Below are 70,922 nucleotides of genomic sequence, written 5' to 3' on the forward strand. Positions count from 1 at the left end.
GAGCAACTTTGGCAGGCGATGGTAGAGGCTGACAAAGATGCACTCAAGCGTCGAAAAGCAAAAAGAGACATGATTGAGGCTATACGTTGGGTAATGCTTTTAGCAATCTACAAACTTCTTTAATGTTATTATTGTTATTTTTTTCATTGATAAAGATGTGAGCTTGATTTGGTAAAGTTTTCAAAAACAACACCCTCACACGTACAAATGTTATCAAACAGATTTTCAAAACAAATACCAAAATATTTCTCAGAACTAACGGTAGCCACAACGGGGTTGTCATGTAGATCTTGTTGCTGCCACCACCTGTGTAGTGGCTTTGCAGTGGTGATCCATTTGGTAGCCCCATTATAGTTGCAAGATCTGCATATTAGCCAAAGTAAGGCCACCAAATCTCTTTGACAGCCACCGTACCATAGTAGTTGCAAACAAATCTTCTTGGCGATCATTGTGGTGTTAGCCATCGCATGATTGCCAGTTATGTTTGGCAGTCACTATGGTAGTGATCAGAGCTGCATGGGGCCCACCAAATATGTTTGGCAGCAACCACATTAATTTTTGATCAATTTGTCGGCCCTTAGAGTGGCCACTAGAGATGCATGATGGCGGTCGAGAGGCCAACAAATCTTTTGACAGTCACCACGGGGTGGTAGCCGCTATCAGTGGAGGCTAACCTCCTCCATAGAGTAAAAAAAAAAATTCCATTTTTTGTTTTGTTTGGTTTATTTTACTTTTTGTAAACTATTCTCGATTTTTTGCTTTTCAAAAACACTTATTAACTCACCCAATAAATTTTGTTTTGTGGATTCCACGTGTTGAGACAGATTCCGGTAGGTGACGTGTCGATCAGTGATTTGACCGTATGCTCCTTATTCAAGTACCTGCAAGGGAAAGCTGTGTTGGGAGGGTGCCGACAATCCCGCTCTGATGCTTAAGTAAGTGTATTGTTTTGAGGATAAATGCACAGAGTAATGTCAAGGAGATAATCAGTGTACCTTAATATTTGAAGGGTCTCTGGTATTTATAGAGTTTGAGGAACAGTTAATCGATTCCCTGTATATACGGGAATCGGTAGTTGAGGAAGACGTGGCTTCGGGCACACGGGTATTTCGGGTCCACGATCCTTTATGGGTGATGTCACTGGCGAAGCTCCGGGCACACGATCTAGTTTTGCTTCGCTCCCAACGTCCCCTAGATCCCGGGTAATCCCGAGATCTACGCGGGCGTAGGTGTCAATTGGTACACGGGTCGGGTGAATAGGTTGGGTCCAGATGATCTCGGCAGGCTTGGATAGATTAATTTCTCTTGAACTGCTTTGGCCCGGTCGGGTGGACCCAATGGGCCTTGTGCTCGGGCTGGGCCTGGCTACCGAGGAGGCCAATATTTTCCCTAACACCATGTAAAACACTTTTTTCTTTTCAAATTTGGCCTCACCAAAAGAATTATCAAGTTCCACTCTTTCACAATTTTTTTGTAAATGTTTAATACCTAACCTAAATGATGTAAATAAATATCAACTCGTGAAAGAAAGATTTCTACTTGACTACCATTGACACTAAGCTTGAAAAAAAAAATACCAATATGAACTTTTTAAAGGTCCAAAATCTTATGCAAATTGCAAATAATCCAATCAACGTACAGGCAGAGTTGAAACAAAGATTAGAAATTGAGGAAGCACTAGTGAAGGTGACCTAGCGGAAGTGGTAGAACGTGAAATAGAAACTGTGTTCTTAATAAACAAACATCAACACACACGTTGATAGAGAAAACTTAGATATTGTTGATAATACACTTGAATGAATTTTCAATACAACTGTCCTCTATTTATAATGAAACTATAAAGCTACTAAAAGGAAATAAATCTCCTGCAAACGGAAATAAAACAAAAGAAGGAAAAATAAACTAGTTATGGCAAAACTTGGTGCCAAAAAAAAAAAAAAAAACTAATTATGGTAAAACTTGGTGTCAAAGAAAATCTAAATATGAGAATTATTATATGCATTATTCTTCGATTGTCACCTCACTCGGCTCTTTCCTTTCTTGATTAATATTCTGACTCAATCGGCTCTTTCCTTTCTTGTTTAATATTCTGCAATAATCTGTCCTACATTAGAAGGAGAAAGAAAAACTTGAAAAGGTGAAGAATCAGAGAGATCAACTCATGGAAGAACTCCAAATTTCTCAAGAACGGGAAACATCACTAAAATGCCAAATTGCAGTGTTACATATGGAGCATGATGATGCGCTGAAAGAAGCTCAAGGGCTAAGAAGAAAACAAGGTGAGGCCTCAAGTAGACACAGATTGCCTGATGATCAGTTCTCTGAGTTCTCGTTCACTGAGATTGAAGAAGCTACTCTATGGTTTGATGAATCCCTTAAAATTGGAGAAGGAGGATATGAGAACATTTATAAAGGCCTCCTTCGTCAAACTAAGGTTGCTATAATTAAAGATGCTAAATCTCATGACTCACAAGGCACCTCACAATTCCAAATGGAGGTTTGTGTATTTATTTCTTCTTGTTGGGCTTATGGCTTTGACGTCAATACTTGGACTAGATTTGTTGGTTTCTTGTTTGGTGCAATATTTCATAGAAAATGTAGATCGATCTTATTGAAACACTTCAAAAGAAAAAAAAAATGCAAAAACAAAGAATCAAAAGCATGGCATTCTATGTCACTAGTTGGTTGTATATCAGGTTGATGTATTGAGTCAGCTAAGGCATCCTAATCTTGTGAAACTCATAGGATCTTGCCCCGAAGTTTTCGCGCTCATCTACGAGTATCTTCCCAACGGAAGCCCTGAATATAGACTGAGCATGAGGGACAACACTCCTCCATTATCATGGCAAACTCGAATACTCATCACCATAGAGTTGTGCTTTGTTCTTGTGTATCTTCACTCCATTAAACCTCACAGTATAGTGCATGGTGATTTGAAACCCTCAAACATCCTCCTTGATGCCAACTTTGTTTGTAAACTAAGTGACTTTGGAATCTGTCGTATGTTATTGCCTGATGCAAGTTCAAGCAAAAACACAACGACGACACTGTCTCATAGAACTGTCCTGAAGGGTAATTTCGCTTTCATAGATCCTGAGTTCCTTGAAACAAGAGTGATTACTTTGAAGTCTGACGTTTACTCGTTTGGAATCATATTACTACAATTGTTGACTGGGAGACCACCTTTCCAGATATCAAATGAAGTGAAAAATGCCCTGGATGCTGGAAATTTGAAAACTCTCTTGGATCCTTTGGCTGGAGACTGGCCGATTGTGGTTAATTACTCAAAACTTGGCTCATTTGGGATTGAGATGTTGTGATTGGAACCGAAGAAGCCAGCCAGACCTCAGGTCAGAAGTCTGGAAGGTACTTGAACCAATGAGGGCCGCTTCATGTGGAGCCTCATTTTCATCCCAGCTGGGATCTTGAAGACCATTAATATTGCCAACCACCTTTCATTTTTTATTTTTTTTTTAAATGAGAAATGCTATTTAATATTATTATGACTTACATAACCATTAATATTGCCAACCACCTTTCTTTTTTTTTTTTTCTTTTTTTTTAAATGAGAAATACTATTTAATATTCTTATGACCTACATAAGTGAAGGTATGGGTCTTATAGATCTAATGGTTAATTTTAAAAAAGATGAGGATATGAGAAGGATTAGAAAATATTAAATAGCATATTTATTATTATTATTATTATTCATGTGGAGTAATTGATCATTAATATATACAGATTGGTTTACGATTTCAAAAAGTAATAATTTTAAAACATGTTATTCAAAAATATAGTTTTTAAAAACACAATTAATCGTTTGATAAAATTATAATTTAAATTTTAAAATCGTACATTTTTAAAAATGCGCTCCCTTATTTATTATTTGAAACACAATTTTTTACTTTTTTTAAATCTCAATTTTTTAAAAACAAATAGCCATATGAAATTTGTGGGCTGTCATATAAAATTATGGGAAATGATCCCTACACTCATTTCTCACAACAGCCCCACAACAAGCTGATGTGGCTGGTAATATTTTATTATTTTTTTACAAAAAAAAAAATAACAAAAAACAAAAAAATAATAAAATATTACCAGTCATATCAGCTTGTTGTGGGGTTGTTGTTAGAAATGAGTGTAGGGATTATTTCTCTAAAATTATTAAGAGAAGTGATTGTTACACTCACACTCCACAACTCCAGCACTCACACCAGACACAAGGAAGTGGGACTCAGTATGTGGGTCTTACTTCCTTGTTTTTAGTGTGAGTATATGTTAGAGTTGTACAATGTGAATGTAATAATCATTTTTTAATTATTAATAGATTATTCCTCTGCATAAGACAGAAAATGGTCTGTGATCAGTTTCTTTTTCTTACGTTGTTGTTTGCGAAATGACAATTATTAGGCCGACAGAACATAAAGTGAGATATAGATTTAAGATTTGGACATTATTAGGCCGACAGAACATAAATGAGGCGAAGCATCGAGATGTAGATTTAAGATTTGCATCCTCGACTCAACGGAGATATGATTGTCATTGAAAAAAAAAAGAAAAAAAAAAGGAGATATGATTGGACATTATTAGGCCGACAGAACATAAAGTGATAAGATTTTCAGGCCATTGTTAAAGGATTAACCCGTGTTATCCAGTGAGGTCGATCTACGGTCCATTTCGGCGGCTGAACTAATGTAGCTGGATTGATTGATTTAAATTTTGCAATCCGTCCAATATTTTCTAGGGCTGAAATTTCTTTTATGTGATCCAGCAAACTGGACACATGCACGAATTTAACAATATATTAATAGGTTGGAATTGAGAATTTTTATCCGTTTGATAATAAGGATCGAATTAGGATTAAAATATATAATAATGCTTCATTATCTGAATTTGGTACGTAAAAATGAATTACCACCTCCAATATTTTTTTATTGAACGAGTGTCGATCAATATGAGCTATTAATATGAGTATGATGTACTTGTTAATGTGTCAATATGAGCTACTAATATTTTTATTTATCCCTAATGATTTTTCTCTTAATTATCAACAAAATGGTGGGTATAACCTTTTAGCATAAAAGAAAAGTCGCATCATTATTATTTTGATTTCAAATTTCAAGTTTTCTCAATTCCGGTAGGATGTAAATTTCTTTTAAACTGATTTGTAATTAGCCTTTTAAAGCAACATGTGTCACATACAAACTAATTTGTAAAAAATTTCTATCAATTTGGATAACAATTTATTTTAATAAATAAAAATTGACATGTATTTAAAATACAAGTGAGAATCACATACTCTATTAAAAATGAATATGAAAGATTAAAAATTTGGACACATCAATTTAATACAGTGGATTGGAGAAATTTTTTTCCCAAATTCAGTTTAGAGGAAAACTTTGTTCAGTCACAAAATTTGGTCCAAAAGCCTACACTTATTTGAAATTTTTGGGTAAAATTTTTAAATGCTCTGTTTGTTTCGGCGTAAAAAGGTTTTTGAAAAATTATTTTGGTATTTTTCAGTGTTTGGTGGGGGCGAAAATAATAGTCAACCGTAAAATGATTTTCATTTGACAAAAAATGCTTAGTAAATTTCTGTCGGAATCCGGCGACGTCCAACCACCGTCACTGAATTCCAGCGATACTATGCCAGATTCCGGCCAAATTGGTCGGAATCTGGCCAGAACGGCCGTGATCCTGGCCATCTGCTCGGGATCCAACCATTTCGGCCAGATCCCTGCCAATTTTGGCTTGAATCAGGCACAAATGGCCGGATTCCAACAAGCACAAATGATCGACCACTTTAAAAATAATTTTTTAAACTAATCCTAATTTTAAAAAATATGATTATTGCTAGTCAGTGTATATATTTTAATTAAACATAATATTTTAGTTGCTTTTTTATATTATTTTACATTAATATTTTTATGTTGTGAATAAAAATTGATTTTTATAATTTAATATGATTGAATGAAAATAAAAAAAAAATATTTGTAATTTTCTGTATGCGTCAAACATCGAAAAATGTTTTCAACGGAAAATATTTTCCTGAAAAAATGACTTCCAAAAAAATATTTTACGATGAAAATTATTTTACGTCGAAGCAAATGGAGTATAAGGGACAAAACAAATGCAGACAAACAGTTCTTTTACTCAGAAAACGTACAATCCAGAGAAGCTACAGCTAGACCTCAGAAACTTTACAGAACCAACAATACCCTTTACCTCAAGTCTTCGCTTTTATTAGAATATTTTTTATTTGATATTTTTGAAAGAAATGAAAAAAAAATAGGGAAAGAATGAAAATAGTTTGCTAAACTAGGCCTATGCTTTCAATTTGTCATTTATTTTGTGCTGAAGAATATAATATTTGATTCTTATAAATATTCTCTTCAAAAAGTGAAGGGTAGCCAAAACTTTCCGGCCAGTACTTGTTGCAATATTGCTGTGGGGTGACTTGTGAATCCCTGGTGTCTGCAGCGTTAACTTCATTAGCTTTTCAAAAGAAACATTTGGGACATGGGAAGCAGGCATGAGAATTTAGAGGATCCGATGGCAATCGGGATTGAGGATATGATATACGTTGCTGTGGGAAAAGAAGTGAAAGAGTTCAAATCAATCCTGTTGTGGGCTTTACAGAACTCTGGAGGAAAGCCAATTTGCATCCTTCACGTTCATCAACCGGCACAGCTCATCCCCTTTAGTAAGTCCCAAATCCATGCAAATCCATGTATTATTTTCGGCTGGGGTTCTATATCTGATGAAAATGCACTTTTTTTCCTCTGAAGAATTTGGCTTTTCTTGCCTAATTTCCAGTATTTTCAAGTGGGATTTATTTGAGTTTTTTCCATCTTGATTTGCATTTGCAGTGGGTACAAGAGCTCCAGCAAACTCACTGAAGGAAAAGATAGTGAGGGAGCACCGGGAAACTGAAAGGCAAAAAATGCATGAGATCCTGGATGAATACCTTCGTTTCTGTCGCCAAACGGGGGTATAGATTCTTCTGCCGTCTCTTTAATTTACCACATTTTTTTTGTTCGTTTTATTCACTTTTCTTTTTTCCTTCGCCGTTAAATTTAGATTAGGAAAAAATTCACTTATAATTCATGATCCTTCATCATTTTTGTTTGAAAAAATGTACACAAACTTTAAATAGTGTCAATTTAGGATATTCATCTTTTAATTTTTTTTTTCAATTTCAACTCTCCATTAGAATTTTTCGTTAGATCATGTCAAAATTCTTAAAATACCCATTTACTTTTTAGGAAAAAGAAAATAATGATTTAGGTATTGGTCAGAATTGAACGGAATCTAAAAACATACCTATGCCTGAATTTTTGAAAAAAATTTATAATTTTTTTTTTTAAAAAAAATAAACACATGAATATTTCAGGAATTTTGATATATATGATTTAACAAAAAATTCTAACATAGAGTTGAAATTGAAAAGAAAAAAAAAAATTGAAAGATTGATATTCTAAATTGACACTTTTAAAAATTTGATATTTTTTTTCGAAAGTGATGAAAAATCAAAAGTTATAAGTAAAGTTTTCCCTTTAGATTATCTCATTATTGGCTAGAAATAATTTTTTTTTCCATTAAATTGGGTTGGAAATTTTTTTGTTTTTTATTAAACTTAATTACATGCATGTATCCAAAATAAACATGAACCGATCTCAAATGCACGTAAGAATCTAGAGATCGAGTGGCTTTTGGGATGCTGCATGGATTGGTACATTAATTAATATATAAGTGCCGACTAGTTTTCTCATTTATTTTAAAATCTAAGGTACGGGCACAGAAACTGGAAATTGAAATGGACCGTATCGAGAAGGGAATTTTAGAACTGATCTCTAAGCACCAGATCAAGAGGCGTGTTATGGGAGCAGCAGCAGAGAAGCACCAGATCAAGAGGCTTGTTATGGGAGCAGCGGCAGAGAAGCACTATAAACGGTACGTACAAACAACATGATCGAAAACTTTTTCCACACCATCATGCATGTCCATTAATGATCATCATATCTAATGGATTGAATTGCTCTACTACTGCTCTTGACATTGCAGAAAAATGACAGAACTCAAGTCTAATAAAGCTAAATATGTGTGCGAACAAGCACCTATTTCCTGTCATATACAATTTATCTGCAAAGGCCACCTCATCTTCACCAGGTTTGGCACACGTACAGTTTCTGTTCATTACTCTTTTTCATGCAACCGTGACATTATATTACTAATGCAAAGTAGCATATGGAATATAGGGAAGCAAGCACAGAGATGAGTGGAAGGGGAGAATCAAACCTCATGAAATCACGGTCTGTTACTTTGGGGTACGAAAGGAACAGCATGAGTGAAATCCGAGAATCAGACTATTTGAGATCACAATCATCTGTTGCAGCGGGGCACAATAGGGATAGCAGTGGAAGGAGGATGAGCATCTTAGATATGATCTCTTTACCGGCAGGCAGCGCTAACGAAGAGGCTTCATCTCCAAAGACTAGTCCTTCGGCTTCTGATCATGAATGGGATGGCTTAAGAAGGAGTCCCTCCGGTTCGGTTTGCTCAACAAGCTCTCCCAGAAGAGTGGTTGATGTAACTCTGACTGCATGGAATGAGGCGAATGAGAATGGGCTACCGCCGTTTAGCGTACCCTCTCCGGCGTCGGCTTATTCAAGAAGCTCTTATGTGGAAGTCGGATCTCCATTGCCGCTGCCACAGAGTCCAAGATTGGTTTCTAGTGCAAGTACCATCTCAACAAGCTCTTCTAATGGAGCTCTAAGTGTTTTGGTATGTGCAAATTAAAAATTTTCATTTTTGCCTTTCTTCCCTTTTTTCTTTTATATATATATAATTTTTCTGAAGCTCAGCCTTTTTGTAATCGTAATCTCAAATTTTTAATTTTTGCAATGTCGGTGTTTTAAGAATTTTTCTCTCCCACATTGTGGCCGTGGGTTAGTACAAATCCATGACTTGCCGTGAGTCTAGAGAATTTTCAATTTTTTTTTGAAAGGGTCATTTTGAGCATTTTAATAATAAAAAAATTGATGAAATTAAAAGGAAAAAATTATTGGAATACCGACACTGCAAAAATTAAAAAATTTGATTTTATAATTGCAAAATGCATAAACTTTGGGGCTAATCGGCTAAGTGAAGTTTTTCTTGTATTTTTATGAAGCATGTGGACGCTTTGAGTTATGGTTTAAATTTTTGATTAGGATCCTCTTTAATTATTTGTCTGAATTTGAGAGAATTCGGACGGGTGATTGTGAGAGATCACTTATGGGACTCACCTGATCAAATAAAAATTGGGCTGCCCAACCACTTATCCGATCAAGTGGGTCTCATAAGTTGTCTCTCACAATCACCTGCCCGAATTCTCTCAAATTCGGACAAATAATTATAGAGGATCATTATCCTTAAATTTTGGGGTTTCTATAATTAAGAAGCATTTTAGCTTTCTCTTTAGCATTTATTCATTGAAGTTGATCAAATATTAAGCAATTAAGGGTGATCCATTTGGGTTTTATATTTCAAATATATAATGAGATTTTAAAATGTGTTTTTAAATTTTAAAAACGCACTAAAGAGTTTGACAAAATTGCAGTTTGACCTTTAAAATTACAGTTTTAGCCTTTAAAATTATGTGTTTTTCAAACAAGCATCAAATTGTCTGCGATTTGAAATCGCAATTTTTTTAAAAAGCAATTCCAAATATTCGTTTTCTATGGTTTAGTTTAAGATTAACTTTTTGTCTACGAAATCATGATACTAAACGCATACTAAACAATATGAAAAGGCTTTAAATTTAATCGTTTAACGGATCCTAGCAGGACGGAAGTTTAGATAATACTCTTTATGAGCAACTTCAACAAGTGATGGCAGAGAGCGAAAAAGAGACACTCAGGCGTCAGAGAGCAGAAAGAGATATGATTGATGCTAAACGACGGGTAATTAGGATTTTAGTTATTTTGAACTTCTTCGCCATTTTTTGAAAGATAATATGATGTAAATTGCCAATCGATAATCCAATGAACAGAGCCAAAAAGAGTCGAGGCAAAGAAAAGAAGTGGAGGAAGCGCTGGTGAAGGTGAAAGAAGAGGTTGAAAAAGTGAAGAGCCAGAAAGACCAAGTAATGGAAGAACTCAGGATTTCTCAACAAAAGGAAATATCATTAAAGAATCAAATTGCAGAGTTACACAAAACGATGAACGAGTTGCTGATGGAGCGTGATAATGCACTGAAAGAAGCTGAAGGACTAAGAAGGATGACTGATCATGATCAGTGCTCTGAGTTCTCGCTCTCTGAGCTCGAAGAAGCGACTCAGAAGTTTGATGAATCCAGGAAAATTGGACAAGGAGGATATGGAAACATTTACAAAGCTCTCTTGCGTCAAAAAGAGGTTGCAATCAAGATGCTACAATCTCCTGGCGCCCATGGCACCTCACAATTCCAAATGGAGGTTTGTCTATTCATTCCAAAATCACTACAAATTCTACAATGATTTATTTTTAGTTATATATTTATGAGTAATATTAAATAATATACTGTTATTTTATCCCGAATATCTCATTGGACTGATGTGCTAGTAGATGTTAAAAAAAGAAGAAGATAACATTACATACAAATTAAACTCTATCCTACTAGGTTGATGTGGTTGTGCCTGTCAGCATATGATTTTGTTTTTTTAACAAGAGTTGATCAAAGGGCTGATGGGTACGTAGCCCATCAGCCTAGTAGGATCGATGAAAGTAAGATGAGGATATAGTATTTTGCATTACTCAAAAAAAATCTAAGAATTGATTGGTATATATAGTAAAATATGAGTAATTCTAAATACTCAACAATCATACTATTGGACTAATCCATGTGACAATGTCCATCAGACTTTAATTTAATTTTTATTTTTAATGCAACTTGATTCAAGGACTTATGGATATTGCCACATGAAATGAGAATTGAGAATGTGATATTAGTCGTATGATGTTAGCACCTGGACCAGGTTGCTTTGGTTTTCTAGGTTATTGAATTTATTGATAGGTTACATACGCTTCCATGAGCGGTTCACAAATTATTTACTTTTTAAATTGTTAAAGTATATTATATATATATATATATATATGCAACAAGAGCAATTTGCTTTTAAAGAATATATATATATATATATATATATATATATATATATATATATATATATATATATATATATATATATATATATGTATATATATGCAACAACAGCAATTTGCTTTTAAAGAATGGAATGAAGTTAGACCAAAAGTTTGGCATTTCATGATCTCATTTGTTGGTTGTATTATTTGTATATATATGATCTGCAGGTTAGTGTATTGAGTCAGCTGAGGCATCCCAATCTTGTGAAACTCATTGGATCCTGCCCGGAGGTTTTTGCACTCATCTACAAGTATCTTCCCAACGGAAGCCTTGAAGATAGACTAAGCATGAGGGACAACACTCCTCCATTATCATGGCAAACTCGAATACGCATCGCCACAGAATTGTGCACTGTCCTTGTGTATCTCCACTCCGCTAAACCTCACAGCATAGTGCATGGTGATTTGAAACCCTCCAACATCCTCCTCGATGCCAACTTTGTTAGTAAACTAAGTGACTTTGGAATCTGCCGTATGTTATTGCCAGATGCCAGTTTTGCTTTCATAGATCCCGAGTTCCTTGAAACAGGAGTGCTTACTTTGAAGTCTGACGTTTACTCGTTTGGAATCATATTACTACAATTGTTGACTGGGAGACAACATTTCTTGATATCAAATGAAGTGAAAAATGCCCTGGATGCCGGAAATTTGAAAACTCTCTTGGATCCTTCGGCTGGAGATTGGCCGATTGCGCTTGCTCAAAACTTGGCTAAGTTGGCATTAAGGTGTTGTGACAGGAATAGAGAGAATCGGCCAGACCTTGGGTCAGATGTATGGAAAGTACTTGAACCAATGAGGGCCGCTTCATGTGGAGCCTCATTTTCATCCGAGCTGGGATCCTGAAGATCATTAATATTGCCAATTAATTAACCACATTTTTTTGTGTTTTTTTTTTTTTTTTTTTTAATATTCTTATCCTTTCCCGTCCTTTTTATCATCATCTTTTAAAAATCAACCATTAAAATTGTAAGATCTAGATAAGTGAAGGTATGAGCCATATTCAATGGTTAATTTTAAAAAATAAAGGATAAGAGAAGGATGAAAAAATATTAAACAGTATTTTTTTTATTATTCATATGGAGTCATTGATCATTAATATATACAGTTTAGTTTACGATTTCAAAAAGTGTAATTTTAAAACAAGTTATTTGAAAATGTAATTTTTAAAAATAAAATTAATCGTTTGATAAAATCACAATTTAACTTTTAAAATCGTACGTTTTAAAAAACGCACTCCTTATCTATGATTTGAAACACTATTTTTTTTTACATTTTTAAATCACAATTTTTTTAAAAAATAAATAGCCATTTATATGAAATGTGTGGGCTGTCATATAAAATTATTAATAGATTAAAATTTAAGAAATATATATATATTCTTCTGTATAAAATGACAGAAAATCGTATGTGATATGATCACTGTCTTTTTCTTACGTTGTTCTTTGCGAAATGACAATATCAAGTATGAAAGGGCGATATGCTAGGCCATTATTCGGCCAACAGAACATAAAAGTGATAAGACTTCCATGCCATTGTTAAAGGATTAACCCGTGGTATCCAACGAGGTCCATGGTCCATTTCGGCGGCTGAATTAATGTAGCTGGATTGATTGATTTAGATTTGGCAATTCGTCCAATAGTTTATAGGGCTGAAATTTCTTTTGGCCCGTTTAATAACTCCTCCCTTCTCCCTTCTCGTTATTTTCACATTTTCCAAAAAACATCAACTCAAAACATTTTTAATCTTTTTTACTTTTTATATCACATCAACAATTTTTTATTATTATTTAAATAAAAAAACTCACTACAATACAAAATTTTTCTACTTTTCTATATAAATTATTTATACTTTAAATCACATCAATCACTTTTAACTTTTACTCAACAAAAAAAATTATCCATAAAGGAAAAAGAGAGGAGGAGAAGGGGATTACTAAACGGGGCCCATGCAAATTAACCGGACACATGCACAAATTTAACAATATATTAGGATCGATGTTAGAATTGAGAATTTTTATCCGTTTGATTATATAAATTGGATTAAGATTAACATATATAATAATATTCTATTATTTGAATTCAATACATAAAAATGAATTATCCCTCCTAGTATTTTTTTACTTAACGAGTGTCGATCAATATGAATTACTGATATGTGTAAGGTGTACTTGTTAATGCATGCATGTGTCAATACGAGCTACTAATATTTTTAATTATCTCTAATGATTTTTCTTTTAATTATCAACAAAATGGTGGGTACAACCTTTTAGTATGAAAGAAAGTCGAATCATTATTATTTTGATTTCAAATTTCAAGTTTTCTCAATTTTAGCAAGATGTAAATTAATTTCTTTCAAACTGGTTTGTAATTAGCCTCTTAAAGCGACAGGTGTTCTTTAACCAAACATGTCATTAAAAAAAACAAAAACATATACTTTTCATATACAAAAAACTCATGTCAATATTAGAGTTGGTTTGTAGAAATTTCTACAAACTAATTTATAAAAAATTTATATCCATTCTTGCACACCTATGTTAGTCAGTTAGTGCATCCTTATCAATTTGGATAACAATTTATTCTAGTAAATAAAAATCTGATTGAGAAATAAAAAATAAATAAAGGATTTTTTTTTTTCTAAATTAGATTGATTTTTTGTTTATTCAGTTTGTTAAATTATCATTATCTTTAAAATATATAGTATTTGTATATAAAATTTTAATAAAATTAACAGTAACTTGTCTTAAAAGAAATCAATTAATCATAATAAAGACACAATAGAGCATTTACATGGAGCGAGCCAAAATAGCTATAAGGGTGTTTTGGTTAGTCTTGTAGCAAAAAATTCTCAAAATAGCTAACGATTTGTTGAGCACTCATTCTTAATAATGTATAATTTATATTAATAAAAAATAAATCAATTTGATCTTTTTTTTAAAAAAAAAAAAAAGAAAAGAAAAAGAACAGTGAAAATAGATAATTCTCTTCTTTTTTTTTCTTTTTCCTTTTTTTAGAATAGTGCAAGTAGATAAAGAAAGAAATTTTTTAAAATAAAGAAGTAAAAGTAGGTATCTAATTAAAATAAAAATAAATGTGTTCTTTAGCTAGATTTTAACTAAATATTTACTAAGCCAATATGAATGCTCTATATGCAAGCCGTTGAATCACGCGGGTCAATGCTATTAATACACTGACAATTGATAGTCTATGACGAGACAAATAATGCTATACACTTTCATTCTCATATTTATTTATCTGATTTTTAAAATTATCATTAAATTTAAAATGAAGTGTTATTAAATTTTGATCTAATAACAATTTTAAAAGTCATATAAGAAATTATGAGAGTTAAAGTAAAGTCTATAGCATTTCTCCCTTTGCACCGATCTCGGAAGCTTCCGAGAATCAACATATCAATTAAAGAATTTATCTTAAATTTACCCAAAGTTTTGTCAAATCAAAACACCTATTTTTCAATGAAAAAATAAAAAGCGACATCTAGCTAAAAGACTATTTAACAGTTGTTTAAACGACCCAGTACAATATTGCTCTTTGTACATATGCAATCCGCCGGACCCCGTGGGGTCGATGCCATTAATGTATCCACAGACCCTGACGAGACCGGTCTTTTGTGCTGATCTCAACCAACAAAGGTTTTTACCACTTCTTTAAATTCCTTCCTCTTTTTGTTTTTTCTTTTCTGGACAAGCATTTGAGTCTCGTTTTCTCTTCAGAAAGTGGAAAATGGTGTTAGTTATTAGCGTAAAATGGACAAAGGAGAATGCGTTTTTCAATAAGTTCCAAAAGGGAAGGGAAGATCGATGAAGAGTAGTGTTTCCGAATGATCGAGGCCGGTTTTGATATATGGCTGAGTTTTCCAGTACGTCTTGTCATGAGTCATGATTCATGGCTAGCTAGCTGTGGTGACTTTGTGAGTCCCGGCCGCAATTTACGCAGCCAGCTTTCTGAAGTATTGGAGTTGCAGGAAGTATGGCAAACAGGCATGAGAGTTCAGAGGAGACGATATACGTTGCCGTTGGAAAAGACGCGAAAGAGTGCAAATCAATCCTGTTATGGGCGTTGGAGAACTCCGGAGGAAAGAGGATTTGCATACTTCACGTTCATCAGCCGGCGCAGTACATTCCATTTAGTAAGTCCCAAATACTGAAATACATGTCATGATGAACACCTACACACAAACACCCAATTAAGCAAACAGTGTCTGAATGTATTCTTGAAAGTTGGGGATTGTTAGAATTATACTTTGGTTGACCTTATTTGTCGAAATTGACAAATTGTTTGCCATCCACTGTAAAAGGAAATTTGGGAGGACAAAAATGGCTGCAGCTAGCAGTTCAGGATAATTTTGTAATGTAGGAAAAAATTGGTGAATCTAACTTATTTATAGAGCTTATAATATATATGATGAAATATAGATGGGCCGGTAACAATCAATTACATTTTGGCTGGGCTTTTCTCGCTTAGATATTAATTAGGAATTTATTTGATTTTTTTTTTTAATTGGTTTGCAGTGGGTGGAAAAGCTCCAGCTAGCTCACTGAAGGAAAGTATTGTAAGGGAATACCATGAAACTGAGAGGCAAAAAATGCATGAGATCATGGATGAATATCTTCTCATCTGTCGCCAAAAGGGGGTATAAATCCTTCTTAATTTATTTTTGTAGAGCATTTTTCTTGTTATTAGTTTTTTTTTTTGGTGGTAAATATAAACAGAAAAATTTAAAGATGTAGACTGCATGCATGTCCAATAAAGTTGACATAAGAGTTGGCCGGTGATGAGGGGGGAACCAATGATGTCACTAATGATCTCTCTCTTCTAGAGAGAGAAGGTCTCGTTTCTTTTCTAGAGAGAGAAAGTTAGGGTTTGAGGTCGTTGTGCCGGGGGAGGGAGGCTTCACGTCTCCCTCCTCCCGGATCTCTTACCCCTAGCCTTTGGCTACGGTGGTTTTTGTTCCCTCTGGCTTTGGCCGGTGGTGGTTTTGTTCTCCTAGCTTTGAGCTATGGAGTCGTTTCTTGTTTCTTTCTGTTTGTTTTTCTTTTTTGCTTTTTCTGGCAGAAACTTCATCAACTGTTGGTAGAAGAAAGTGGGCGTATGGTGAGCTTTTACCAAAAGTCTGGTCTGGCGGTGTAGTTTTTGCGATTTTCTTTAGAGCTAGATCTGAGGCTTTCGGTTTGTGTTCTCTCTTCAAGCGCTGTTCCGCGGAGGTTGTCGGTTTCTTCCGGTCAGATTGTGTTAAGCCACGGCTGTGATGGTGCCTCCTGTTCGGCGCGTGGCCTGCACGCGCCGGCGAGTTTATTTCTCTGTTTCTTGCGCGTGAGGGTCACGGCCTGTCGTACGCGGTGGTGGCTGGTGTATATCGGTGATCCGGATGTTGGCCGCTGCTGGTTGGCCTCTGATGTAGGCGCGTGCATCGTACGTTCCGGATCCAGTGACGGCGCGTGTCTTGCACGCGCCGTCTCCGGCGAGGACATTTTCTGATGCTGCTGTTGTTGTGGTTTTTGGCAGTTTTTTTTCTTGTTTTTTATGTACATTCTTTATCTTTTCACAGTCTACCTTTGTAATAAACTATAAGTTACTTGGACATTTTAGGTGGCGTGTAAGCTAGACCAGGTTCTCTTATTGTAGTTGTGTTGTGCTTGAGTGTTAAAGAGAGAACTCAATTATATGATCATGTAATTTTAGTCTTGTTGCTTAGGTAGCTGCTTTAAGCTAGGCTGTTTCCTAGCTTAGTGGTTAGAGATTCTGTACCTCTAGTCACTACCTTGGGCCTACGGGCATGGGTTGTAGCTTTCGGGATGGTGGTTTGCCTTCGGGCTGTTGTAATTGCCTTCGGGCTCTTATTTATGAAGTTCATGTTCCCGTTCAAAAAAAAAGAGTTGGCCGGTGATAAGTTCAAAACTTGACAAAAATAATTAGCACGTACGTACCAATTCACATGTTAGACCCAATGAAATAATAGGTGGTTTTTTACTTAAGCTCTAGATAATATTATACGTAATAGGGTTTAAGGCTTTACGCGTTCAATTAATTAGGTTAATTATCTAATAGTTTGGAACTTCCAAGGTTCGTAATATTTGATAGCTAGTTTTAGTCGTTCCAGTGAGTCCTTTTGAACAATTGCTGATCAATTTCTGATATATTATTATATTAATATGGTTTTTCAAAATCTAGGCACCGGCTCATAAGCTGATAGCAGAAACGGGCTGTGTTGAGAAGGAAATTGTACAACTCGTCTCTCGGAATGGGATCAGGAAGCTTGTCATGGGAGCAGCAGCAGAGAAGCACTATGGAAGGTATCCAAAAATATACCTTTATATCCCACTTTTAACCTAGTTATTATGCTGGCGTGGCAGGATCTAAAAATATTATTGATGTCAAAAATGGTGCTTTAATTTTCAGTCTGTTTTCTTGTTAATTTGTTGAAATTTCTTATGTTGGTGATCATGATTAAATACCTTATGGTTAATTTTCGGGAACTTGGTGCTTGGACACTCACCTTTGGATCGATATTTGCTTCACTACTGGTTGACATTGCAGAAAAATGATGGATCTCAAGTCTAATAAAGCTAAATATGTGCGCCAACATGCACCAGTCTCCTGTCACATACAATTTATCTGCAAGGGCCACCTCATCTTCACCAGGTTTGTTTGACAGTTTTGTTAATTAATTACACTTTAATGATGGTATGCATAAAACTATTGGAAAAATATAAGCTAAGGCAGAAAGCATATCAGATTATTTGTATTTTATCACAGAGATCAACATCTGTTACTTTGTTATTCAAAAAAAAAAAAATCACCATCTGTTACTTTGTTGCGCAATAGGGAAATCACTGAAACTGGACAATCGAACTACTTGAGATCATCACGATCCGTTGCACAACTGGGGTTCAATAGGGACACAGATATTCCAATACCAGAAGTCACTGAAGAGCTTTCATCTCCAAAGAGCTCCTTCTTTACTCCAGAAGAGAGTTTTGATCAATGGGATTTACCGAGGAGTTTCAAGCTGAGAGTGGTTGATGAAACTCTGACTCCATGGAATGAGGGAAATGAGAATGGGTTAGAGTTTAGCACACTCTCTTCCGCTTCGGCTTCGGCTTCTGGTTATTCAAGAAGCTCTTCCAGCATGGACGTCGCATCTTCTTTGCTGCCACCAATTATTCCGTCTTTGATTTCTAGTCCAACTCTCATGTCAACATGCTCTTCTTCTTCTTCTAGTGGAGCTCACAGTGTTGTTGTGGTAAGTGCAAAAATTCGTCTGTGCATATAAATAAGTCACGTTTGAAATTATATTTTTAATTCATAATGTTGAAATCATAGAAAAATTTGTATTTTCAAATTACAAGTATGAATGTATTTTTTAAAATGCATAATTTTAATGACTAAATTAAGATTTTACCATCAGGGTAACTGAGTTTTTAAAAATTATATATTTTGAAATTATTATTTGTAAATCCCACTTTTCAAATCACAGAAATAAAAAACGAACCTTAGTCTCAATTGATCAACAATTAATGATACATCCTAACAGGAAGAAGTCAGTCTAGATAATACTCTGTACGAGCAACTTAGACAAGCGATGGCAGAGGCTGACAAAGAGGCACTCAAGCGTCGAAAAGCAGAAAGAGACATGATTGCGGCTATACGTTGGGTAATGCTTTTAGCAATCTACAAACTTCTTTAATGTTATTATTGTTATTTTTTTCATTGATAAAGATGTGGGCTTGATTTGGTAAAGTTTTCAAAAACAACACTCTCACACGTACAAATGTTATCAAACAGATTTTCAAAACAAATACCAAAATATTTCTCAAAACTAGCAGTAGCCACCACGGGGTTGTCATGCAGATCTTGCTGCTGCCACCACCTGTGTAGTGGCCTTGCAGTGGTGTTCCATTTGGTAGCGCCATTATAGTTGCAAGATCTGCATATATAGTAGCCACCGTAAGGCCACCAAATCTCTTTGAAAGCCATTGTACCATAGTAGTTGCAAACAGATCTTCTTGGTGATCATTGCGGTGGTAGCCACCGCATGATTGCCAGTAATGTTTGGCAGTCACTATGGTAGTATGGTGGCGACCAGAGCTGCATGGGGCCCATCAAATCTGTTTGGCAGCAACCACATTAATTTTTGATCAATTTGTCAACCCTTAGAATGGCCACTAGAGATGCATGATGGTCGTCGAGAGGCTGTCAAATCTTCTGACAGTCACCACGGGGCAATTGAATTTGTCTGGCAGCCTTCATATATAGGGGTGGTAGCCGCTATTAGTGGAGGCTAACCTCCTCCCTAGAGTTAAAAAAAAAATAAAAAAAAATCCCTTTTTTATTTTGTTTGGTTTATTTTACTTTTTGTAAACTATTCTCGGTTTTTTGCTTTTCAAAAACACTTATTAACTCACCAAATAAATTCTATTTTGTGGATTTCATGTAAAACACTTTCTCTTTTCAAATTTGGCCTCACCAAAAGAATTATCAAGTTCCACTTTTTCACAAAACAGTTCTCTAATTTTTTAAATGTTTAATACCTAACCCAAATGATGTAAATAAATATCAACTCATGAAAGAAAAATACCAATATGAACTTTTTAAAGGTCCAAAATCTTATGCAAATTGCAAATAATCCAATCAACGTACAGGCAGAGTTGAAACAAAGATTAGAAATTGAGGAAGCACTAGTGAAGGTGACCTAGCGGACGCGATAGAACGTAAAAGAGAAACTGTGTTCTTAATACACAAACACCAACACACACGTTGATAGAGAAAACTAAGATATTATTAATAATAAACTTGAATGAATTTTCAATACAACTGTCATCTATTTATAATGAAACTATAAAGCTATTAAAAGGAAATAAATCTCCTGCAAATGGAAATAAAACAAAAGAAAGAAAAATAAACTAGTTATGGCAAAACTTGGTGCCAAAAAAAAAAAAACTAATTATGGTAAAACTTGGTGTCAAAGAAAATCTAAATATGAGAATTACTATATGGATTATTCTTCGATTGTCACCTCACTCGGCTCTTTCCTTTCTTTGATTATTATTCTGACTCGATCGGCTCTTTCTTTTCTTGTTTAATATTCTGCAATAATCTGTCCTACATTAGAAGGAGAAAGAAGAATTTGAAAAGGTGAAGAATCAGAGAGATCAACTCATGGAAGAACTCCGAATTTCTCAAGAACGAGAAACATCACTAAAATGCCGAATTGCAGAGTTACATATAGAGCGTGATGATGCGCTGAAAGAAGCTCAATGGCTAAGAAGAAAACAAGGTGAGGCCTCAGGTAGACACAGATTGTCTGATGATCAGTTCTTTGAGTTCTCGCTCATTGAGATTGAAGAAGCTACTCTATGGTTTGATGAATCCCTTAAAATTGGAGAAGGAGGATATGGGAACATTTATAAAGGCCTCCTTCGTCAAACTAAGGTTGCTATAAAGATGCTAAAATCTCATGACTCACAAGGCACCTCACAATTCCAAATGGAGGTTTGTGTATTTATTTCTTCTTGTTGGGCTTATGGCTTTGACGTCAATACTTGGACTAGATTTGTTGGTTTCTTGTTTGGTGCAATATTTCATAGAAAATGTAGATTGATCTTATTGAAACACTTCAAAAGAAAAAAAAAATGCAAAAACAGAGAATCAAAAGCATTGCATTCTATCTCACTAGTTGGTTGTATATCAGGTTGATGTATTGAGTCAGCTAAGGCATCCCAATCTTGTGAAACTCATAGGATCTTGCCCTGAAGTTTTCGCGCTCATCTACGAGTATCTTCCCAATGGAAGCCTTGAAGATAGACTGAGCATGAGGGACAACACTCCTCCATTATCATGGCAAACTCGAATAGGCATCGCCATAGAGTTGTGCTCTGTTCTTGTGTATCTTCACTCCATTAAACCTCACAGTATAGTGCATGGTGATTTGAAACCCTCAAACATCCTCCTTGATGCCAACTTTGTTTGTAAACTAAGTGACTTTGGAATCTGTCGTATGTTATTGCCTGATGCAAGTTCAAGCAACAACACAACGACGACACTGTTTCATATAACTGTCCCGAAGGGCAGTTTCGCTTTCATAGATCCTGAGTTTCTTGAAACAGGAGTGCTTACTTTGAAGTCTGACGTTTACTCGTTTGGAATCATATTACTACAATTGTTGACTGGGAGACAACCTTTCTGGATATCAAATGAAGTGAAAAATGCCCTGGATGCTAGAAATTTGAAAACTCTCTTGGATCCTTCGGCTGGAGATTGGCCGATTGCGCTTGCTCAAAACTTGGCTAAGTTGGCATTAAGGTGTTGTGACAGGAACCGAGAGAATCGGCCAGACCTTGGGTCAGATGTATGGAAGGTACTTGAACCAATGAGGGCTTCGCGTGGATCCCCCATCTTCATCCCAGCTGGGTCCTGAACATCTATGTTGCCTGAAAGCTTAGAAATGTCTGTGATATTAATATTTGGATTCATCCTTGCTGATCTTCAGGAGATCGATGTTTATTGTATTTATAAAAAGAATCAAATGTTAGACAAACATGTACGCTGATAACTATAAACAAGCGTCACAATGGACATAATTAAAATTGTTCTGACAACATATGATAGTAATATAAATTAAGAATTAAAAATTAAAAATGAAAATCGGAATTAAGGAAAGGATCTTTCTCAAAAAAAAAAAAAAAAAGAATTAAGGAAATTGAGGAGAAAATAATGATTAGGGAAGAGAAATACACTAATTGCTCGAAAGAAAAATAGAGAATAACTATTGAATTAAACATATATAACACAGACTATATGTGTTTATATAGGCTAAGTTTTAAGTGTTATCTAAGCGAAATACTTAAAAGAAAAAGATTAAGATAAAAATACAAAAATAACTCTAAACTTTAAGACAAAGCAAAACAATATTATTCTAAAAATAATCATAAAATATTATGTTAATTTCTTACAATTCTTATGCAAATCTTCTCTGTTAAGATATATTCATTTAGTGCTAATAATTTGGTATTTAATAGGGTTGTAAATGAACAAAGCTACTCGAGAACACACGCGAGCTATTTTCGATTAAGCATGACTCAATTATTAAATGGGTTGTTTGTGAACATGAAATTAAGCTTAGTTATTAAATGATACATGCTCGTATAAAATTCGGCTCGGTTAACATTAGGGGTGAGCAAATACCCGAAAACCCGCCCCGCCCCGCATGCCCCGCCCCGCCCCGCCCCTAAAATCGCGGGTTTTAGGGGTTTTTTTGCGGGTACGGGTCCAAAAACAAGATACCCGTGCGGGGCGGGGCGGGTTGGGTTGCGGGTTTGAGTTTCTAAAAACCCTGGGGACCCGCCCCGCCCCGTGTCGCCCCGCCCCGCATCAAAAAACCTAACATTATTAAAACCCTACCCAGTTCTTCATCTATTCTATTTTCTTCTTCTTCTTCTTGCGCCGCCACCTACCCTTCTTCTTCTTCTTCCTTTTCTCCTTCACGCCTTCACCCCCTTCCGCCCTTCGTCTTCTTCCTTCCATTTCTAATGAAGACTTGAAGATGCCTTTTCTTCATCTTCCCCAAAAAAACCCTATGTTTTTCATCTTCCATTTTCTTCCCCTACGCCGCACAGCGCCACGGCCTGAATCGATCGTTCCCATCTTTGATTCAAGTCCTGTGGCCTATGGGGATGTCATGAACATGCGGTTTTAAGAACAAGAAGATTGGCTTCAAGACCTTCGGTTGTGGTTCCGCGATTGCATCCTTGTCCATAGGTTGGTGTTTCTCTAATTTTATGGCCTCTGTTGCTATAATTTCTTTATGAATATGGCTTGAATCCTTGCTAGCATGAAATTATTGAATATGGGTATTGAATCTTTGCTAGCATTCTAGAATTTCTAGGTATTGAATCTGGCTTTGTTTGATTTTTTTTCATGTTTTGGCCTGCCCCGGGGATACCCGCACAACCCGCAAACCCCGCATCCCCCGCCCCGTGTCACCCACCCCCGCACCACCCCCGCCCCGCACGGATGTCACTGATTTTATGCGGTTTGCGGGGGTGAATTTGTGAACCCGCATGTGTGCGGGGCGGGGCCAAAAAAGGGGGAAACCCGCCCCCCCCCCCCCCCCCCCCCCGCCCCATGCTCACCCCTAGTTAACATTGGTGAACAAGTTTGCATAGGGTTTGACTCGCTTGTTCGCCCAATTTATCTATCATTGAATATATATTTTTCATTTTTTCATTTGCTCATAAAAAAATAAAATAAAATAAATAATAGAATATATATTTTTCATTTAAGCTTAATGAAATAGTGGTATAATTCATGTCACAAAAAAAAAGAAAAAAAAAAGAAAAAAAAAGAAAAAAGTGATATAGTTACGTATACAGCACTCCTCAACAAATTTTGGTGTCCGAAAGGCTTTCACAATTTTTCCCGCCGTTTCTCACGAGGACAACGCAATCAGATACCAAAATCCCGTGCCCACCAAGTACCAGTCTACCACCCTCCTCTAAATCCCAGCCGTACGTTTGATGGTATCGCTCAGTCTGAAGGTTCATCGCACTTGGATTTCCCAAACGGCTGTAGCCACCACACCGGCGATAGCTAGGGTATTCAGACGGCCTTCTTCGAGCTCCATCAGAACAGATAAGGTATCAGTAATCTTCACTCTCAGAGTCCTCGTTTATTTACCTCCGCGCTTTCACCGTCGTCACAGTCTTCTTCTCTACTCATTCCCTCACTATTTTCACCCCCATGCCCTTACTATTCACTTTTTTTTTGCCATCGCATCACTGACCACACCGCCCTGAATTGCTTCCGATAAGTTTTTCTTATTTTGTTTTTCAGGTTTTGATGCACAAGTTCTTCACTGAATCTGATTTTCGCCCTTGAAGACTGATATATTTACGTTTCTGTCATCGCATTTGCGCGAGGTTTTACAATTAGGATTTTTGGGGTTTTACTTTGCAGCGTCTTCAATGGCGAAAGCTTCAGCTGGAGCTACGAACCGGTACACCAAGACGGGGGTACGAATTGTGGTTGCTGGGGACCGAGGCACCGGAAAATCGAGCCTGATTGCGACGGCAGCGGCCAAGAACTTCATGACAAATGTGCCGCCGGTGTTGCCGCCAACGAGGCTGCCCGATAATTTATTCCCCCAACTCGTGCCCATCACGATCATTGACACTTCTTCTCGGTATGCTCTGTTTGGTTGCTGAGTAAGTGTAGAAAAGATAAGAAAAGAAAGGTGTTATTATGATGTTGATTGTAAATTTTGCCTTATATCATAGTGTGGGATTCAGCTTATTAGCTTGTTGGAAGCAGGAAAAGCGTAGAAGTTTCAGCTTCTTGCTTTTTGGATGACAAGGAAAAGTGTTATATCATTGTTTATTGTGGCAATTGCACTAATTTTCGCAGTTTAATATTGAATTATGATTTTTTCCTGTTTTTCTCAATCAGTGTGGTGGATGATTATATAGTTGCTGAAGAATTGAAGCGAGCTGATGCAGTTGTGTTTACTTATGCGTGTGATGAGCCTACAACACTTGATCGATTGAGTACTTTCTGGCTTCCAAAACTCTGTAAACTAGAGGTCTCTATCCTTCATTATCATTCAGTTTTCATTTTGCTTCTGTAAACTTTGATTCATGGAAAATATATACAACATTTTTCTTTTTTAAAGAATGACACACTCTTATGGAAACCTTAAGGCTCCAATGTTTTGATCTTAAATGTTTTTTAATGTAAAATACTTTCATAAAAAATGTTTTCTTGGAAAACTAATGGTTTTTCGGTGTTTAGTGGACACCATAAAATTGATGATGAAAATATTATTCATTGTTTGGTTCACAGTAAATGATTCTGAAAACTAATATTTTAGTTGATGTTCCAAAAGAAAATTATGCAAAATAAAAGAATAAACTAGAAACATTATTAACTTTCTTCAATTTTTTCATAAACTTCAAAACTTCTAATTTTTATCTTTTACTTCGCATTAATTTTAATAGTATAATTTCAATTTTTTTAACCAAAAACACACATGACACAAAATCATCAAAAACAAAAAGCTAACCAAACAATAAAAGCATACCATCCACCTCTCTCCCTCCTCGGTGTGTGTGCTTTTGTGTGATTCCACTACATTTTGTAGTTGCCATGGATTTTCACGTCTATGGCGTCTCAATGGTCATGTCCATTTCTTACATTTTCCTCTTTGTGAGAATATGCATTGCATTGTTGGAGTATTCCAATCCCATGTTGTCCTCTGCGTCGAACTTGGGCCAGATAAACTTGAACTTGGTCTTAGTGGCTCTACTCCAATCTTATTACATGGAACTGGCTTCTTTGCTTGGGTAGTGAGTGGGCATTTGGGTTAGTGGGGTTGGGGGTTTTGGGCCTTTTGGCAGGATTGCTCTGGCCTCTTTGCTTGGGGTGTGCAATGGGGGGCGAGGTCAGTGTGCTCAGGTGATGTCAATATGGAAGACGTTTTTGGAAAATGTTTATATCGAAACAAGTGGAGTCTAAGCTTGACTATAAAATCATGCATTGTATTAATTCAAGCCCTATAGCTTTCTAGTTTTTCTGAGTTTTCGGAAATTGTTCCCTTAGCAACAATATATGGGGCCACCATGACTTTGACTCTATCTGTGAGCAGGTGAAAGTCCCAGTTATAGTGGTAGGTTGTAAGCTGGACTTGAGAGATGAGAACCAGAAGGTGAGCCTGCAGCAGGTGATGTCACCAATAATGGAACAAGTTCTGGAGATTGGAACTTGCCTTGAATGTTCAGCACTTAAACAAGTTCAGGTATTGTTTATTGGTGCTCTATTCTGTCTGTTTTCTTTTTCTTTTTTAATGATTTTTTACCTGTGTTGTTGAGTTCCTTTGTGGTTCATACTTGTCAAATTATTTTACTATATCCTGCTAGCACTATACATTTGTTTTTATTGTTAGAGACACAGTAGCAGAACCTCATTATGTTTGAATTTCAACACTAATCAACATATTCATGTTCAGTATTTGATAAAATATTTTAAGAGAAGGTAAAACATTTGGGGTCTTCAGGCAACTATAATTTATTGTGTGAAACGAAAATGCTTGTGGAAACATCAGTTGTCTACCGAGCAACTAATATGCCAGTTGTTCATGGATATAACTATAATACTATACTGAAATGATGCTCAAATACTATTTTCTGATTTTCTCAAATTTTTTTCTGATGCCATGGTTACAATAGGTTTGAACATGGATTGGCTTCTTAAATTAAATAGAAGCCATATTAAGTAAGAACAATTGGCTGCTTTCTTTTCATTTTCTCTTTTTAAAAAATGAACGTGAGAAATTGACTTAAAGATTAGGCATTGAAGATATCATGACATTTTGAATGAGTCTGTCAATAAAGTATATTGCAATTTTTGTTTTTGTTTTCTCTGTGAATGTGGTTTGAGATCAAATTAGCAATTTATATTGAATGTCGATTACTTATCAAAATAGGTTTATATTGATTATGTCAATTTTAATAATGTGCACTCACCCCCTGAGGATAAGATACTGGCTTGGATGCTGTAACGGCATCTGATAGGTTCTATAGGTGCTATGCATAGCAATCTTGTACTGTATATAGTTATGCTTGTAAATTTTTTGACCTTTTGGTTTGCCTCCTTAGGTGGATTTTGTATAGTAATTGATTCAATTTGATTGAACTTTTACTTTGTGCGGACCCAACTCTCTCTCTCTCTCTCTCTCTCTCTCTCTCTCTCTCTCTCTCTCTCTCTCTCTCTCTCTCTCTCTCTCTCTCTCATTGACAACATCTCTCCCTCCCTTTCCTTTTACTCTTACATCTCCCCTCCTCTCTTCTCTTATGTGAGGCTCTCCCTTTTCCCCTCCTCATTTATCATGGTTAACTCTAATACAGATATTAACCTTCTAATCAAAAGAACTGAAGATCTCAACTGGGAAGATAACCCACTTGACCTCCAACCTGCCAGCCCCGAACTTCTCATGCAAACCAATCTTACCCTCATTGTGGGCTTTGTTTGGCAAACGCCCTCCCCTTCCTCTGAAAAAGTCAATTTCAAAACATTCTTACTTTTTATATCACATCAATCACTTTTTAATGACTCTTATTATCTGAAGCGATGTTTGATTCTTGCATTCTCCTTCTAATTTTTTGAGTTTAATGTTGAAATGTTTTTATTTGTAGATCCCTGAAGTTTTCTACTATGCACAAACAGCTGTACTTCATCCAACAGGTCCACTATTTGATCAGGAAACACAGACTTTGAGGCCCAGATGTATTCGAGCCTTGAAGCGGATATTTATTCTTTCTGACCATGATAGGGACGGTGCCCTTAGTGATGTAGAGTTGAATGATTTTCAGGTTTCTTTTGCTTCCTTGTTTGCAACTTTTGTCCTGAATTGAGTTTTATGTCCAAGTATGCTGTTCCTGATAATTCAGGAATGATCTTGTAATACTTGCTAACAAGTTTTGTCATCTATCAAATCGTGGTATTTTCTGCTGAAGATAAATGAGGGATATAACACTTGTATACAGGTCAAATGTATGAATGCTCCATTACAACCTTCTGAAATAGTAGGTGTTAAGAGGGTTGTGGCAGAAAAACTGCCTGAAGGAGTCAATGAACGTGGGCTTACTTTGACGGGCTTCCTCTTTCTTCATGCACTATTCATAGAAAAAGGGCGTGCTGAGACAATGTGGACTGTTCTAAGAGAATTTGGATACACTAATGATATCAAACTTGCGGAGGATCTCATCCCATTGTCTTTCGAACGAGCTCCTGATCAGGTAATATATTGTTGGGGAAAATTACAATTATTATAATAGCAATGGCTTTGCTTGAAATGATAAATGATTTATTATGTGCTGAAATAATATATTTATTTTAGGGAAGTGAAGGGAAGGTACTTAAGTTTTTAATTATCTACTACAAAGATTGTCATTGCTCTGCCTTTTCAATTTTTATGATAATACTCCTTACTTGACTCACTTGTCAGGAAAAAAAAATCCTTACTCAACTCAACTAAGCATTAATCCCAACTAAAATTTGCTATAACAAAATGAATTTCTGAGAAGTGGTAGAACCCTGTCAAACATGTATTCTTGCAGGTGGTGCTAATGTGATTGGTAAGTATATGAGAACCCTTGTGTTATCTTAATAACTGCAGCAACGTTGTGTAATTTTTAAGGATGGATTTTAGCTGTGACTATGCTAGTGCTGTTTATTAACTGTTTTTACGCGCTAGACCCTTTTTTTTGGGAATATGATTTGTCCGTCTGTTTTCATAGTTGTAGATGGGCAGAATTTGGTGTTATCCTTCTTTCTGGTGATGGCAAATGGTTGGCCTGGCTTCGAATCATGCTATGATGCATGCTATCTGTTTAACCTTGAGTTCTCTGCATTTTAGTTGTATACTAGGATCCTACTTGGAAAAACTTTTGGAGGCTTGGGCTTGCTTTAGGCCTATTTTAGCTTGCTTCTGAGTTGTTTCCCACTATGATCCCCTCATCTGCATGGAGTTTGTTCTTTAAACACAACCCAATTCAGATTTGATATATAACATAATCTCTCTCTCACACGCACAAATGTATTATGTAATAATATATATATATATATATATATATATATATATATATATATATATATATATATATATATATATATATATATATATATATATATATATATATATATATTTTTTTTTTTTTTTTGATAAGTAATGTAATGCATTTCAAGACAAATAAAAAATGAAGTATCGTATGTAATAATATACAAATCTTATATTTCCCCAACCCATTCAAAACCCTGCAAATGAAACTGTTGCATTTTTCTGAGTCATACAATGTTTGTTTAAAATGCTTACCGTTGGTTCTCATCTGTGCAGAGTGTGGAGCTGACAAATGAAGCGATTGAGTACCTGAGGGGAATCGTTGAATTGCATAATAGCAATACTCGATGTGCTACTCCTGTATGTGTTCTTCTTTGGTCTATGAGTACTTGGTTTCCAATTTCATTCTTAATGAGCTTGTAATGTAATTTCTGTAATCAGTATTACTGTGATAGACTACAATTGTTCAAAATAGCTAAGTAGTTTACCAACTTCTTACCTCTTAAAATCATGATCAATATTTGTTTTGCCTAGTAGGATGGGGAGCTGGGACCTTATGAAATTGACGATATATTTTCTACTGCTGCAGAGAGGTATGCTGTTTTCATTAATATTTTTTAATATTATCTGGCTTGTTTTACTTTGTCACAACTCTTACGTTTCTTTACTGTGAGAAATCCTGTTGACCTTCATATTCACTTGATCAATCTGCATTGCTTCCATCCTTTGGTTTATGTTTATGAAGCGGTTCAGCATGATAATCCTCATCAATTTTGCTACCAATGCATCTTATGGCAATTTTAAGTCATTATTGGTCATAGTAGCTTCACAATGTTTAAAGATGGGTAAGGTAGTTAACTAATTATTTCATGGCTTGGTTACTTGATGAAGTGATGCTACATGGCTAACAATACTTATAGGTACCTTGTATATGTGTAAGATGCTTATTAACATGTATAGGCAAACAATCTGCCCTCCTGTCGCGTCAAAAATGTATTTTAGTGTCTTTTGTTTAATCTTTTTTAAATTCGTTTATGGAAATTTCAAAATTGCACAAATATTTAGTTTTTTTTTGAATTTTGTTCTTTCTATATATTAATGTTTGGAACCTGGTTGCTGCCGAGCTATTTTCATTTTTGGCCAGATGGAGTTGTTTTACATTTTTTATTTTCTGCTTATTATTATATGTATTTATTTGCATTTACTTATGTTTTTAAAGCTTTTTGGTGAAAATCTAATTATTGTTTAAAATTCCATCAGTTGGGAAGTTTGTCATTCACAAGTGAGCAAGTAGGAAAGGAAAATTTGGTTTCCGCTATAAATATAGGCTTCTTATCAATACTTAGTATTTTATGGTGCTCTCTTCCTGTTGCTTCTCTTCTTTTATAATTATTAGTTGGGCATTCTTCAGTCTCTTTTTGAATCTGCTATAAAGATGACATGGATATGTCCATGCATCTTTTCGATGTGACTGCATTCTCCAACCCCCCCCCTCCCCTCTTCTCATCCTCTTCTACCCCTCCTCGAGCCTCTTGTGAGGTTTTGTAATATTTAATGGGATTTTTGGTCAATGATTTATTCGAAGTATTTTTTATTTTTTTATGAACTAGAATGATTAGCCACGATCGTGTTTGGATGATTGACATACTTCTTTCGCCAGTCCTTGGGAGAAAGAGCCATACGTGGATGCTGCACAGAAAAATGCATTTGGAGGGTTGTCATTTGATGGATTTTTGTCAATGGTATGCGTTTCAGCCTTTCTTTTGCCTTTTTTCCTTTCCTTTTTCTTTTTTCATTTTCTGAGTGGGGGTTTGGAATTTTTAAAATTGATCTACAAAGTAATTATTATCTCAATCTGGCTATCTTACCCATTTATTAATATGTGAAGTTTTACACTTATGCCATACACATTTTTCAGTTTTTAAAATGTTTAAAAATATACAATCTTCTCAAACAATAGCTATTCTTCTATTCTCTGGTAACCTGTGCTTAAGTTTGTGAGAATTATGTGTGGTTTCAGTGGGCCTTTATGACACTTCTAGACCCAGCTTCGAGCATGGAGAATTTGATATACATTGACTATCCTGGTGATCCTTCATCTGCATTTCGTGTGACTAGAAAAAGGCATTTGGATCGCAAGAAGCAACAAACAGACAGAAATGTTTTCCAATGTTTTGTTTTTGGGCCCAAGAAGGCTGGAAAGTCTGCATTGTTGAATTCTTTTCTTGGAAGGTATTCCAGGTCATCCTTTTAAATCTAATACATCTCGTTAATATAGTTTTTTTTTTTTTTTTTTTTTGCTACCAAGTAATTTAACATTTGTTGTTGATGAATTGTGAAATGCAGGCCTTTTTGTGATAAATATACTCCAACCATTGAAGATCATTATGCAGTGAACGTTGTAGATGAACCTAGGGTGAGTGCTATTACATCATGCACCTTGAAATTCCTGTTGAACACATGCTATGCGTGGGCATTAGTCTTATCAAATAAAATCTATGCTAGTACTTGCTGTGCATTCTGTAGAAGCTGCGATAAGGTTTTGTCCTTGTGTAGATACAGACGAACCTAGATTCTGAGTTATGTTAATCCATAATTTGTTTGCTTTAACTATATGAATCTGTGTGTGGAATTAACCCAGGCCGATGGTGACTCTTGGTCTGTACATTTTTTTGGGTAGTATGTAAATTTCCTGTAAGCTTTTTAGAAGGCAACAGAATAGCAAGATTAAGAGAATTTCTGTAGCTTCAATTAATTTACAACTGATTCGTGGATTACATTTCACAAAGAAACCTTTACTTTTTTTCTTGAGGCAGGGCCGACATGAAGTCATTGGTTTTGTCTCCACGCAATCTCCATATCCGACTGGAATTTGTGGTTTAGTTTATCACTAGACGGATTTTATTTTTTTTCACTTATCTGATGCTTGTTATTTCTTTTGCATAAATCAAAATGCTGTGCCAGTTGCTGTAATTGCTAATCTTGTCATATCCCACCCCTTTGTCTGAGCATTCGTTTGTTATTTTCTTCACAGGGAACAAAAAAGACCCTTGTATTGAGAGAGATACCTGAAGACGGAGTTAGCAAACTCCTATTAGATAAAGAATCTTTGGCTGCTTGTGACGTAGCAGTGTTTGTTCATGACAGGTGAATGAAAGGCTCTTATTGTTGTTGTATTTTAAGTATAGCATGAATCACAATAACACTCGTTTGTTAAAATTAGTTTTTAACTTTCTCACTTTCCAAATTCAGTTTTTTCTTCTCTAATTTGGTTTGGCTTTTCTGAACTTGATATTTCAATATAGAGCCATATATTAAACGGTCAATAAAATCATGAAAAAGAAAGCACATTAGGAAAGTATAAGTAGATGCCCACTGATAAAGAGTATTAAAGAAGAAAGACTTTAAATCCACTACCGTCCTCTCGCGGTCTTCAAAACACCTATCATTGCTTTCCCTCCAAGTCTAGACAACCTTTTTTGAGACAAATCTGGAAACTGAACTCTATTCTGGAGAAACAAGAAACCTATCTATTCTTGACCAAGAAGAGGGATCCCACTTGTTTGACCACGTAAAAGACCCTCCTATAAGGGGAATATCCATGAGTTTCTAGTCAAAGATAAAGTCAGAGAACACCACCATAGGACGAAAACAAGCTTCACCCAATCTTTCACTAAGAAATTGAGTGACATTAAAGTATCCCCCAATGCACCAAGGCATAATCCACCAACTAATCAAGCCAGCCAATTCTTCTCATAAAAACCTTCTATCACAATCGAAATTAGGCCCATATACACTCACAAAAGCCCAAGAAAAACCATCATCAACGTTTAGAAATGAGCAATCAATTGTAAACTCCCCACATACTCAATTTTCTCCACAACCCTCTTATCCCACATAAGCAAGATACCACGGGGCCTAAAAGCTGAATAACACCAGTCCAAGTGTTGACAACCCTAGAAACTACACACAACACAACTGGAAATAAACTCTAATTTAGTTTCCTGCAAACAAATAATATATTCCTTCCACTGTCTAAGCAAGTTTCTGACTTAGGCATTTATCTCCTTCATTCAACCCTCTCACATTTGATGATAACAGTTTGGGCTTCATAAAGAACCAATCAAAACCCTCCCTTTGCCTCTACCACGACTAGCACTACCACCTTTTGTGTCATAATTAATGGAACAAGTTAACCTTTTTAACTCTCTACCTTCCTTATTAATAAAATTGGAATAAGAAGCCAGCTCATTTTGGGAATGACTCGCGTCAATGGCCAGAAACAAGGCATAAGCTCCTCTTCAAAACCCACGCACAAAATCCCCACAATGTGACAAACTTCTTTCACAGTCTGTAGCACCTAGGATGAAGATTTAGCTCCTGCTCTTTTCTTATTAACAGATGGGAGATATAATTTCAAAGGAATGGGCTCCTCCTTAGAAAACACTTCCATTTCCAAGCCAGATGGAAATACTTATTGAAAAAAATATACATGCACACGCGCACACAAATATATTACCTATACTATTTCACCGTTGCATTTGTATGTAGGAGTTTCTGAGGATTGATACATTTTACTTTCACAGTTCTAATGCAATATCATGGGAGAGAGCAACTGAGTTTCTGGTAGAAGTTGCTAGTCATGGTAAAGATACTGGCTTTGAGGTTCCTTGCCTCATTGTGGCAGCTAAAGATGATCTGGACTCATTTCCCATGGCAATGCCAAATTCTACTAGGGTATTTAACTTTTCCAGTGACTATAATATCATGCATGTTCTATTATGCAAGCTCCATTATCCACAAAAATTATTTTTAGTGTGTTTAGTTGTTTGCTTGCTTCGAACATAATGACTTTGATAGTCGGCTCATTGGTGTTCCAGTGCTTGTTGGTTTTTCTCCTTGGTGGTAATAATACTAAACTTGCTAGACAAACTCTTCAAACCAAATTGATTAGTATTATTTGCATCTTGCAACTTTACATACATGATGGACTAGATTTTTCCCAATTCTAAATTTGGAACAAAAATATTACAAAGTTTTCATGACAGATACGACTAAAGACAAAATCACTGAACAATAAACAAAATTAACACTCTCCAAAGTCCAATGAAAGGGTCCATATGCAGAAACTGCATTCCAGTACAGTTTGTTCACTAGTAAAATATGCCTTTTGATTTTTCTAGTAATTTGGCAGGAAAAATTGGTCAGACAAATTAGCTGAATGGTGAAGTTCCAAAACTTGGACAAGGTGGCCTAAATTCTACATTTTGGAAAAAGTACCAATGGTCATAAAAAATAAATAAATAAATAAAATGATTGAACAAACTTCATAAATCTATTCATGTGATATTAGTTTCATGTTGCAACTTGAGATTCTTGTACAACATTTTCCCTACTTCAGGAGTTGATACATGACATCTAAATATTTAGATATGTTCCATGTGGTTTTTTGCATAACTATGAAAATACATGTACTTAAGGACTGTTAATCTTTTGGTTCATGTTATGTTCGTGGTGATGATTGTGAGAGTAAGATTGTTGTCAGCTGAGCTTTAATTCTTTACATGACCAGTATTTTGTTAATCATATTTGTTATATTCTCTCTAATAATAGCATGCATCTCTTTGGCCCTAAATTGTCTTGCATATTACCAATGCAATTTTGCTTTTGTAGGTTAGTCAGCACACGGGAGTAGAGGCTTCCATACCTATCAGTACGAAGTTTGGTGATCTCAATAATGTATTCCGTAGGATTGTAAGTGCTGCACAACACCCTCATTTGAGCATTCCTCAAACTGAAGCTGGGAGAAGCCATGAGCAATACCTTAGACTAATAGACCACTTAGTTATGGACTTTTCGGGTATGTTGTGTTGATCTTTTGTGTTTATATAAGTCCTTGAATCTGTTGGCTTCTTGTTTCTAGTGGCTTATCATTTTTGCTGCTACAATTGCTCTTTGAGCTTATAGTTTTTGTTCATCTGTCTCTGCAATGCACCGCTGGTTAATGACTGTTTATTCCATTGTTTTCCAAGGGGTGATGCCTCACTGCCACCCGTATTGATTTGTTCCTTCATGAATTGATACCCATCTGCTCCATGCTTTCCAAACCTAAAGCTTATGATTCTTCCTTCTTCTCTTTTATATATATTGTTTTTTACAGCACTCTTTCTTGTTCCTTCATATCCCCCCTCCCCCAAAACAAAAAACAATCAGTAACTAATTAATATCTAGTTTTCACAACCAAATACAAATTATTCCCGGGTAAATCACGGAGAGATCCTGATTTTTTAACTTGGATGCTGTCATGTTATCATAGTAAGGCTGTTGTTGACATATAAGAAGAGTAATTCTGGCAAACCTATATCTAGTGTTCTTTATGGTTGTTAATCCTAGTTGTATCTTGCAGATTTTGCGATGGTGTGAACTTCACATGTGGGGTATCCACTATCCAGATCGTCGAATGTGAACTGTGCATTGCTCGCAGCATCATACTGGTGCAGTTTTTGTGTTCTGCCGATATGTCTATAACTGAGTGTATATGGGGCTACGCTTGTAAATCTGGGAGATGGGAGATTGATCTATGAGCCATATTTGCTTTCTTGGGGATTACTTTGATAGGGGCTCATAGCTTTTTCCAATTTTTAGAACTAGAGTATGAAGAGTAAAAGACTACTGAAAGAAATACATATACACACCTCAGGTATTGTGACCGTCATTTCAGCCAATGGGAAGTTATTGAAACTTAAAAGACAATAAAAAGGAAAGCACTTGTCTGTACATCAGCTGTCTATTTCTTCCTGGTCTAAATTTAATGTCACATTTCTGCAAATTTACAAATCAAAGGTTGTTTAGTGTCCAAGGCGGTGGTGCTGCAATTTTGGATGCAAGATGTTCAAAATTTAAGACCATGATGAGGCTAAAAGTTTAACGCTTGAGTCTTGCAGAGAGCAAATATTTCATTTCTCCAAAGTTTACATCATACTTGGTAGGAATTTTGGGTGCAGGATCATCAAATATTAACACCATAATGAGGCAACATGAAAAGGATGAGTTCATCAGCAACGTAAACGCTTAGGCAACCACACCCTCTACAAGAGACAAGATCGACTATATAAGTTCTCATGCAATCTTACAAAGTTAATGGTAATTCCAGATTAGTTAGGCTAATAAACATCAGCTAAAGAATTTGAAGGATTTAACCAAGAAACCTGTGATGAATAGGACACTAATCAACACGAATTATAGTGCGATGTCAATAATCACAAGATTATCTAACAATACTCATCCAAGAGCATGCAAAACCTCCGATCTCCTAGATGGACCAAATGGTGAGTAAAGAGTTCTTCAAAATGATAAAATCCCCAATCGTCTGCCTCCCCCTTAAGCCAATGACGCCGATCTAACCGCCCCTCAAGCCACACATTCGGATCTAAATCGTTGGCTAACATGCTAACTCTGCCCTCATATTCATCACTCCAATACAAACTATTATCCACGGTTACAGCCTCCAGCCTTCCGTCGAGCATGACAATAAATATTTTTATGCTTCTCTAGTGTCATAAACAATGTGATCAAAATCGCTCTGAAAATGAGATGGAAGATCGGGTAAGGCATTCTAGTTTCGGCTCTCCAGGTCAAAAAAACACGCCTCAATGTGAAGATGGATCACAGCCACCAAAATCAAACAACTTACCGTCCAAGACCGTGGCACGACAGCGAGATTTGGGACAAAGCATTGGCAAACTAGACTTTCGGTCTTCACTGGGACGTGTAACGTCTAGTGTCCACAAAAAAAAAAAAAAAAAAGAAAAAAAAAAGAAAAATTTGAGGTTATAATTGCAAAAACACCAATACTCCATAGGATAAGTAAAGTTTTCTCTTAATATTATTATTATTGTTGTTGTTTTTGAGTAAACTCTTAATATTATTATATAGCCCCAAGAGGTAATTTAATCAACTGGGGACCACGCCTCATGAAGCGAAAGTCCCCAGCCTCATGAAGCAAAGGTCACTAGTTCGAATCCTCCATCTCCCTGTTGTATGTCCAAAAATAAAAAAAAAATCATATATACTCCTCTCTTACCCCGAAATTTGCATTAGTTCACCAAAGTGTTACCTCACTTTTCTTATATAAATAATCTTGGCACTCCTCTATAAATATCCAAAATCAAGCTAAACCACAAACAAGGTTATTAATACACTTGATTCAACTCAGCCTAACATTTGTATATATAACCAGATCTTATTGCGTGCTTATATATAATTTCCCTTACTCAAGTTTGAAAAGAAGAAAAATCTATGAAATGCACATCATAAGGATTATTTTTATTTTTCAATCTCATTAAAAGCTCATAGGAGGTGGGTGTGGGATATGTTAATGGTGAGAAAAATAGGAACAAACAAATAATATTCTTTAAATTCACTCCTCCTAATCAGTTAAATTTATTTCTAAGCTAGTGAGAAATTTTGTTGAGGTTAAACATTAATAAAGAAAATATGCCAAGTCCTTATAATTACTATTTTATCTTCTGTCAATTATTATTATTTACAAAGACAAGAACAGATTGTAGATCTCATAAAGAGGAATTAATTTCACTTGAATGCAACTATACGAATGATGGAATTATACATGTTGCCAAATTCATATAATTAAAAACAAAAATTGGATAAAGTTTTCCTCAATCCAGGCATCTGTATTTTAATCCGATTATATATAAGTTGCAATAATTATGAACATCTGTATTTTAATCAGATCACTCTATTGCCTAATACCAATCTTCACAAAGAATCCATTCGTGTTTATATTTGGCCGAATCAACTACAAAGTTCAATGTTTGTTTCGAAATAAGAAATATGTGCGATGCAACTAAATCCAAAAGAAGATTATATCAATAAACTAAGAACTACTCCATTTCACTTTCTTTCAATTTCCAATAAAAGCTTTTCTATTTTTTTTTTTTTTAATGAAATAGATCTTTGTACGCCCTCTCCTAGAAATTTTTATGAAACAGCTAAAATGCACAAAAGAAAATTCAAATACTACGGGTAGGGGTAGGGGAGGGCACATCTAATCAAATACAAATAAGATTTTCCTTCTTTTTTTTTTTTTCTTCAGCACAAGAAGATAATCCATCATCAAGAACATAAAATATAATCTCCACATTTACTTTCAAACATATCCTCCTCGATCTACATTTGAATCCTCATTTCTTCATGCATTTCTATCCACAATAAAGCAAAACATTGAATCAAATATGTAACAAGCACCACTTAAAATGATCAAAAATAGTTTTTTCTTAAGCCTTACAAACTTCAATTTTCCATTCCCACGACCACTTCATCACATGATCCTTCAAACTAAATCACTCACTATATATATATAATAGCTTTAGTAAACCCCTAAAATAAGGAACTTTCGCGTCAATCGTAGTCCTCATAAAGTTTACCCTAATAGTATAAATTTTGCAAATTGTAAGTTGCTTAGATTTATAAATCATCTACAAAATCAAGAGAAAAAGAAAAAGATATTACCTTTTACTAATAATGATGATGTGCATTTCTTATGAATGCCACAATTCTATCGGTAAGGTATTTAAGCGTTTGCAACAAACACTATTGTACTACATTGGCCCAACCTTTAAACCACATAGAAATGATTCTTTAGTGAGTCCTTCTACACATTCTCCCTTCATCCCTTCTTTATCACTCTTTTATAATAAAAAAATTGATATTTATTAAAAAGTTGTTTTGATGTGACATCAGAGACAACTTTTTAATAAAAATCAATATTTTTAAAGAAAAGAAGATGATAAAGGAGGATGAGTGGAGGATGTTTAACATTTCCCTTCTTTAGTACTTTCTTACAAGTCTGCTGACGATGATTTCTTTTCTTTTCTTTATAATAAAAAAAGAAAAAAAGAAAAAAAGAAAACCTCACGCTGAAACCAACAGATAAAATCTTTATTTCCCTCAAATTTTCTCAAGTTTCCTCACAAAAACCCTCTCTCCCTCTTTCTCCGGTGAACAGATTCCAAGCAGATAGGAAGAGCTTCGGCATGTTCGTGTCTCTGGCGACTTTAGCATGTTTGTATTTCTGGCAGTAACAAAATCACTCTTGATTTTTCTCTGTAAAGATTTGCTTATAAATACTTTATGTTTTCCCTACAAATATTAAGGATTAATAACAACACCTGGATTCTTTCAAAATACTCTCAAAATTTTCAAATTTATCCTACCTTATATATCCTTCCTAGTCCTCCCATTCCAACACTGCAAATAACACCAGGAAAAGAGCTAGCAAGTAAGAAGAAAAAACAAAAATTGGATGGTTAAAAGAAAATAATTTTAAAAAAAAAATGCAATAGATTAATTATGCCCAAAAGAATCATTTCAAAACTCATGAAGCACAACGTATACCTTCTGCTGTTGCTTGTTGTCCGCAAGTTTTGGCGAAACGCCTTGTTTTAAACTCATGAAGTGGATTCCGGTACCGCTGCAAGTACAGATCGATCGAGTTACAGAACGATTTCTTCTCGTGAAGGAAAACAGTCAAAAACCAAGAACAAGAACAAGAAAAGGAAGGCAAGAAAACAAACAAGCACAAATTGACAGATGCCAGTATGTTGATTTCTCGTTCAAAATCAACTACCCCTTAAACCAAAACATAACACTCCTAAAGGAAAAAGAAGTTGAACAAAACATGAAAGAAAATAAAACTCACCTCAAACTTAACAAAACCGAATTCGGCACTTCACATGTCACCACTACACCTGAGAGGGAGAGAGAGGGAGAGAGGGTTGATGGTTTTTTCAGAGTGAGGATTGAGAGTGAAGCGCGGCCACGGCGGACGGTTTAAGGTAAGTATGTTTTTCGCATTTGCCCGGAGGCCACCGGAGAGAATGGTGGTCATCCATTAAAGAGGGATATATATGCGTGTGTTTGTGGGAGATTCTGGAAGGAAGAAAAATCACGAGGACAGATTTGCTTCAGTACTCCTCAGAGAAAATAAAATAAAAACGGAAACTATAAATCACGTGAAGGACGGATTCGCCTGCCAAAAAAATCAAAAGGACGGATTCGCTTCAGTTATCCTTAGGAAAAAATTAAAACAGACAACCTGTAAAATCAGTCAGAGTCAAAGAGAAAAAGTCGGGGACAAACGTCTGAACGCTTGAGAGAGAGAACGGTGTCAATTTATTATTTGAGGCCGTAAAACACAAGTTTTAAGAGAATACATTCAATCAAGATGGGCCGTAAAATCCTCCTTTTACAGTGTCCACTTATAAGAGGACAACTCATTAAAACTCACAAAAATGCAATGAACATGAAATCAGTGAATCACCCGATTCTTTTTGAAACAACTCTTTGAAACAAATTATCAACTCACCTAATTTAAGCGTTGCCCTGCCAGCCTTAGAACAAGCCACCTACAGCTGCCTCCTCTGCCGGACGTCACCACCGCACCGCCCCGCCAGCCTAAGCGGAGCACCAGCACTTCGAGCTGTTCAAGCGGAGGTAGGACAAGTCGTACGGGTCGCAGGAGGAGCACGAGCTCAGTTTCGTGGTGGTCAGTTCTCGATGGACCCGTCGGCGACCCACGGCGTGACCCAGTTATCGGACCTTACCTGATCTTGCCGACCGAAGATCTTCCGGCCGATTTTGATTGGAGAGATCATGGAGCTGTTTCCGCCGTCAAAAGGACCTAGCAAATAGACAAGAGTATCTGAGGAGAGAGAGACACCCATATCTTGTGGAAGCCATCGCAACCAAAGGAGCTCCAAGGTGGTGTCAATTAAAACACGATATTCTGTCTCAGTGCTATAGCGAGCAACAATCGACTATTTCTTACTGCACCAAGAAATAAGAAAGGTGCCAACTAGGAAACAATAACCAGTGGTAGAGCGACGGTCTGTAGGATCACTGTCCAATCCGCATTAGTATAACCATGTAACTCATGAGGAGACTGAGAGGAGAAGTGGAGCCCATGTAATAATGTCCCCTTGAGGTAGCGAAGGATGCGAGGGACAGCAGAAAAATGAGTAGAACGGGGAGCAGCCATAAACTGACTTACCTGATGGACAGCATATGAGTTATCAGGCCTAGTAACAGTAAGATAGACAAGGCTACCAACCAAATGCCGATAGAAAGTGGTATCACGGAGAGGCTCGCCATCCTGTAGATTAAGACAGGCATTGAGCTCAGTCGATGTGTCAACGATTTTACAGTCGGTGAGATTGGCCCGTAAAAGCAGATCAAATATATACTTGGCTTATGTCAAATAGAAACCATTAGAAGAAGAAGAAGAAATCTCAAGGCCAAGAAAATAGCTGAGAGTGCCAAGATTCTTCATCTCAAAATGTTGACTGAGAAACTGCTTGAGCTCCAAGATACCAATAGAATCATCGCCAGTGATAATCATGTCATCAACATATAACAACAGAAGGATGATGTCGCGATCTGTGCAGCAAATAAACAAGGCAGAGTCATACGAGTTGATGGAGTAGCTAAGACTAGAGATAGTGTCACTAAATTTAGCAAACCATGCCCGAGGAGCTTGCTTTAGATTATAAAGAGCCCGATGGAAACGACAGACCTTGTTCGGAGGAGAAGAGAGGCCAGGAGGTGGTTGCATATAAACTTCCTCACTCAAATCGCCATTAAGGAATGCATTTTTTACATCCATTTGAGAAAGTGACCAGTGTCGAGAGGCGGCAACAGCCAATAGAGCACGTACAGAAGATAAGCGAGCAACAGGAGCAAAGGTCTCCTTATAATCCGCACCATACTCCTGAGTAAAACCTCTAGCCCCAAGGCGAGCCTTGTATCTGTCAACGGTACCATCAGAACAAGTCTTGATTTTGTAGACTCACTTACACCCAACAACAGACTTCCCTCGAGGCAAGTCAACCAGATCTCATGTATGGTTCTTGTATAAAGCATCAAGTTCCTCTTTCTATCGCGTCCTGCCAAAGAGGGTTAGTGGAAGCCTCATGATAAGAGTGAGGTTCATGTAAAGTAGCTAAGGCATGAAAACAATGAAAGTCCTGGAGATAAGATGGAAGAGACTTTTTCCAAGTGGATCGAAGAAGAGCAGGTGGGGAGGTATGAGTGGGAGCCTCGAATGGAAAAGAATTTGGGGACTCAAGCGGAGCGACATCATGAGCATTCGAAGATTGCGGCTCAAGCGAGGAAAACTCAAGACAAATTTCACCAGTGGTAGAATGAGAGAAAGGCTTCTTTAGAAGTGTGGTAAAGGGAGGGAAAGAGGGCATGCAAAAATTTTCTACTTCGTGAAATAACTTATGTTTCCAGAAGACCACATGACGGGAGATGCGAAGACGGTGTGACATGGGATCATAACACCGATAACCCTTTTGTTCCACCCCATATCCAAGAAAGCAACATAACCGAGAACGAGGCTCGAGTTTAGTGCGCTCATGAGGTTGGAGTAAAACAAAACAGGCAGAACCAAAAACACGAAGTTGATGGTAAGTGGGAGAAGAGCTAAACAATCGCTCGTGAGGGGTGCAATGTGCAAGAAGAGGTGTAGGGAACCTGTTGATAGTGTAGACAGCTATGAGAGTGGTTTCACCCCAAAAAGGAGTAAGAACCAAAGAGGAAAGGAGAAGAGCACAAACAGTGTCTAGAATGTGCCTAAGTTTACGTTCAGTTCTTCCGTTTTGTTGAGAGGTGCCTGGACAAGACAAGTGAGGAGCAGTGCCATAGTGTTTTAAGATATTTTGAAAAGCATGTTGAGTATATTCTAAGGCATTATTAGAACGAAAAGCTTTAATGCGTTTTGAAAACTGGGTCTCAACCATTTTTGCAAAATTGCGATAGATATCCAATAATTCAAAATGTGATTTCATTAAAAATACCCAGGTGTAACGTGAAGAATCATCAACAAAAATCACAAAATAACGTGAGCCACTCATACTAGGAACAGGGGAAGGTCCCCTAACATCAGAATGAATTAAATCAAAAGAAGCAGACGCAATAGACTCGCTATTATTAAAAGGCAAAGATGGTTGTTTCCCAAGTTGACAAGAAATACAATCAAAAGACTTATTGGACACTAAACCTAATAAACTCTTGGAAGCTAAAACTTGTAACCGAGACACAGATGCATGACCAAGACGCGAATGCCAAAGAGCAAGAGATGACGGTGATGGAGCGGCAGCAGCAGAGACACCAGGGATGGAAAGTGTAAGGATGAAAGCTCAAACAGTCGCCCAACTCTACGCCCGGTCCCAAGTGTTTGGCCCGTCCGAGGATCCTGCATATACACACCAGAGGAGTCAAAAACAAGTATATAACCCAATTCACACAGTTGCCCAACAGATAGAAGGTTAAAGGACAATTTAGGCACATGAAAGACATCAGGAACAGAAAGGGTAGGTGTATGGACAATTCTCATGGTTTGAACATTCATTGAAAAGCCATCAGCTGTGTAAATTAAAGATGTATGTGATGGAGGGGCAAAAGTGGTAAAGGAGGAGGCATATGGCGTCATATGATTGCAGCAGGCAGAGTCAAAAAGCCAAGAGGAAGATTTACCTGGCAAAATGGAGAGGATAGAGGAAGATGCATTACCAGAATGAGTGAGGACCTGGTTGATAATTGCCTCAAAGTCAGCTGGAGATAAGGTGAGAGCAGATCCTGTAGAGTCGCCAGAGGAAGCAACTGGTGCAGCTGAAGAAGAAGCATTCTCAGTAGTGGTAACGACCGCGATAGATGTAGAAGATTTGACATTGCGCCAACACTTGTCAATAGTATGCCCACGACGGCGACAATAGTGACAAAAAGGATTGTCACGATTCTTGGAAGGTCCACGGCCGGACCTATCAGACTTGTCAGAGTGTTCGGTCTGAGGCGATGGAGCAGCTAATACTGAATGAGTATGCGGAGTGTGCTGAGAGCGCAAGGTAGACAATCTGGTCTCCTCTCGAACAAGCTCACAGACAGCCTGGTCCAAAGTAGGGAGAGGAGAGAGATGCAAAAAGTTGCCCACGAACAGGCTTAAAATCATTCCGCAGAGCCATCAGAAATTGATAGAAACGATGTTGGTCATTGCGATCAGCGTACATTTGAGCATTAGTAGGATCCCTCCAAGCAGGATCAGAAAGAGCCAACTGGTCCCATAAGAATTGCATGCGAGCAAAAAAATCAGTAATAGTCTGGTCTGATTCTTGCTTCAGACGAAAGAGATCAAGAATAACCAGGTACTCCCGAGAACCATCAATCGAGGAGTAACGAGAAGCAGGCATATCCCAAGCACCCTAATCATCATCAAAACTACCAAATAATGCCGCAACAAAGGAAATGGTGGTGTTACAAAACCACGTAAGAATCTGATGATGTTTGCTGTTCCAATCAATAAGACGAGTGCAGAAAGCATCATTGCTTTTAGCAAGTGACTTAGTTGGTTTAGGGATATCCCTAGTCACATAGAGCCAGAGCTTGCGGCCTTTAAGAAAACTTCTCATAGATTGAGACCAAACAGTGTAGTTGGTGCCATCCAATGTAACATGAATGAGCAAGAACCTCGTTTTGCGCCATCTGGAGATGCCAAAAGCATAAACAGACTAGAAAAATGAAATCAAAACGAAAAACTAAGTAGAAAACACCTGGTCAACTGATGCAAAAGTCAATGGTCAACGGTTAAAAGTCAACAGTCAATGGTGCTGATGTGGCACTAGGGCTGACGTGGCACAGCAGAGACTGGCGCATGAGATACACGAGCGAAAAGTGGCGGCGCATGGGCACGTGAACTAGTGGACAAGAATCTTCTACCAGCGCATGGAGGCACGTCCGCCGTCAGATCGGGACGATCTCGGTGGTTCTGAGCTGCTAGGAGGTGGATCTATCAATTTAGGCTGGAACCGGAGTGATCGAACGGCTGGAACATCTGGCGGCGGAACGGCAAAAGCGTCTAGCGACGACGAGTGGAGGCTCTGATTGGACTGTTCTCGACGACTCTGGCACAGTTGTCTCTCAAGGTTTTGATTGGTATATGCACCAGCTCGAAACAAGGATTGGGAGAAAGAGAACCGAGGAAGACAAAGCGATGAGGGATGGCGGAAGCAACGGTGGCGCCGAAAAATTGCTGGGAAGAGGCCGAAAAAAAATATTAAAGGTGATTCAGAACCTGTGCTCTGATACCATGTCGAGAGAAAAGCTGTATATTGAATCACACATTATGCTGTACATGAGGGGCCTATATAAATAGGCTAGTAATCACAAAAATACACATCAATAGCCTATGTGGGACAATACATACGTACAATCTAACCATCAGCAACATCGTACGGTATCGTGGAAGTGACGACGCTTAGGCAACCATACCCCTCCCTCTACGAGAGACAAGATCGACTATATAAAGCTAGTTGCTGGAAATATATGCATGGTATAATGTTTAGTCACACATTTGGTCATGAAGCTTTCTAATCAAATTCAGATACCGGGCTAGGGGAGAGTACATCTAATCAAATACAAATAAGATTTTTTTTATTTTTTTTATTTTTTTATTTTTTTATTTATTATTTTTTTTTTTTTATCTTTAGCACTAGAAGATAATCCATCATCAAAGACATAATAATCTCCACCAAGATTCGAAGTTTACTTTCAAACATATCCTCTAAATTTGAATCCTCAGTTCTTCAGGCATTTCTATCCACAACAAAGCAAACACTAAATCAAATGTAACAAGCACCACTTAAAATGACCGGTTTTTTTTCTTAAGCCTTCCAAACTTAGGATTCTACCAGACTTTTATTTTTCTATATATTTTGTCATTTGCATGAACTGCACCTTTACCCCCTAGAGATCCTTCACACTATACAGAACAAAATGAAGACAAGCAATCCTGAGAAAGAACATTAACATGTGAAGGTTCTGGAAAATTATTATTCTAAATTTGCCAACGATTAACGATACAATTGAATTTAAATATCAAGATTTTTTTATTTTTTTTTATTTTTTTATTTTTTTTTATTTTTTTAAAGATAGGTACATTTAAGATAGCCTGTAAGGTAGCCATAAATTCTTCTTCAACGATTCCGTTACTTTTGATGTGGAGAAGAGCCTTGTCAATACTATATTCATACACTTCTCATTTTTTAGGGCAAGAAAAGTCAATTAAGTATTGAGCTAATAAAGTCTTTAAGTCATCTTCAATTTTCAATACTACTGCATTTACATTAGAAGCAATTATGGCCCAACAACAATATACGATTAAAAAAGTTTGCCACTGTTCCCGAGGAGTATCTCAATCGGCTGGGGATCACGCCTCATGAAGCGGAGATTACTAGTTCGAATCCCCCTTTCCCCTCTTGTGTGAACATGTAAAAAAAAAGGGTTTGCCACCTTTGTATTATCTTTTTTAGTCCTCCCATTCCGAACACCTGAAAATAACACAAAAAAACAAAAAAAATTCTAGCAAGTAAGAAGCGAAATAAATAAAATAAATGGTTAAAACAAAAATAATTTGATAAAAGAAATGCAAAAGATTAACTGCCCACAAGCATCCTTTCAAACTCATGAAGCACAACCTTCTGCTGTTGCTTGTTGTCCGTAAGTTTTGGCGAAACGCCTTGTTTCAAACTCATGAAGTGGATTCCGGTACCGCTGTAAGTACAGATCGATCCAGTTACAGAACGATTCCTTCTCGTAAAGGTGGTTCATATAGGGGGTTCTGGGAGGAAGAAAAATCACGAGGACAGATTTGCTGCAGTATTATATTCCTCAGAAAAAAAAAAAAAAAAAAAAATCACGTGAAGTTTGCTTGATTCTATTCGGCCTGGAAAAAAAGAAAATCAAAAGGACGGATTCGCTTCAGTTATCCTCCTCAGGAAAAAATTAAAACAGACAACCTGTAAAATCAGTGAGTCAACTTTTGCAGTATTGACTATTCTTCTCAGAAATCAATTTTCAGTAAATAATGCGCACTTCTCTCTTCTTTTTTTTTCTTTTTTTCTGCAAATCCGTGATATCTCCCCTTTTCAAGCACTTGTCTTTTTGCTCTGTTTAGGACATATATTGACGGAGAAGAAAAGGGTCAAGTTGACCGAAAAAAATGGGTTGTCAAAATGTGATAAATTTGCTGCCGGTTTTAAGAGTAGGTTTAAAATGGATACTATTTTACGTATTTTAAATTTTACAATTATGTGAAAACCATAATTGTAAAATATTTAAAATCTAATTAATTCACTAATAAGTTACAGTCCATTGCAATTTGCAGTGCTATCTCAACTGAATTTTATATATAAAAAATAATATAGTCTCCTACTTTCCTTTGGTTGTGTAAATTATATGACTTATATAAAAGTTTGGAACGTTAGTTCGGGTATCACACTTGGGACATGATCGGCTCACAACTTCTTTGCACAACTCCCTCACAACCCCACTCACAATGATGTGGGGCCCATGTGTATGGGCCCCACATTATTGTGAGTGGGGTTGTGAGGGAGTTGTGATTGGGTTGTAGTTTTATCATTTTCCATCACACCTTGAGCCTAAGATTGTGTGAACAAGTGATATTACGCTGCATTGCTAAATTACTGTCTAAAACAAAATTCAAGAAAAATATTTATTTAGAGCAAATATAATTTGTCTTTCGAAGGAAAAAAAATAGAAATAGAGTCCTTCGAGTTTCGTCGAGAAAGAACAAAGTTTGATCCATCTTAAAACTATATTTTATTAATAAAATCTTTAGAGCTGTTTTTGGGTTTGGTTTTAGTCTGTGTCAGCTTAAGCCCAAAAGTTTCTAGCTAGGAGGAGCTGTGGGGGTTGGTTAGTGAAGTGGGCCAACTAATTTTGAAATTTTTCCATGCTACAACTTAAGCCTAAATTAAGCGAGGTGAGGACTGGCCCGAACTAATATTGGGCCTAAACTTGATGGGCTCCCCCACTTGGAGAGCCCAACCCCTGTTGGACTTTCATAGAAGGGCTCAACTCCTTGCGATAAGATTGTCGCGGGTAACGCCAACCGGTTTCACTATATCACAGCTGTCAAGATAAATGATGTCTTACCTCAAACAAAAATTAGCTACAAACTGATTTATAGCAATTAGTTACAAACCAGTCTAATAAAATGATATATGTTCTTAAAGCATGTGAAAATTATATGATTTTTTATTAATGCTATTAAAAAAAAATGAGAAGCACATTCTATTAAAAAAAAATATGTATTTCTCATATGCTAAGGAATACGTGTCACTTTATTAGACTGGTTTGTAGTTAATTTTTTTCTCATCTTACCTCTTCCATATTATGATTTCTTTAAAAGTTCCTTATTTGCAATAAATGTTTTTATTAAATGCTCTACTATGTTTCAAATGCTTCAATTCCAGCGAATGATATTGCTAAGACATGTAGAGAAAATATTTTATGACGAATGTTTCTTGCTTTCTTAGAAATGATGCTTGTTGTATGGAAAATATACCGAAAAATACTTTTCAAGGCGTGAAAACTTTCAATGAGATTATGAAAGAATTTACTTTTACATATGCTTATGGTCCGTTTGTTTCGGAGTAAAATAATTTTTGAAAAATAATTTTAGCATTCTACGGTGTTTGATAGAGATGAAAATAATAGTCAACAAAAATCATTTTCAGTTTGACAGTAAAAATTTCTTTAATTTTTGAACTGTAAATTATTTTTCAAAATTAAATTATTCGTCCTTGTACGCACGTTTGATATCCGATTGTCGGAATTCAACAATTGTCGGTCGTTGGAATCCAACCTGCGCTGGAGTCCAGCAACATCCGATCGCCGGAATTCTGCCGGCGCCAGAATCCTATGACATCCGACCACCGTCGTCGGAAGCCAGCAGACCAAATTCTGGCCGAAAGTAGCCAGAATATTGTCGGATTCCGGCCATGGCAGGCTCTGGTCGGATCCAGCCAAACTTGCTCGCCGAAATTCGGCAACGACGACCAAATGTTGCTAGATTCTTGCAGCATGTGCCAAACTCTGATTTTCACATTTCATAATTTTTTCGTGCGAGCCAAACGTTAGAAAATTATTTCGAGAAAATCATTTTACATCGAAACAAACAGAGCATTAATTACAAGTGAAAGATATATTCTTTTCAATAACATTTTCTCTTTTTTTTTTTTTCTAACTAAAGTTGAAAACATAAAAAGGTTAAAAAGGTTATTTCTGAATTATTATTATTTTTTTAATATAAATAAACACACACACACACACACACACACACACACACACACACACACACACACACACACACACACACACACACACACACACACACACACACACACACACACACACACACACACACACACACACACACACACACACACACACACACACACACACACACACAGCTTATTAAAATGCAGCACATGTATGATATATATTCGATTTTGTTTGCTTAGAGTACAATTAAAAGCCCACCACAAATCTAATTAAAAATATTATAGAATTTAATCTTAATACTTTTCCCAAGAGGAATGTAATGCTAGAGGAATAAATTCTTCAATTATGTTCACTGACATGTACGTTATTTGAATACTTGCAGGTTCTGGCCGGTGTATCATGTATGATCCTCATGTAACAGCAGATGGTTTTACCAAAATGATCTCTATTCCACGGCACCATTATTTTGGCTATTATCAGTGCAAACTCCTTCTCCAATTGGATTTTTGCTCCACGGTTTTTCAGCTTTGACTGCTTCAAAGATTTCTCTTAGTGCTGATTTTAGAGCACACACACACACAGCTTATTAAAATGCAGCACATGTATGATATATATTCGATTTTGTTTGCTTAGAGTACAATTAAAAGCCCACCACAAATCTAATTAAAAATATTATAGAATTTAATCTTAATACTTTTCCCAAGAGGAATGTAATGCTAGAGGAATAAATTCTTCAATTATGTTCACTGACATGTACGTTATTTGAATACTTGCAGGTTCTGGCCGGTGTATCATGTATGATCCTCATGTAACAGCAGATGGTTTTACCAAAATGATCTCTATTCCACGGCACCATTATTTTGGCTATTATCAGTGCAAACTCCTTCTCCAATTGGATTTTTGCTCCACGGTTTTTCAGCTTTGACTGCTTCAAAGATTTCTCTTAGTGCTGATTTTAGAGCACACACACACACAGCTTATTAAAATGCAGCACATGTATGATATATATTCGATTTTGTTTGCTTAGAGTACAATTAAAAGCCCACCACAAATCTAATTAAAAATATTATAGAATTTAATCTTAATACTTTTCCCAAGAGGAATGTAATGCTAGAGGAATAAATTCTTCAATTATGTTCACTGACATGTACGTTATTTGAATACTTGCAGGTTCTGGCCGGTGTATCATGTATGATCCTCATGTAACAGCAGATGGTTTTACCAAAATGATCTCTATTCCACGGCACCATTATTTTGGCTATTATCAGTGCAAACTCCTTCTCCAATTGGATTTTTGCTCCACGGTTTTTCAGCTTTGACTGCTTCAAAGATTTCTCTTAGTGCTGATTTTAGAGCACATCAACTTGCAAAATGAGCGGCTTCCAATATATCTTTAGAAGCATTCATATTACTTATTGTAAAAATCTTATCATGTGAAGCTATAAGAAACAAGCTACAGTCGCACTGTCAAGCACCGTAGCTAAATACAAAGTTTTGGCAACGTACGTTGCAGCTAAACTGTCTTGGTTACACTGATGGAACTCAGCATTCCTGTTTGTCAACTGTCAGTCCGCCTGTCATTTGGTGTGATAACATAAGTGTTACTTACTTATCAGCAAATCCAATCTTCCATGCATGCATGCAGGATTTTCATTTTGCTCGTGACATTGAGGCATTTTAGATTCTTGCTATTCGATTTATTTTTGAAAAAGATCAACTCGCTGACATTCTCACAAAGCCTTTATCACTCCTTCCATTATCTACTCTACGCTGAGCTTGAGTTCCGAGTACCATCTTTTAGATATGCATAACCTCATCAAAAAGAGATCATACCATCAGTTATGTAATTACATTCTGTGGAGATGATCACGTCATCCAGCAAGCATGCTGCAGATCGAGAGGCGCTCAACGGTCAGATGATAATTTCTTAATTTTAAGTCAGCTTCTTTGGCTTACCAAAAATAATAATAATAAAAATAAAAGTCAGCTTCTTTGGCTATGGGCCTTTGACCTGCCTCCCAATTGCTTAGATTAAAAAGTCAATAGCCTTTGTCTACAAAACAAGCGTGACCCATGGCCATGATCAAAAGTCAGCCACATAGATTGGCTTACCAAAAATATATATAAAATTTAAATTCCTCGATAAGTTGGCCAATCGTATCCCCTTATTGGCGCTCACTTTTTTTTGGATTATTTTATTGTGCATAAAGACCGTTTTTTATTATATTATATTTTAAAATTTAAAATAGTTTATATTGTATAGATCGATGTCCTATTGACAAAATCGAATTGTTATTTAAAGCGATTAATATACCATAATTTGTTTTAGTTTTATCACATCAAGTAATATTCTAAAATAAAATAATAATCAGAGGTGTAAGTAGCTAATATAATATAATTGATTCTAAATGTATTATAGTTTCCAAATTGAGGGAGGCAGAGAGAGAGAGAGACTTGAAAGTGTGTCTTTTGGAGAGTCCTCTGTCTGCAATAACTTGCATGATGGAAGAAACATTGTGTGTTGCGCTGGGAGAAAATGTGAAAGAGAACAGATCAATCCTGTTATGGGCATTACAGAACTCTGGAGGCAAAAAGATTTGCATCATTCACGTTCATCAACCTGCCCAGATGATCCCCTTCAGTAAGTTGCCTTCATATAAATATGTAAGGCATATATGCAGGAAAACGCTTTCATCACAAACAAATTTTGCAAAATACTTACATTCAACAATGTTGGAGTTCTTCAAGTTACACTTAGTTGACTAAATTTTTTGAAACCCAAATGAAAAATTTGGAGAGATTTGCATCTTGATGATCATTCTTAAGATTTTCCAGGTATTTGCAATTGTTTTGAGAGAAACTCCTCCTCTGTCTTGGTTTGCAGTGGGTACAAGATGGCCTGCAAGCTCACTGCAGGAAAATGAAGTGATGGCATACCGGGAAATTCAGAGGCTAAATATGAATAAGATCCTTATTGAATACCTTTTTATCTGCCGCCAAATGGGGGTAACAACATTGTCTTCTTTCCTGCATCAGTGTGATTATTTGCTTTTGGGGTGTTTCTGATTATTTTTTTCTTTTTCATCTCCATATATAGTTGTTATAGAAATGTGGTCCATTTACAATTTTTACAGATAATAAGAGAAAATGCATTAAGTTAAGTGGTCCATATTTGCAGTGATGTTTTTAAAATCCTGAGTTCCTTCAAAAATGGATAATTGGCTGAACTTTCTGATTCATTTTGGCATTGATAATCTCCTAATGTAGGCACGGGCAGATACACTGCATACTGAAATGGACTGTATTGGGATGGGAATTGTGGAACTCATCTCCCAGCATGGGATTAAGGAGCTTGTTATGGGAGCAGCAGCAGACAAGCACTATGCAAAGTAAATATCACAAATAGAAAATTTCTTTTTAATGTACTAAGCTTCTTTTTAGATTTTAGTTCCACTTTATCATTGTTGCTACTTTTAGTTTGAGAAATAGGGTGTTTCCAAGACGCTTCCCGATTTGCAGAAACTATGGTTTTTCTTTTTGTTATATTGAGATGATTAAGTACACGGTGGTTTGATATTCACCAGCTTCTGTAGTCCTAAAATATTTTATCCTACTCAATGGCACCCTATGATCCACATAATTGAAGCTTGTATGTGCACCTAAACACTAAGATTGCTCACCCTACTGCTTAACATTGCAGGAAACTGGCGGACCTTAAGTCTAAGAAAGCCATCTATGTGTGCCTACAAGCACCTATTTTCTGTCAAATCAAATTCATCTGCAAAGGGCACCTTATCAACACCAGGTTCGTTGATGTTTTGTAACTCTCTAATATTTTGCAGTTGCATCCCCAAAGGAGAAACTTCTAAGCTTTTTAACGACTGTATGATTGATATTTATGGTTACAAGATGATTGATTGGTTATTATTAAGGGAGATGGTACATTTCAATCTGCTTGAAATTTTTCTTCCTTTGTAGCTTCAAAAGAGAAATGCTATATACATTCATTGACGTGGCAATAAAAATTACCATTGAATTCAAAATTCAATGGCAGTTTTCATTGCCACGTCCAAAAAAGTGTGCACTTGGAAGTACATGTAACATTTCTCACTTACTAATGCACGTTCAATGGCAATATAGGGAAGGTATCTTAAATGGGGCGGATGCAGAGGTCAGATCCTCTTTGCTGCAAGCAAGTGAAGACACTAAAACAGGACTCTCAACCAACTTGAGATTATCATCTGTGGAGGAAAATAATGGAGTAATTCCCATCAATCCAGATCAAGATTCACTCTGCAGTGAAAGTTTTGGAGGAAACAGAACAGATATTTCCTCCCTCAATTGTACTGAAGAGCTCTCAACTCCATGGAGCAGGTTGGATGTAGGAGGGAGTTCAGAAGAATGGGGTAGATTTTCAAGGAGGTATTCTCCAAGTTCAGGTTATTTAATATGCCCATCACCTCAAGTGGTTGATGTAGAAATGATTCCATCTGTGAGGATTGAGGTGGTTGAGAATGGATTAGAGAATCTTCATCATTCATCCCCTCTCAGTGTATTGGTATGTTCGTAACTTCCATATGTGGGACATATGTGGAACAATTTAAGCATGTTTTCCTCTTTACAGATACTCATCTGAGTTGTTTATATCACCAAACCATGGTAAGGTTTCGGAACTTAATTCTTTGACTCATTCTAGCAGGACAAGAAAATAGATGATACTCCTTATGCTCAACTTGAAAAAGCTATGGCAGAGGCTGAAAATGCGAGGCGTGAAGCATTTCAAGAGTCAGCCAGGCGTGGAAAAGCTAAAAAAGTTGCCATTGAGGCTATGCGAAGGGTAAAGTCCTAGTTATCTAGAACCTCTCCAAGTCTCCATAAGATGAAATTCATATAGGAATTATTAGATAAAAATCATTTTGCTTTCCTTCATTGTACAATCGTTGTATGCAACTATGTTACTATCGAATCACGTAACGATATGTAGGATGGGAAGATGAACAAGATCCTAGTGCACTGTGAAATGGAATTTCTTTCATTTGGAACTCCAAAAACCCCATATTCTTACACATTGATCATTTACAGGCAAAGGTGTCAAAAAGCTTATGTGCCAAGGAGTCAAAACAAAGGAAAGAAATTGAGCGAACACTAGCAAAAGAGAAAGAAAAACTTGAAAAGATGAAGAAACAGCAAGATGAAATCACGGAAGAACTCAGGATTGCGCTGGATAAAAAATCATTACTAGAGAACCAAATTGCAGAAACTGATCAAATGGTACAAGGTTTGGAGCTGGGGATTACCTCTGCTTTGGAACTAATGGAAAAGTACAAAAAAGAATCTGATGAATTGAAGATAGAGCGTGGTAATGCACTAAAAGAAGTTCAAGCGCTGAGAAGCAAACAAGGAGAGGTCTTAAGCATCTTCTCTGATTTCTCATATTCAGAGATTAAGGAAGCGACTCAAAACTTTGATCCATCACTGAAAATTGGCGAAGGAAGACATAGGAGCATTTACAAAGGTCTCCTGCGTCATACCCAGGTGGCTATAAAGGTGCTACATCATTATAGCATGGAAGAACCCTTAGGATTTCAACATGAGGTAGGATGGTTCAAGTGATGAGTATTTATATGAGAACCAATCGACTTTATTCTTTTAAATCAAATATTCATTGGTATCATTAACTTAATATCTATTCAGAAGTCGAAAATCTAAATTAGCAGGAATGTTAATAACTTTCAGGTTTTGTAACAGGTCCAATACTAGGATCAAATTGGTAAGGTTTTTCAGTCTGATGCATATAAATAATAAGTGTTAGAATGTTGATTAAATGGTTAAATTCATCTTTTCCTATCAACTTAAGCTTTTGGGATAAGTGGTGATTTAACATGGTATCAGAATTAGGATTATGTGTTCAAACTTTGATTTTACAATTCATATACCATTTCAGTCAAATATTCAACATGTTGGGCCTCATTTATTAAGAGAGAGTTTGAGCCCACTGATTTTATTGAATCACTTGAATATTTTTTAGTAATAGAAATTCTTGCCATATATTATGTTTTTCATGATGTATTCATATGCCAATACCATTACCATAATATAGTTCCTAGCTAGAATATTATTTGCAAAAATGAAAGAATAAGAAAAAAGGATCCAAATCTGCAAACTAATTGGTTGGGTGTATTTCAGATTGATATATTCAGTACGTTGAGGCATCCCAATCTTATCACACTAATTGGATCCTGCCAAGAAGCTTGTGCTCTCATCTATGAGTATCTTCCCAAGGGAAGCCTTGAAGATCGACTTAGATGCAAGAATGGTACTCCCCCACTATCATGGCAAACTCGAATAAGAATAGCCACAGAGTTGTGCTCTGTCCTCATCTTTCTTCATTCCTCCAAACCTACTGGCATAGTACACGGTGATTTGACGCCGGCCAATATCCTCCTTGATGACAACTTCTGTAGCAAACTTAGTGACTTTGGAATCTGTCATCTACTACCTCATGATCAAAGTTCAAAGAAAACAACACTAGGGACTTTTGCGTACATGGATCCTGAGTTCCTTTCAACAGCAGAGCTTACTTTAAAGTCAGATGTTTATTCATTTGGGATCATATTATTGCAGTTGTTGACTGGAAGGCCAGCCTTAAGAATAACAAACGACATGCAACATGCAATAGATGCCGGTAAGCTGAAAGAGCTCCTGGATGCTTTGGCTGGAGATTGGCCATTTGAGCAGGCTGAACAGTTGGCTTACTTGGCATTGAGGTGTTGTGCTCTGACGCAAAAGAGCCGGCCAGACCTCCAGTCTGAGGTCTGGACTCTACTTGAACCAATGAGGGCTTCATGTGGAGGCTCATCCTCAATCCGGTTGGGATATGAAGAGCCTCCTGAACCTCCTCGGTATCTTATTTGTCCCATCTCCCATGTAAGTTTTCTGTTTTTCGTTTTCTGTCTCACACCCTACACCCTACTTAATTGGATTATTATTACTATATATGAAAAGAAATGCATATCCTTTACTTGCAAACTTGCAGGAAGTCATGAGACATCCATATGTGGCAGCAGATGGTTATACTTATGAAGGAGAGGCTTTTAGAAAATGGCTGGAAAGTGGTCATGATACTTCACCCATCACAAATCTTAAGCTTGAACACTGCAATCTTGTTCCCAACCATGCTCTGCGTTCTGCCGTTCAGGAGTGTTGGAACAAGCATTGAACGTTGACTCACACACATGAATAATTTGCTTCAGCAAGGAAGCAAGAAAGATTGGCATTGTAATTTATAAATAATAAATCAACAGAACAAAAGCTTATGTATCACATATTCTTCTCTCGTTTTTTTTTGTCAAATATATGTATAGCAGCATATCCATTAACTGATTTCATGATCCTTTCCTGGGCATATCCATAGTTGCATGAACAAAAATATCGACTCGGTAAACTTATTGAACGTTCAAGTTGTGCTTAGAAGTTTCAAAGAAAATGCACATGAGAACTTTAGCCTCTTATCCCACACACACAAACTACCTTCATGGATTTGGCCTACAGCAAATGTATCCACGGTCAGGAAATCCCATGGAGCTTGCCTGTTGGAAATTCAACTTCTTTTTTTTAGATCATTGCGAAATTGTTTAGGATTTGTTTCGTCAATGTGAATGAAAGAGTCAGTCTAACAAATATCTCCATACTATATTGACTTTTTCTTTTAATTTTTTTTTTTTTTTTTTGAAAAATTTATCAAGCTTCACCTAAAGGAGCAATCCTCGGATTGTGGTTATTTTCACAATCATTATGGCTGTATCTACGGCCTCATAGATAAGATTGAATTTGTGATTTAAGCAATTATTCTTGTCTATTTTTATACTATAAATAAATTAGAGGCTCAGTCCAAAAAAAAAAAAAAAATAGAGGCAGCTCAAAGAGCGATAGTGCAAACATGGTTGCCACGTTGGAAAGTCAAACAAGATGCGTGGCTGATAAAAACAAGAGAACTTGAATGAACAAGATGCATGGCTGATAGTTTAATCCAATGAATGGAAGAGGAATTGATGAGAAATGCCCTGTTTTTGTCGTTCATAAGAAACATTCCAACTTCCAGTTGACTATTAGTGACAACCGCCACCAAGTTGTTGCACATTTTTTAGTCCTACCTAAATTAATTAACATGCTGAGAAGGTAAGAAGAGAGAATGTTTCTTGGTTAAAAGGTGTGCAATGTGTTTGACCATTTGATTCAGCTGGTAGAAATCTATATTTCTGGACTTATCACACTAGTTCGATCAATCCAATTGCGATCGAGTTTTCTGTCAAAGTCTTCAAAACTTCAATTTTAGCCTTTTCTTGAACCCCATTCTAAACCAAAGCCTACAATTTTACAACCCGCCCCACATGTTTTGACACAAGAATTTGCCAACACCTAAGATAGAGATTAATTCTGGTCATGATCAAGTATCAAATCCAAGACGCAAGAGTAGACATAATTGATTAACTGCATTTCTTAATGTGTTGAGTTTTCTTTCTGTTTTTGGTCAATATAAAGTAGATTATCCCAAACTTCACAAATTAAATAATGCCCAGAAAGATCATGTTTAAAAAAAGAAAACTTTGCGTGTGGGAGGGATGCGTGGGAAATTGGACAGTAATTGTTGAAAATTCCAGTCCTATAAAAAATGTTGATTAGGATCATCTCAAATTATTTGCTCAAATTTGAGAAAATTTGAGCATGTGATTATAGGAGACCATTTACGAGACCCATTTAACCAAATAAAAATTGAGCTGCCTAACCATTTATCCGGTCAAGCGGGTCATAAAAATGGTCTTTCACAATCACCTACCCGAATTCTCTCAAATTCGGGCACATAATTTGAGATGATCTAATCCAAAAATGCTTGAAATTATGATGATCTGACTTTCTGGACACTCTTTATCTTATTCGAAATTGCTTATTCATTTTTAGGAAGCCCTTTGTTTTGTATTTTTTTAATCCATTGAAGGTTTTAAGTCCTCCCCCTGAATCACCATTTTAAAAGTACAACTTGGTAAACTTTGTTCTTGCTTAATTTGCATTGTTCTTGAAGTCATCGAAAAAATCCACATCATATGAAGAGACAATTTGGATACAGATAGCAGTACAATAGTATTATAGAATTTAGTTGACGTACATAGTGGCATCCACCTCTTATTCCAACAGGGTTTTTGTAAACGAAGCAAAAGTACTGACAGTAAAGAGTTGAGAGAGAGAGCAGTGATGTCATGGAGCTAGCCGCCGTCCAACTTCAATGTCAAAGGTTCGCAGAAATTATTTTGTCAATTTCCCAGAAGGAGAAGGTCATCGTACACTTAGAATATATAGTAGGAGCATAAGACAAACCTGACACCAAAAGCAAAGACCTTCCTATGGAATCTTGTTCAGTGTCTTCTTTCAAAAGCTTATTGGTGAAGAAGATTGAGAAGCCAGCAACTTTATTCTGAGCCTGTCTAATATAGAGTTGAAAAGAATTTTTGTTTCTGGCTATAGCTGTTCTCCAAATTCCCCTGTGATGGAAGATATGTTATATGTTGCGATGGGAGACAGCGTGAAAAAGAACAAATCAATCTTGATATGGGCATTACAGAACTCTGGAGGAAAAAAGATGTGCATCATTCACATTAATCAGCCTGCAACCGTGATCCCCATGAGTAAGTTGGCAACATATAATGATATACATGTGTGTTAAGTCCTAGAAAATTTATAAAACAAATGTGTCAACTTTTGATGTTTTAATTTGAGCTTTTGTAATGGGTTCTTGAGTGTTTGATAACTTCTAGAGTTAGTTGACTAGATTTGTGAAATCATGATCTGGTGATCTGATATTTTTCTCTGAGGAGTTGATCTATATCTACCTATTCAGGCTTGCAATTTCCAGCATCTTTTTTACTTTGTTTATAGTACCCAATAGTTGAATTCATTAGGCAGTAGTAACTCTTTTCTTGTTTGCTAGTGGGAACAAAATTTCCAGCAAGCTCAATGAAGGAAAAGGAAGTCAGGGCATACCGGCAAATTGAAAGGCAAAACAAGCAGAAAATCCTGGATGAGTATTGTCGTATCTGTGGGAAAATGGGGGTATGAATCCCATTTGGGTTATTAACTCCTGAATGTAATTCATTTACAATGTATATACATAATAGGATGTATAAGCATATTGAAATTATGTTAATTGCAACATGTACTGATTTTTCTGACTTATAGAGGCATGGATGACTTTCTAATGTAGGTACGGCCAGAAGTAATACACTCTGATATGGACTGTATTGAGAAGGGGATTGTGGAACTCATCTCCCAGCGTGGGATCAGGAAGCTTGTTATGGGAGCAGCAGCAGACAAGCACTACTCAAAGTACAAAACTCAAATGATTTTTGTTTTTTTTTTTTTTTGATGTACTAATCATCATGCTCATTTTTCATTGCCATTTATATCCACTGTGAACCTCCAAAGGTGTAGTGCAAGTGGATGTGCTTTATGTTGTGCAATTTTTTCTGCAAATTCAGCATGCATGAATAGGATGAATGGGAAGTAGGCCAGGACCATAGGGGGAACTGAAGAAGAGGGTATCTTTGTAGCGTATTAGCATTTTTTGACCCAAAATTCAGATCAATAACTAGACAATTAGTGTTCTATGGTCTGGTAAATAGATGCTTCTTTTACCGGCCTTGAGGTATTGAATTGAATGACCGTAACAGATGTTGGTTCAATCCAAAGGAAATTATGCTGTTCGGTTATTCTGTCATAGTTTTGATGATTCATTGCCTTTTGGTTTGATATTCACAAATTTTTATGATGGTTTTGCTGAACATTTTTCAGTCCTAAGTTAATCTCACTCAATGGTCCACTGAATTGAAATTTGTATATGCACCTATTCACTAGATTGCTTACACCTTACCCAACTGCTTAACATTGCAGGAAAATGATAGACCTCAAATCTCAAAAGGCCATCTACGTGCGCCTACACACACCTCCGTCCTGTCGCATACAATTTATCTGCAAGGGATACCTCATCCACACCAGGTTTGCTTGATGTTTTTGTTTTTTCAATTTGTTGGCAGTGTTTTTATGTATGCCAATCTATTGAGAATATATATGAATTGTATGAAGATATTTACTCCCAAATGTGAAGCTTCTTAGTTTCTAATCAACTGTATGGTTGATATATACAACTCAAAAAATGCTTGGCTATTAAATCAGGGGGATTGTTGTACACTTCAAACTGCAACAAAATATTGCTTGTTTATAGCTTAAAAAAATTTCTTGCGTATTTTTTTTTTTATTAACAAAGCCTTCATGCCAAGATAATGACTAATGCAAGTACCATACAATATAGGGAAGGTGTTTTAGATGAAGCTGATGTAGAGGTTAGATCAAGTCAAAACTCGAAACCTGGATCATTAAACCACTTGATGACACAATCTGGGGGGCAAAACATTGGCGCAGCCCCCAGCAATGCAGGTCGAGTTTCATTCTACAGTGAAAGTATTGCCAGTATTGACTATACCAGAGGAAGCAGAACAGACGTTTCTTCCCTTGATGGTACTGAAGACCCCTCAACTCCAAAGAGAAGGTTGGATGCACAAAGGGGTTCTGATGGATGTGTTGAATCTTCAACGAGGTATCGTCCCGGTTCGAGTTATTCAACATGCTCGTCTAGTAGAGAGGTTGACACAGCTCGGAATCCATCTGTTAGGTCTGAGGGGACTGACAATTGGTTACAGTCAATTGAGCTTCCTCACTCCAATGAGAATCTTCATCATTCATCCCCTCCCAGTGTACTGGTATGTGCAAAATTCTGATATATAAGACATATTTGTCTTAAGGAGCATTTGCGTGTTTCAAAATTGCAAGTTAAGATTTTAGTTTTATAAGAGCATGTTACTTTTTCTTTGGAATTTGTCATCTTGGTTGATTCATATGTTCATGACCAGGTTCCAGAACTTAAATATTTGACTGATTCTAACAGGATGGAAGTATAGATGACACTCTTTATGCTAAACTGGACCAAGCCATGGAAGATGCTGAAAATGCGAGGCGAGAAGCATTTCAAGAGTCAGAAAGGTGTGGCAAAGCCAAAAAGGATGCAGTTGAGGCTATGCGCAGGGTAAAGTTATACTTATCTTTCTGGGCGCCTCACGCCTTTAATGAGATTGGTTTTATTACTTATAAAACAAACTTCTTTATCCTTTAATTTCCATGTGGTCACTTCACCATATTTATGAACGGAAGATGAAGAAGGCCTAATGGCACTATGCACAGAATTTGTTCCAACGCAAACTTTAAAAACTTCATATTCTTATGTAATTCTGCAATTGCATAATTTACAGGCTCAAGTTTCAGAAAGCTTATACTCTGAGGAGGTGAAACAAAGAAAAGAAACTCAGGAAGCTCTAGCAAAAGAAAAGGAAGAAATTCAAAAGGTGAAAACCCAGCTGAACCAAGTCATGGAAGAACTCCAGAATGCTTTAGAAAAACAATCATCACTTGAGAGCCAAATTACAGAATCTGACGAGATGGTAAAGGGTTTGGAACTGAGGATGGCCTCTGCTATGGAACTGTTGCAAACGTACAAAAAAGAACGGGATGAGTTTGAGGCAGAGCGTGATAATGCACAAAAAAAAGCTGAAGAGCTGAGAAGAAAACAAGGAGAGGCCTCAAGCACAAAAACACCTCAATTCTTCTCAGAGCTCTTGTTCTCGGAGATTGAAGAAGCGACTCGGAACAGTGATCCGTCCCTTAAAATTGGAGAAGGAAGACATGGGAGCATTTATAAAGGTCTCTTGCGTCAAACCCAGGTGGCTATAAAAATGCTACACCCTCATAACTTGCAAGACCCCTCAGGATTACAACATGAGGTAGGATAGTTAAATTTCTCAGTATTCATATGAAATTGGGCCATTCTATTTATCAGCCATCTTCACAGTTTACTTTGTATTTCTTTTTCTTTCTTTTATCACAACATCAAAGGAAAACAATAGAAGAAACAAGTATCCAAATCTGCGCTTGTTGACATCTATCACAAGTTTTATTTCAGGTTGATACATTGAGAAAGTTGAGGCATCCCAATCTTGTCACGCTGATTGGATCCTGTGAAGAAGCTCATGCTCTCATCTATGAGTATCTTCCCAACGGAACCCTTGAAGATCGACTCAGCTGCAAGGACAACACTCCCCCATTGTCATGGCAAACTCGAATATGCATTGCCACAGAGTTGTGCTCTGCCCTCATCTTTCTTCATTCTTATACTCCTGTCAGCATATTACATGGTGATTTGACACCTGCCAAGGTTCTCCTTGATGCCAACTTCATTAGCAAACTCTGTGACTTTGGAAACTGCCCGCCACCATCTCTTGATCAAAGTCTAAAAGACAACAATATAACACTGTGCTGGAGAACTGAGCTAAAGGGCACTACTATTGCATACCTTGATCCCGAGTTTCTCCTTACAGGAGAGCTTACTTTAAAGTCAGATGTCTATTCATTTGGAATCATATTGTTGCAGTTGCTGACTGGAAGGCCACCACTGGGGATAGCAAAGGAATTGCAATTTGCATTAGATGCTGGAAAGTTAAAAACCCTCTTGGATCCTTTGGCTGGAGATTGGCCATTTGAGCAAGCTGAACAGTTGGCTCACTTGGCTTTAAGGTGTTGTGAAATGTATCGAACGAACCGACCAGACCTTAGTTCAGATGTCTGGACGGTTCTTGAACCAATGCGGGTTTCGTACGGAGGCTCATACTCATCATCCTACCTGAGTTCTCAAGAGCACTCTGAACCTCCTTCATATTTCCTTTGTCCCATCTCCCAGGTATGTAATATGTTATGTTGAAAATTATTTCACAAAAATTTTAAATTTTTCTTCAATTTTAATATTTGAACTTTCCTTCTATATCTTTATTTGCACTTTGTCCCACATTGAAAACTTGTGAGTTTTTTATGTGCTTTATGAACATAGTCGCTTTAAGCACATTGTCGCACATTCGTACGAGCCACATGCTTATTATTTACATGTGCATTTTTTCTGATGTGTACAACTACTATTCTAGCCATCATTTTTTTTAAAGCATTGAACTGTTTTTTCATCTATCAGAAACTGTTATTTTAATAGTAACAAAATGTTTCTGTAATTATATAAAATATAAATTTTTAGCATATTCGATAGTAATCTTTTTTCTTCTCTTCTGTTACAAAATTTTTTATTTAGAGTAGTATTCAGAATTTGCACACTATATTCGGGCACTACTGTATCATGAGGACAGAATTGTTGTATTCTCTACAGTTTTCATTTTTACTTTTTTTAATTTACATATTTCCCACATCTTTATTTCTAACATGTTATTGGCTTCCCAAACTGTTTCCATAACGACACTGTTGTCCTCTGTCTGTCTGTGTTCGAGAACATGACCAAATTAACATGTTCCATGCATGCCCAAATGTTTCTTGTTTCTGTTTCCATAATTAGTCCGGTTATACTGATAGAATTCCTTCGTTGTCTCCGGTGGGCCGGTGGCTAAAGTTTTTTTTTTTTTTTTTTCTGATGAATGTTCTATATATCTGCAAACTTACAGGAAGTCATGCACGATCCTCATTTAGCAGCGGATGGTTTTACTTATGAAGCGAAAGCTTTGAGCGAATGGTTTGACGGTGGACATACCACTTCACCCATGACAAATCTGAAGCTCGAGCACTGCAATCTTTTACCAAACCATGCTCTTCGATCAGCCATTCAGGAGTGGCAACAAAGGCACTGAAGTCTAGATCTCTATCTTTTTCTTTCTCTTTACTTTTACATATTGTTTATACTTTTTCTTGGTGCAATCCAATCAAGAAAGATTGACGCTATAAATAATAAATCAACAGATTAAAAGCTTATGTATCACATATTCTAATTAATTTGTCTTTGTCAAAAATGTATCGCATATCCATTGTTACATGAAATCAAATGGATATTGTCTCAGTAAACTTGTTGAATGTTCTAGTTGTTCTTGCAAGTTTCAAAGAAAATAAATCCACATGAGAGCTTTAGCCTCTTGTCCAACACTCAGCGTCAACACAACTAATGCAGGTAAGGTTAAACACAAACAGTTGGGAATGTTGGGGAATAACTTATTGTATAGCATTTTGAGACACCACACAACTCAAAAGCTTAAGCCTATGGATTTGAGCCCCATAATGCTATAAAAACCACTCACTTTTTTAACATCTTAGCAATGTGGGACACCTCACAAGTGCACACAACAATCTTTTCCTTGTTAGTCACCTCCAAATTGACTTAACTTTCTTTCGCTTGTGAGTTTTTTGACATTTTTAAGAGTGTCATACGCACCGGACAAAAACAGACGCACCCAGACACTTGCCCCCCCAGGAAGCTAAGTATGGCTCTGAATCCTTTGATACCAGTTGTTGGAGAAATTAATACCAGTTGTTGGAGAAATCCTTCGCAAGTGCACTCAACAGGGACCAAAAGGCATCAAAAGTACTCATTCCAGAAAGGAATAAAGGGCTCGAGAAGATTCGTGCAGTTCAATCTCAAATAAATAATCGTTATCTGAAGTTGGTTGATGTACAGTAGGAGTAGGTCAACAGCATCTAATAAAGCCAAAAAAAATATAAGAAAAAAAATCTTTACAACAGCATCTTGGTGAAGCGCAATAGAATGGGAGGTTACAAATCACAATCAGCAAGCTGGTGACGTCATCGACTTCAAATTATTTGGTAATTTTTTATTTATTTATTTATTCTGTAAGTCAAATTATTTGGTAATTGATGCTACCATTTTTTGCACAAAAAAACCATCTAGCATGCTGCGCACATGGCCCCCGAATTCTCACTGGTACGTTATCGCCGTCCTTCAGTTTAGGTGGGTACAAATAATACAAGAATTAATTAACATTATTTTAATTCTTAAGTAATGCAATAATTTATGTTTAAGTACTTATCAACACCAAAGAAAGAATTAAGAAGGCAAAAATATTGGGCGATTGTAAATGCTTATTTTGTGATTCATGTACCATTTCGAGCTACAATGCTTTTTAGTATTGTTTTTTACATTTTAACTAAAAAATAAAAAAAAACCAAGGTCCTATCTATTAAAAAAACAAAAATAAAAATAAAAAGGAGTTATGAAAACAAAAATAAATAAATAAAAATAAAAGAGAGTTATGAAATTTTAGTATGTTAAGTTTCCTATTTCGACCATTGAATTTCAACTTAAATGGTCTAAAGACTGACTTTGCAATTAATGCTTGTATCATGTCACGACAATCTCGTTGGTACAAGGTACAAGGCACCAGGAAAAAAATGACAAAAACGAAGAAAAACCAGAATCATAGAATTTAGCCTCATTCACCCTCCCCTAATGTCGGCAGCCACCCCCTTTCTTTCTTTCTTTCTTTCTTTCTTTTTCTTTTTTTTTTTTTTTTTTTTTTTTTTTTTGATGATATTTTATGTAAATTTTAATTTTACGTTAGGGTATTTAAGTATTTCCATAAATTTAACTTTTAGTATGTAAATGGTAGTTTCATACTCTCTTTTGGTCGATGTATCAATTCAAAATGACATATTAACAATAACCGATAGTTGATAGAGGAAAATGATAATTAGTCCAAATTTTAACCGTTTCTTTATAGGATTGAATCATAGCCGACTAACTTACAAATTAAAAAAAAAAAAAAAAAAAAAAAAAAAAAAAAAAAGGCCAACTAGGACCGTAAAATTTATATTCTCTTTTTTATAGATAATATAAATTTTACGGTCCTAGACAATCCTATCCGATCAAATCAAATTTTTAATTTTCTTCTTCTTTACTGTTATTTTTCTTTGACCGTCCATCTGTACAAGCAAGGCTGTCCATTCATATATAGTTCATGCACACGGTTTAGAGCTTAAACCAGGGGAAAATATCCTTTCTTTTCATTCTGGCGTCTATCTCGTATATATTTTTGTTGAGTTTTCATATTTTATTTATTATTGATATTTTTTTCCTTTTTAATTATAGGTGGATAGAGCATGTATACTAACTCAACAAAAATATAGACAAGATGGATATAAGCATTTCTCTAAAAAAATTCTAAACTAAGAGAAGTAAATTGGCAAAATATGTTGGAAATTAATTATGGTCAATCTGACCAAAGAATGAAAAATCAACATTCAGGGTTTGTAGTAAAAGATCGAAAAACTATATACCAGGAAGGTGCCTGATGTCGAATGTTTGTCAATGCTTTTATAATTTATGGCCTCATTAGAACGTTGATTCACCATTTTAATTCCATATTAAATTGAATTTGTCACGTGTCATGCATTGATCTTCTAGAGAAATGATTCATCCACTCTTCTTTGTCTAGTTTTGGTGTTTTGACGGGCAAGACGAACGTAAGGCTGTAAGCTAACCGCGTTCACGCAGCTGCTGAAAATTGAAAGACGGGGAGACGTACAGACGTGATAGGAATTAGGAATGAAGTTGTTGTCAGTCTATTGCTGACTAAAGATTCACATGTACCAGAGAATATTTGGACCCACAACGTGATATCGAAACCTCTACATCTCAATATATATATATATATATATATATATAATTTTTCTAGTAATGTTTATCTTATTCTTATTCCCGAATGTTGAAAAATTTAATAGTGGTCCATGTCAAATTTAACGGCGCATTTAAGAATATGAGGGCGATATGAGTTTTGCATTTAGCATCACTCAAATTTTTCTCCCCATTGAATTGTGTCTTCTTCTTTTTCTTTTTCTTTTTTTCTTTTTTTTTTTTTTATAAAACTTCACTTATAATCCTTGATATTTCATTATTTTTGTAAAAATGTACAAAAACTTTATGGTTAAATACCCCAGAGGCACCTGAGTTTTACGTATTTTTAAATTTAGTACCTCAGTTTCATTTTGTATCACAGGTAGTACCTGAATTTGGAAAAAAAAAAACCCTAGGTAGTACCTGTCAGATTTCTCGTCCAAATTTCAACTTCTCGCCACGTGTCAACCTCAGCGGTTGACACGTGGCACCACATAAAAAAAAAATAAAAAATAAAAAATTACAAAATAAAAAAAATGATTAAAATGAAAAAAAATGAAAAAAAAAAAAAAAAAAAAAAAAAAAAAAGAGGGGTGGCTGAGCCACCCCCTTGGCCGGTCTGGCAGGTCTGGGGTGGCCGAACCACACCATAGGGAGTGGTTCGGCCACCCCACAGTTGAAAAAAAAAAATTTTAAGGGTTTTGGCCCTAGGGGGTGGTTCGGCCACCCCCTAGGGCCAAAACCCTTCAAATTTTTTTATTTTTTTTTTTCAACTGTGGGGTGGCCGAACCACCTCCTATGGGGTGGTTCGGCCACCCCAGACCGGCCAAGGGGGTGGCTCAGCCACCCCTTTTTTTTTTTCTTTTTTTTTCTTTTTTTTTCATTTTTTTTAATTTTAATCATTTTTTTAATTTTGTAATTTTTTATTTTTTATTTTTTTTTTATGTGGTGCCACGTGTCAACCGCTGGCGAGAAGTTGAAATTTGGACGAGAAATCTGACAGGTACTACCTAGGGTTTTTTTCTTCCAAATTCAGGTACTACCTGTGATACGAAATGAAACTAAGGTACTAAATTTAAAAACACGTAAAACTCAGGTACCTCTGGGGTATTTAACCCAAAACTTTAAAATGTGTCAATTTAATATATTCATTTTTCAATTTCATTCATTCGTTATAATTTTTTGTTAAATCTTGTCAAAATTTTCAAAATACCCTTTTTTTTAGTGAAAAAAAAATTGCTAGGATTTTAATAGGATTTAACGAAAAATTCTAACGAATTATTGAAATTGAAAAGAAAAATAAAAAATTTGAAAGATAAATACCATAAATTGACACTTTTTAAGGTTTTAATACATTTTTACAAAAGTAATGAAAGATCATGAGTTATAAGTAAAGTTTTCCATTCTTTTTTTAAATTTCAATCTTTTAAAATTGTTAGAATATATTTTGATATTTATCTCATTTGCATGACTGATTTATTTCATTGTCTAGGTTAATTATATTTTCTTATATAAGTTGATTTTATTCCACAATATTTTTTGTTAATTCTCTGATTGTATTTCTTATTTCAACTTGTCTTATTCAACCATAAATAGATCATTTTGGTACCCATGTTAAAATAACTAATAAAGAGAAACTCGAATTGAATAGTACTATATTTTTGTTTTTTTTTTTTAACAGAATAATCATCACCACTTTCATTGCTGAGAATATAAAAAATTGATCCTATCAACAGAGGATCTAGGGACACACATAATCCCTAAAGACAATATCCCGAACACTCCTTGGAGTCTCTTCCAACCAACATATGTCTACATTATTACTAGAAGCCTCCCTAGCTAATACATGGGCTGCGGCATTACATTCTCGGGGTGTAAAAACAAAACTCACCGACCTGAAATAACCCTTCTCAATATGTATATTTTCTAGAAAGTGCCCAACTCGTGACCCATAAGGAGGAGCAGAATTTATTTCCTTTACCACTTGGGCTGCATCACCTTCAAATACTGCATCTAAAAATCTCATTTCTTTGCTGAATTGCATTGCATAAAGAGCCGCTATAACCTCAGCTGTCTTGGGATCTACCTTCACTTGCTTTGTCACACTCCTAGCCCCCAAGCACACACCATTGCAATCTCTCACTATCACTCCAATCCCAAGCCTTCCTTTTTCCACACTCAAAGAGGCATCCCAGTTTATTTTGAAAACACCACTGGGAGGTGGACTCCAGGACGGTTGGCGAGGAGTAGAGCTCGTACCCCTTAGAGATAATTATGTACCTGGCTTCTCATTGCATCTTCTAAAATCACACAGCGACGTTGCCCCTTCTTTGTATACAGTGTCAGGATGGGCAAAAATTCCTTCAAACACTAATGAGTTTCTCCGAAGCCAAATCCGTCTGGCTAGTACTGCCAACAATTCAAGGTCCTCCTTGCTCATTTTTCCCAAGCAGTGCTCGACTAAGACTCGAAATGAATCACCTTCACAGTAACACTTTTGAAACGCAAACAGATGGCTTACCCAAACATCTCTAGCAGCAGGGCAGGACCATAGTACATGGTAAGTAGTTTCCACTTCTAGAGTGCAGCAAGGGCACATCGTATCTTCTACTACCTTTCTTTTAAAGAGGTTGGTCTTGGTTGGTAATAGATCGTTGCAGGCCTTCCACATAAAAAGTTTGACCGAGTTTGGCACCTCCAAGGACCAAATAGATTTCCATACCTCTTGTCCCTTTTGCCCTTGAGAACATTGACCTCCTTCTTGATCTTGAAGCTCCTTACCCAAGTGATATGCATTTCTCACAGTAAAGACGCCATTCTCCGTACCCTTCCATATAAGCCGGTCACGTGGTAGCATCGGGCTAAGAGGGATATTGATAATTACCGTAGCCTTTTCCTCCTCAAAGACTGACCTTATAAGATCAGCTTTCCAACACTGTGTCTCCGCATTTATCAGTTCGGCTACATGGGCATTTTCATCTAGAATTCTTGGATGAGACTGAACTGTAAATGTTGTTGGCGTAGGAAGCCATTGCTCCCCCCACACTTTAATATCTTTTCCATTTCCCACTCGCCACACCAACCCTTTACTCAACAAAGAACGAGCATTAGCAATACTCCTCCATGCAAAGGAGGGCCTAGATCCCAAAGATGCCTGCAAAAAAGAGTTCTTTGGATAGTACTTTGCTTTAAGTATTTGCGCCGTCAAAGAGGAAGGCTCCTGCAATATTCGCCATCCTTGCTTTGCTAGCATGGCCTTATTGAAAAGTACCAAGTCTCGGAATCCAAGTCCTCCAATAGCTTTTGATCTACCCATTTTTTCCCAGCTCATCCAATGAATTTTGGACGATTGGGACATATGGTTCCACCAAAATTTCTGCATCAATTGGTTAATTTCTTTGCAAAGGCCGATAGGAAGCTGAAAAACTCCCATGCAATAAGTCAGGATGGCCTGGATAACCGCCTTCAAAAGCACCTTCTTTCCAGCTTGAGATAAAAATTTCACCTTCCAGTTTCCAAGTCTATGTGCAACTTTATCAATTATGTCATGGAAAGCCAATTTTCTAGACTTACCAACAAAGGATGGAAGTCCCAAATACTTATCAATGCGGTGTGTTTCTGTCAAGCCGGACAATGAAAGAATTTCTTGCCTTTTCTCAACACTTGTATTGCGGCTGAAAAAAATGGAAGTTTTATTCAAATTTAACTTTTGCCCTGATCCCGTCTCGTAGGTCCCCAAGATTCTGAAAAGTCTTCTCCATTCTACAGAATTTGATCTACAAAACAGCATACTATCGTCAGCAAAGAAAAGGTGACTCAGTCGGGGGCCCTTAGGGGAGGTAGGAACCCCAGAAATGATTCCTTTTTGCTCCGCCTTATGGAGAAGTGCACTGAGAGCCTCGGCACAAATGAGGAAAAGGTAAGGTGATATGGGATCTCCCTGCCTTATGCCCCGAGAAGGTCGGATGTTGCCCACCGGGGTACCATTAACCACCATCGAATAGGTTACTGTCCGGATACAAGTCATTATCAAATTCACCCATTTATCATCAAATCCCAACCGCCTCATAGCCGTCTCCAAAAACTCCCACTCGACTCGATCATATGCCTTACTCATGTCCAGTTTAAAACCCATATAACCAATCTTACCCCACATTCTAGTCTGCATGGAATGCATTGTCTCAAAGGCAGCTAGGATATTATCAGTGATCAACCGGCCTAGAATGAACGCACTTTGTGTGGGAGAAATTATTTTGGGCAATACAACCTTCAATCTATTAGCCAAAACTTTTGAATTCAGCTTGTAGATTACATTGCATAAGCCTATAGGACGAAAATCCATGACTGAAACAGGGGACATATTTTTAGGGATAAGAGCTATATGAGTCCTGTTGATCCTAGCATCCATTATACCAGAATTGAGG

General features: G+C 36.4%; 5 protein-coding genes, 1 long non-coding RNA gene and 1 pseudogene across 9 annotated transcripts; 6 read left to right on the top strand and 1 right to left on the bottom strand.

Annotated features, from left to right (window-relative positions):
* Positions 1–2,227: 2,227 nt before the first annotated feature.
* Positions 2,228–3,429, top strand: LOC133862737 (U-box domain-containing protein 33-like; annotated as a pseudogene).
* A 3,090-nt stretch (positions 3,430–6,519) lies between these two features.
* On the top strand, positions 6,520–12,034 carry LOC133862741 (U-box domain-containing protein 33-like). Its single transcript, XM_062298592.1, has 8 exons — positions 6,520–6,703; positions 6,870–6,991; positions 7,790–7,953; positions 8,065–8,169; positions 8,259–8,784; positions 9,828–9,944; positions 10,034–10,456; positions 11,334–12,034. Exons 1-8 carry the CDS (start codon positions 6,520–6,522, stop codon positions 12,006–12,008), a joined length of 2,316 nt encoding a protein of 771 aa, XP_062154576.1. The 3' UTR covers positions 12,009–12,034.
* A 2,711-nt stretch (positions 12,035–14,745) lies between these two features.
* LOC133864305 (U-box domain-containing protein 33-like) lies at positions 14,746–21,719 on the top strand. Of its 2 annotated transcripts, none has more exons than XM_062300590.1 (8): positions 14,746–15,311; positions 15,694–15,815; positions 17,354–17,475; positions 17,720–17,824; positions 18,008–18,425; positions 18,717–18,836; positions 20,294–20,674; positions 20,874–21,719. In XM_062300590.1, exons 1-8 carry the CDS (start codon positions 15,152–15,154, stop codon positions 21,597–21,599), a joined length of 2,154 nt encoding a protein of 717 aa, XP_062156574.1. In that variant the 5' UTR covers positions 14,746–15,151; the 3' UTR covers positions 21,600–21,719. The 2 variants fall into 2 exon arrangements, with proteins under 2 accessions (XP_062156574.1, XP_062156575.1); XM_062300591.1 differs by having other exon boundaries at positions 20,297–20,674.
* Positions 21,720–23,551: 1,832 nt separating this feature from the next.
* Positions 23,552–35,567, top strand: LOC133864307 (mitochondrial Rho GTPase 1-like). 3 transcript variants are annotated; one of them, XM_062300592.1, is made up of 15 exons: positions 23,552–23,817; positions 24,014–24,362; positions 24,626–24,758; positions 25,821–25,970; positions 27,367–27,543; positions 27,718–27,969; positions 29,067–29,150; positions 29,328–29,383; positions 30,451–30,532; positions 30,811–31,031; positions 31,137–31,206; positions 31,825–31,937; positions 33,377–33,527; positions 34,464–34,650; positions 35,197–35,567. In XM_062300592.1, the coding sequence occupies exons 2-15, from the start codon at positions 24,145–24,147 to the stop codon at positions 35,211–35,213; spliced, it is 1,911 nt and encodes a 636-aa protein (XP_062156576.1). In that variant the 5' UTR covers positions 23,552–23,817; positions 24,014–24,144; the 3' UTR covers positions 35,214–35,567. The 3 variants fall into 3 exon arrangements, with proteins under 3 accessions (XP_062156576.1, XP_062156578.1, XP_062156577.1); XM_062300594.1 differs by having other exon boundaries at positions 30,811–31,022; XM_062300593.1 differs by having other exon boundaries at positions 24,137–24,362.
* Positions 35,568–38,699: 3,132 nt separating this feature from the next.
* LOC133864308 (uncharacterized) lies at positions 38,700–39,745 on the bottom strand. Its single transcript, XR_009899482.1, has 3 exons — positions 39,511–39,745; positions 39,207–39,282; positions 38,700–39,059 (listed from the first exon to the last, which is right to left on the bottom strand). It is a non-coding gene; the product is annotated as an uncharacterized LOC133864308 (long non-coding RNA).
* Positions 39,746–51,391: 11,646 nt separating this feature from the next.
* LOC133864304 (U-box domain-containing protein 33-like) lies at positions 51,392–56,333 on the top strand. Its single transcript, XM_062300589.1, has 9 exons — positions 51,392–51,591; positions 51,835–51,956; positions 52,218–52,339; positions 52,651–52,755; positions 53,091–53,508; positions 53,650–53,787; positions 54,033–54,545; positions 55,137–55,877; positions 55,987–56,333. Exons 1-9 carry the CDS (start codon positions 51,450–51,452, stop codon positions 56,167–56,169), a joined length of 2,484 nt encoding a protein of 827 aa, XP_062156573.1. The 5' UTR covers positions 51,392–51,449; the 3' UTR covers positions 56,170–56,333.
* A 1,889-nt stretch (positions 56,334–58,222) lies between these two features.
* On the top strand, positions 58,223–63,869 carry LOC133864303 (U-box domain-containing protein 33-like). Its single transcript, XM_062300588.1, has 9 exons — positions 58,223–58,630; positions 58,933–59,054; positions 59,206–59,327; positions 59,892–59,996; positions 60,310–60,757; positions 60,943–61,080; positions 61,304–61,831; positions 62,011–62,784; positions 63,545–63,869. The coding sequence occupies exons 1-9, from the start codon at positions 58,492–58,494 to the stop codon at positions 63,725–63,727; spliced, it is 2,559 nt and encodes an 852-aa protein (XP_062156572.1). The 5' UTR covers positions 58,223–58,491; the 3' UTR covers positions 63,728–63,869.
* Positions 63,870–70,922: the final 7,053 nt, after the last annotated feature.

Source organism: Alnus glutinosa, chromosome 3 (genome assembly GCF_958979055.1).
Source record: "Alnus glutinosa chromosome 3, dhAlnGlut1.1, whole genome shotgun sequence".
Lineage (NCBI taxonomy): Eukaryota > Viridiplantae > Streptophyta > Magnoliopsida > Fagales > Betulaceae > Alnus > Alnus glutinosa.

Excerpts from the sequence above, each read along its gene's own strand:
- LOC133862741 (XM_062298592.1), top strand. The coding sequence starts at position 6,520 with ATGGGAAGCAGGCATGAGAATTTAGAGGATCCGATGGCAATCGGGATT. Across the intron at positions 6,704-6,869 it reads GGCACAGCTCATCCCCTTTA|TGGGTACAAGAGCTCCAGCA; the intron begins GTAAGTCCCAAA and ends TTGCATTTGCAG. Across the intron at positions 10,457-11,333 it reads CCTCACAATTCCAAATGGAG|GTTAGTGTATTGAGTCAGCT; the intron begins GTTTGTCTATTC and ends TATGATCTGCAG.
- LOC133864305 (XM_062300590.1), top strand. The coding sequence starts at position 15,152 with ATGGCAAACAGGCATGAGAGTTCAGAGGAGACGATATACGTTGCCGTT. Across the intron at positions 15,312-15,693 it reads GGCGCAGTACATTCCATTTA|TGGGTGGAAAAGCTCCAGCT; the intron begins GTAAGTCCCAAA and ends ATTGGTTTGCAG. Across the intron at positions 17,825-18,007 it reads GGCCACCTCATCTTCACCAG|GGAAATCACTGAAACTGGAC; the intron begins GTTTGTTTGACA and ends GTTGCGCAATAG.
- LOC133864307 (XM_062300592.1), top strand. The coding sequence starts at position 24,145 with ATGGCGAAAGCTTCAGCTGGAGCTACGAACCGGTACACCAAGACGGGG. Across the intron at positions 24,759-25,820 it reads CAAAACTCTGTAAACTAGAG|GTGAAAGTCCCAGTTATAGT; the intron begins GTCTCTATCCTT and ends ATCTGTGAGCAG. Across the intron at positions 30,533-30,810 it reads TTGATGGATTTTTGTCAATG|TGGGCCTTTATGACACTTCT; the intron begins GTATGCGTTTCA and ends GTGTGGTTTCAG.
- LOC133864304 (XM_062300589.1), top strand. The coding sequence starts at position 51,450 with ATGATGGAAGAAACATTGTGTGTTGCGCTGGGAGAAAATGTGAAAGAG. Across the intron at positions 51,592-51,834 it reads TGCCCAGATGATCCCCTTCA|TGGGTACAAGATGGCCTGCA; the intron begins GTAAGTTGCCTT and ends CTTGGTTTGCAG. Across the intron at positions 52,756-53,090 it reads GGGCACCTTATCAACACCAG|GGAAGGTATCTTAAATGGGG; the intron begins GTTCGTTGATGT and ends ATGGCAATATAG.
- LOC133864303 (XM_062300588.1), top strand. The coding sequence starts at position 58,492 with ATGGAAGATATGTTATATGTTGCGATGGGAGACAGCGTGAAAAAGAAC. Across the intron at positions 59,328-59,891 it reads GCAGACAAGCACTACTCAAA|GAAAATGATAGACCTCAAAT; the intron begins GTACAAAACTCA and ends TTAACATTGCAG. Across the intron at positions 60,758-60,942 it reads CATCCCCTCCCAGTGTACTG|GATGGAAGTATAGATGACAC; the intron begins GTATGTGCAAAA and ends TGATTCTAACAG.